The 52504-nt window shown below is 34.6% G+C and overlaps 1 protein-coding gene across 1 annotated transcript; it reads right to left on the minus strand.

Moving 5' to 3' along the window:
* Positions 1–15197: 15197 nt before the first annotated feature.
* LOC110452732 (homeobox protein GBX-2-like) lies at positions 15198–21021 on the minus strand. Its single transcript, XM_021501378.1, has 2 exons — positions 20095–21021; positions 15198–15855 (listed from the first exon to the last, which is right to left on the minus strand). Exons 1-2 carry the CDS (start codon positions 20552–20554, stop codon positions 15350–15352), a joined length of 966 nt encoding a protein of 321 aa, XP_021357053.1. The 5' UTR covers positions 20555–21021; the 3' UTR covers positions 15198–15349.
* Between the last annotated feature and the right edge of the window lie 31483 nt (positions 21022–52504).

A 52504-nucleotide genomic window follows, 5' to 3' on the forward strand; every position in this document is an offset into this window, starting at 1 on the left:
AGAGAGAGAGAGGGGGGGGGGGCTCCTTATTCATGACTGTGTATATATGTACATCCTCAATATTAAACACATAATGCACACATTCACTCTTACTATTATACACAATTTATATTGGTCATTAAAATGGTTCTACCCAGCACGGCCAGCGCAGTGATATCCTGACATTATTCTATACTTCCAGGTAATCGATAGTTCGTCACACCCCGTGCTTAGTGGCTTTCTCCTTTTCAATCCATCCTTTCTCGAAAATTCGTTTACACTGCACTGGCTATAACTGAATGGCCCAAACACATGCCTATATTACATACTTCATATACATTGGTAAGTGGAACTATCTACAGATCTCGATTTTCTGTACCGCGGTATCAAATATCCGGAGAGTAAAAGTTATCTCCCCTTGATCTCATGGCCAGGATTTATAATATACATAACACCATATGCATACCAGGGGTCGAGCCCTGGACCTCAGATTGTAATGCTGTATAGCTTTTAGCTGTAACCAACTAAGATACACCTGGTCAACGGTAGTACATTTTGTCGTGTGGCACTACAGTTATATCGATATCGAAATAAAGGGGATATGTCTGTATGAATGTATAAACCTTCAGTGGAATTTCTCTGGTGTTTTACCTGCGGTGGGACAGGGACCTTCGAGGCACGTTTCCTTGAGCCTGGCCAACCTTTATGTACAACAGAAGTGTAGGGAACAATATCAACACCAAAATGTAAACACAGATCTGGAGGTGGGGCTGGCTTTGTGTTAACAAGTAAACATAAATTGACGTTTGGTCATGAACATAGACCATCATTAAAATTAAAATGATTACCTTTAACAGTCCTACCTTTAGATCTGTTTTACTGTTTACACCTTTTATCCACGTAATGTATTCAGCTCGTGAGATGTCCGTCTTGTTCCAATATTGGCTGGCAATTAGATTTCAAATTAAACTACCGTTAATGGTTAAGCAGGACCTTGCGTCCTGGAGGGTTAACAACTTTAGGGCTAAAATGTTCATTGAGTGGCAGTGAACATATGAACTACAAACACATGCAACAGTTACATATATTAATAAAGATAAAAACAAAAATGAATATTTAAAACAGCAATACTCAACATCAATTGAACTTTGTTCAGTACTGTCAGAATCTGCAGGTTTGGGAGAAAATTAACGGAGGTTACAAAAATATCGAAAGCATTCTTTGAAAACAAATGGCTACCATTTTGCTAAAGCAGTACCTGTACTGAAATGATTAACGGTACTGTTTCTTACAATGCCACTCACCCCAAGAATCCATTTAAAGTAAGAATCAACAGTATACCTCCGAAAGGAGGAGGTTGATTTTGATTTAAACAAAAATGGCGTCCACTGGAAACATTAGATACCAGGAAAAATCCATATATATGATGATTAGCTAATAATAATGGATACATATATATAATAATTGACCACCCCGCAGTCGAATTTTGTTTCCCAGTTAAATGGTATGACAGGAGATCTGACGTCATACTCTGTAATGTTATTTCACACTGATGGTTGGTTGCGACACACCACGAATGTTCGCAGGGAAGTGACCACGATAGGACCGACGGTTACAACCAATATACTTAACCACGATAAGGCCGACGGTTACACCATTATACTTTACCACGATAGGTCCCACGGTTACACCATTATACTCTACCACGATAAGGTCGACGGTTACCACCATTATACTTTACCACGATAGGGCCGACGGTTACACCATTATACTCTACCACGATAAGACCGACGGTTACCACCATTATACTCTACCACGATTAGGCCGACGGTTACCACCATTATACTTTACCACGATAGGGCCGACGGTTACCACCAATATACTTTACCACGGTCTTGTCCTTATGTTGTTCCTTTAATCCCGTTATAACGTCAGGCGCCGGATAAATGACGGCAGGAGAAGGAGGTTACATATATTTACTTCTTCTTCTTTTTATTCTTCAATAAATCGGATTGGAATTCATAAAATATTTTGGAATTATGTAAATGAAATCTCCAACCGGACCCAATCATGTTTCTGAAATTAAAACTCATGTTTTACAACAAAAAAGATAATAATAACCCATGCCGTATATTATTTTCGAGTTAATACCCTTCTCATATTGGAATAGGTCCCGGGGTTGTCAGTATACGGCTCAATTGATACATGTACCTTGGACATATGCAGACAAATACGCAGTGGACTCGTACAACTAGTTAGTAACCATGTAATACCCGTTTCTATGTTATTTATTCGTCTTTAAATCAACTGTATCACTTTGAAAGACACTTTTAAACAGATTAAAAGATCTGCTGGCGATCCGTGAAATGAAGCCTGTCTGTCGGTAGCTTATCGCTGTGTGCCGGACACAGGGTGTCCGAGGCTTGAATCGACAGTGGTCAATCGGCTATGACATGGACATTGTCCGGATGTTGCGTGTTGTGACCGTTGGCCATTGTGTCCGTTGACAACGGGAATGGGCTTGGGGCGGAGCACAAAAGTTTGTCACCTGAGTGCATCTCTCGGACGAAAATCTCATCTGTAGATGTAAACGGATTAAAAGTGTGTGAAATACGTCAAGTTAATGGAATCTTCACCATCGTTACACTGCATTTCTGTTTTCTAATTAGTATGAATATTAACACCACTCACAATTAGTTTGGGTGGCTCGGTAGGCGCAGTGGATTGCGCACTCGCCTTTCTCCAGGACACTGGGGTTCGATTCCCCGATCGGACGTAAAAGGTATGGGGTCACCTGCCCGACCACGTGGGTTTTCTCCGGGTTCTCCTGTTTCCTCCAACATTAAGACACCCTGCGCGCTTACATCCGGGCTAACAAGAATGATATAAGTTGATATAACTTGATTCATTATTGTTAAACGTTAAGAACAATGCAAGTTACCATATATCTAGCTTATAGCCTATAGCTTCGTCAAAATGCTGAATTAAGAGACTAAAAACGAGGCTTAATGATAAATAAATCTAATCAGTATAATCTATTAGTAGATCACATAATAATTTCTTTGAAAACGATTGGTTAACTACCCTGGTTCTGTTTTGCATAAATGACAGGTAAGTCGATGTCACATCTGAGCATTAACACGATAAAAGCCGAATGGATCTCGGCAAAATTGTCTCGGTAATTTACTGTCTAATGTCGAAAAACTTTCGACATCTTCGCCTATTATGTCGATATATTTCAGAAAGTACATCAACATACGTAGTTTGTAAGTCAATGGCTCTTACGTTACATGTACTTACTGATAGACTACCTGCTAAAGTGGATTATACTTCGTACATATGAAATGAATGCATGGGACACATGTATTCTTAAAAATATATATACTTGATCATAAAATTAAACTTATCAAAAGATATGTTTCTTATAAACCTCAAAACGGATGACTTTGCTGCTTATGACGTCACGCATCTTTGACGTGTAGATGGGTCAACTATAATATTTTTCTGGTCCAGTTGTTAAAAAAGTCACCAAGTGGCTGTTGTAGTGTTAATGCATATAAACAGTGTTTTGTGCCAAGTTAACAAGACAAAGTATCTATCTCATACATGTACAAGTCGGTGATTGTATGATATATATGTCGATCGATTGAATAATCATCGCTTGCTTACAGGGAATAAAAACCAAAGATGTAGGCGGTATTGATCAGTTTTGTACTAGTTGTGCAATAAGTGAAAAAAATATTACATAATCTCAAAGCAAATTTGCATTCTCTATTTTTTCAAAGACCAAACGACCATTGAGATCAAAGTGCGTTAATCGTTGACGTTATACGTGAAATTTTGTCGCCGTGTGAGATTTCAATTTAATTGGATAAAAAGATAAGTTTTCAGATTATAAACACGTCAAGTGGCCACCGTGACAGAAGGAAGACACGCGGAACACCTTTAAGGGGCCAGAAGGAGCTTATTCATACAGACACATCCTACCAAGTGCCAATTTCTCTCTCGAGTTGACGGCTGGATTATGGTGTAGTGCCCGTATCAGCTGGCTGGTATTATCGCTGATTGGTTGAGCAAATACGGCCAGGAGGTACTTGTAGTTTGATCAGTAATCCATACGCTGTTTACAATTCAACGACCCCACCACTGGTTGTTAAAGCAAAATATATTTAAACGTCTAATATTCCATCTAAAAAGTCTCAATTTCAAAAATCGAAATTTAAATGAAAAAATACCATGAATGGGAAAGATGAAAAACGTATGGTTGTTTAAACTGTTTGTTATCAATGCCATTATATATGAAATACATTTATATCAATTTGTGAAGATGCAATCAATAAAACGATTTTTCACTCAGTCTATAAAAACAAATATTTTGTTGTGATTTTTTCAGAGACAAAATATCTAAAACGAAGGATCGCGTGCTTTTTATTGTTTATTTTTTAAAAAATCAAACTACAATCTTGTGTTTATGACAAGCAATGACGTTTTTTTTTTACAAACAGACAGCAGTCTAACGAATAACCCAGGGTATTTTTGTTTATATAATGTAGTACAAAGAAGAAATTTTTATATATATATTTTGTTCTCTTCTTAAGTATCCATCCAAAACATTTTGTCACATAAGAGGATTTCTTGTTTTCTCATTCGTTTCATCTTTAATTCACTCGTTCGTTTCGTTCTTTTTTCGTTTCTTCCTCCCCGTTCGTTTCTTCCTTCTTCCTTACTTCGTACGTACGTATTTTTTCCCTTCCCTTTTCCTCCTTTCCTCCTCCTTCTTTTTTTATTATTCCTTAGTCAAATATGTTTTGATTTATTTTCCTAAGCGGAGAGTACCTGGACCGAAATACAGGTACACGTAAATAACACACTTGTCAGTACTCTACGGTACAGTAGGCCTGATAACATGTATTCCTTGCACGTGACACATTGAAAGTGATATCATATCTAATTAGATATTTCCGAACTAATTACCTTATAAAATGAAAGTGTATATAAAAACTTCCAGTATGTATGCATAGAAGTTGGCGTTTCATTGTTAAATGTTTGAAATGTGCGCCAAAACAGGGACAACTCGTTGTACCGTCAAATGTCCTTGAACGGGAGGTGGCGGTATATCGAGGTTATACTGTATTTAGTCACTATCATTTGTTAAAACCACAAAAGCAAGGTACAGTGTTATATTACTTACTACTGTTTAATAAGTCATATGCAGTGTTAAAAAATCTGTATTTTTTCTCTCTCTAAAAACATGACTTTTTAGGTTAACAGTGCAGTTTATTACCTTCAATCACTAAAAACTAGAACGACTTTGATTTTAAAAACATTCTGTGTAAGGATTATATTTATGTGCGTCGCCACCTGGGGTACGGTGATAAAGAACTCCACACCTACATACCCAGGTGTAAATTATCTGTACTCCTGTTGACCAAATTGAATTGTCATGTTTGACCCAATATTGACACCCTTTTTGAGATATTGAGGGTTAGTGGTAACGGAAACCAGGTCTAACTTACTACGTCAACAATGCCAGCTGGACTCCTCAGGATCAAAAGGATGTTTAGTGTTTTACTTGTCCTAAGCGTTTCTTAAATCGGTTTCTAAACCATGATTTACAAACCTAATTTATCATGCTCTTCAACTTGAAATGTTAAGTTAAATTTTGTTTTATTCAAGGGACTGTCACAGGGTATGTGAAAAGCAGTTATGTAGTTCGTGTGTATACGCATTTTACCGTATATTATGGATTTATATATTCCGAAAACTCTTTAAACCGTATCTAAAACTAGGTTTTCCCTTGCCATATTTATCCCCAATACATATGTATTTTAACAAAACTGTCACATGTAATGTGTGTGGTATTACGTATACAATGGTTTCATCTTGTATCAATGTAGTTGTAAAAAAGTATATATTCATTGAATCATTGAATTGAAAATATGTAGTTCTTTGTCTTTCGCATACAGGTTGAACGTCTTTTTTCGTAATTAGCTTACACGGTGCATTACATGTACCATGGATAGTGCGCCTATGTTTATAAAAAGCGCCTACCTACTACCCAGAGACACCAGTTATGTGCGCTTTTGAATAATTAAAGCGCCTAGCTACCAACTACCGAGAGACGCCAGTTAGGTGCGCCTATGGATATACCTGTATAAAACGCCTACCTTCTATCCATATACAAATACTAGGTGAAAAACACTGCATAGGTAAAAAGTTATACATAAACGAAACCTTCAAAACGTACAGTAACAGATTGTTTAGGAATTGTAAAAGAAACATTTCATAAATGATCGATTCATTCAAAATTGTCAAAAGAAAACCTATTTCATTTGGAGGGTACAAAAAACGAAGTGTACTCTGTGCCACCTCCCAACGTACATGTCGGGTATGTCCACTGTTAGCGTTAGCTGGCATTGCACCGACGCCATATGGATCCAATAAGATGGCAGGGAAATGCCCGTGAACGCCGTTCCAGATGTGAACTAACGCACGAGAAAACTTATCCAACGTCATTGGCTGATGTGGCAGTTGAAGTAGCAGGCGTCGCATCTCGTCACATACCCATTGACAACAGGTCAGGTGATATTGAAGGCCGTGGCAACATATGCACGTTCTGTTTGGTCAGGATATCAGTCACAACGAGTGCAACGTGTAGTTTAGCGTGGCGTCACATTGTTGCACAAACGAGATGACGTGGTCTTGTAGGATTTCATCGCGACAGCATGCACCGGTCAAAGTTCTATCCGTGATCACAAGAGTCGTCCTCGAATTCTTGTTATGCAACCCCACACCATCACACTTCCTCTGCCGAGGGGACGACGTTCTAAAACACGTTGTCCTGAAACCGTTCTTCAACGCGACGTTACATTCTGGGGGGCGCCACTGCTTGCCAAGTTGAACGGAGACACGACTTAGAACAAGATATGCGCCCATTCCCTTCCAAGCAACACAATGACGTCGTTACAGAACGGGGCGGATAACTTTAAGTCGTGGAAGAATGTGCCGTTCATGCAGCTGGTTTCTCAGTTCTTGGACTAAGTCTCCGTAATTCAGAAATGTTTCTCAATTTGGAAGCTGTTTCACAAGAGTACAACCCCGATGTAATTGTCGCAACGATGTCACAGGCGGGCGGTATGATCTGGGGGAATGATGTCACGGGCGGGCGTTATGATCTTGGGGAATGATGTCACGGGCGGGCGTTATGATCTGGGGCAATTATGTCACAGGCGGGCGTTATGATCTGGGGCAATAATTTCAGAGGCGGGCGTTATGATCTTGGGCAATGATGTTACAGGCGGGCGTTGTGATCTGGAGCAATAATGTCACAGGCGGGCATTATGATCTGGGACAATGAATCTGGGGCAATGATGTCACAGGCGGGCGTTATGATCTGGGGCAATTATGTCACAGGTGGGCGTTATGATCTTGGGCAATCCTTGGTGTTACCAGACTGCTGGAAACGTGGCCATAAAGCATGACTAGTGTTCCAATGCATACGAAAGCGTCAGCTACCAAACACGTTCACCATGAATATTTTTTTCTATTTTTCTTGGGTGTTTATATTTACACAGCAGTAAAAATGTCGGTATGAGGTGTCAAACCTACTTGCTAGTAGCGATGAAAAAGCGAATTAGTCACTTGCATGTGGACATAAAGCATGCACGTGCACAACACAAATTCATCCGTGAAGGTTGTTAAGGAGTCTACACATGTTATCTGTATAAAGATTCATGTTGAAAATGCAGTTTCATCTTGTACGTACATGTATTTATTATTGTTATGCACGCACAGTTTTCTTTTTTCCGTTACTAAATAAAGCGGCTCCCTACTATACGTGGACATAAAACGTTTTGCTGTCAAATGCTCCAGACCAACTGAGCTTGTTTCACGAAAATTTTAAAACGAGACGAAAGTGTATTACCTTTTTTTAGCATGTTTGCTAGATTTCATAGAACCGACACTTTTGTTGGACGTACATATTTAAATATTGTCTTCAATTTAAAATATAAAGTTTGCTAGAACAGAGAAGAATAATATCAGTGAACAATTACAATATTGTCCTCAACCTGAATATTTGACGCACTGACCAAACATGTCCGGAATGTGAAGTAAGTGTGATCGTGTCGCGTGGCTGTTTAATTGTTGACCACTTCACCGGACCCTCGCTGACCACTTCACGAACACTCCCGTTGGCTTATCAACTTCTGCTCGACTCTGACCATACGGAAAGATAAGGGAAGCATCGCTTAGAGCCACTTATATGGCCTAACAAACCCCAAGCGAGTACCTAGCTAAGCATTCTTTGTAAATGTGTTCACTGGAATTATACTATCACCTAGTTAGGCTGCTACAGTATATTTGTGTGACAACACCTATTCAAACTGCTAGACATCATGACGATAAGATTTCTATATAGTAAAATAGCATTATTACATACCAAGACTGCTATACATTGTAATAACACCATGATCTGCTCAGGCGGTTGTATAGTGTAGGAGCACCATCATATAGCAAGACTGCTAAAGAGAGTAATAACAGCATCATATACAAGGCGATTCATTCGGACCACCTCGGCCGATTCCGCCATCTATCTTTGATAAAGGAACTTGAGTAATACCACCATCATATATTCAGAAAGCTGTTCAATGTAATAATAGTAGTGTTAGTCAAAGTTGACATTTGACCCTGGTTAGTACTATACGTTGACATTTGACCCTGGTTAGCACTATACGTTGACATTTGACCCTGGTTAGCAATTTACGTTGACCTTTGTCCCCAACACTATGTATACGAAGAACTATTTGCACCTTTAATTTTCATTACACCAAGTATCGTGACTACTGATCCGGTAGTTAACGTTGTTAAATATGAACTTCTTTTGCCACTTTGCCCTTGAAAATAGGTCAAAATCTATATATGAAGAAGATCTATAGTCCTTGATACAAGGTACATTCTGGTTAAATATCACGACACGTGTTTTTTCTGTTCTTACGAAGAAGCCGTTCAAAGATGAAAAAAACCCAACGAAAGGACGACGGACGACACATCATACAGTTAGCTTATAGGTACCTCTGTAAGGTGAGGTGAAAAGGTGGGGTAAAATGAACAGTTCAAACAGTAGAATATCATTCAACTTTCCTTTCCTGATGTCAGTTCGGTTTTCCTTTCTGTCAAACATCTCCATCAAACTTAATTCATTGCAAGCATTCTACATCCTAGAAATTCCAGGGAACACGCTCAATCACATCCAGGGAACACGCTCACTCACATCCAGGGAACACGCTCACTCACATCCAGGGAACACGCTCACTCACATCCAGGGAACACGCTTAATCACATCCAGGGCACGCTCACTCACATCCAGGGAACACGCTCACTCACATCCAGGGATTCGGAGAACGTATGTGGGAGTAACCCCTGGATTTTTGATAAAATCATGTTATAATATCTTGTTTTTCTTCCATTTTTGTACGATCTTTAAAATATGAAAGTAAAGCTGTTAAATTATGAAAGTAAAGCTGTTTATCAAAAAATGTTTCATCTTAATTTTTATCACAGACAAAAACAAGCAATTATTTGTATAAAAACCTAAGACCAATCTGCACGGCGTGGGTTAGTTTCGCGATAGTCAGTTCTATATATAGGACGTACGTTTGTGTCAAAATAGTGAGGCTTATATGCAGGACTTTGGGTTTGTTTCAAGAAAGTGGAGGCCTAGATGCCACAAGACAAATTAAGTACCCAGCCCAGTCATAAAACCCGATTTTCTATATGACAATCGTACAAATAAATTTATTGAGTAGGGACGAACAATAATATCCAACCCAGGGGTACATTATTTAGGCGCATCAAACGATAAATATGAATAATTAATGAGTCGTGACGACAAATATCTCGAGCCCGCTGGTAACATATGAGTCCGTGTTGTTGATAGCCGAGGTGTGGCGGTGAGTTTCTGCGGTAAGCTTTGTCCTCTTCTCCATGGGTAAAAGTAATAACACACCTTCTCGGTCAGGACAGCATTCTACTACGTTTAAGAACGAAAATACATTTATTTCTGTAAAAATGGGATGAATCAGGTTTTAAGTATACTTATAAATAATTATTCTTATGACGGTGCAGAATATGTATCTAAAATTAAACATTCAGAAAACTTATGTAAAGAGTGCCTTTCAATTATAATACAATATTACTATTGTCACTATATCATCACTTTTTCACAGGATTGTTTTATAACAATCACATTGCGGTGTGTTTTACAGAAGTTTGGTTCGCGGATATTTAAGTATTTGGAATTAAAGAAAGAAAGAAGTAAAAAAAAAAAAAAAAAAAAAAAAAAAAAAAAAAAAAAAAAAAAAAAGAAGAAAGAAAGAACTTCCTAGTGCACTAATGGATCTCGGGACGAATACACCACCATTGTAGACTTAACCAATAGCTATCTAGACAGTATAGATACACAGCATCAAAATGAGAGATGAATACCCTGATAAGGGAATTAACTCTAGTCCAGGAAAACACGTTTGTCTTTTTTATTTTCTTCATTTTTATATATAAGTGACAACTCATCAAGGTAACAATTAAGGGGTAAAAGAAGAAAAAAATGCAACTTTGAAATGGAAATCTTCGCGTTAAACAGGTAGTGGGGCAGTGGTACCTTTTACACCAAGGAATACCAGATGATCTATCAAAAGGAGTTTAATGACATGTTAACCTGTATAGCCTCACCGGAGTGTGTAGGTTTCTAGTTGTCAGAACTCAGGGTCGGGTAAGTGTTTGTAGAGGTGAGTTACGCGTGTGTAGTTTTTACGGGGTATTTCGAATTATTACAAACCTTGACGTCATGTACCCTGCACTGTTCTTTTGTTCCATGTTATATATTTGTATATGATAATTATTTCATATGTTGCATGTTGCAACTCCAACAACCCATGCAGGTGGAGTATACATTGGTCTCGGGTGGATATTGCGGTATTTGTGCTGTAACATTCAATGGAAGTGGCACTATAAATGATGTCTTTAGAAGCACGGTCCCACTACAAACAGATCATATCACCAGCAAACACGCAGGCATACACACATGGGGAGATATTAGCCAGGTGGCATAGGACTAGTAGTTAGCGCCTGATTAGGCAGCTTCTGCGAATTCCTCAAAATTGTTCTGATTAATGTATGTGCTAATTGTATATATATATGTACTGTAAAGCGCTTTAGAATGGCTTATGTTAGCTAGATAGGGCGCTATATCAAATGTTGCATATTATTATATTATTTTTATGATGAACCCTTAAATTGGTGAAGCGCTAGCAACACTGTCTTTTAGTTTGTACATTTATTTTTAGTGTACTGATCGCATGAACACTAACTAATTTACACATGAAATACATATTTCTGCATTGACTGGCAAGTAATTATTATTCTCAATAGCCCAGTCGCATTGGATCACGTAATCATAGTTTATAAAGTATCCGTCGTTAACGTTGTCACTTTGCATGTATGTGAACAACATGTACGTGCGTCGGGCCCCTGTGTCTTATACTTTCACGTGATACTCTCCTATTCTATTATAATATACAAACCATACCTTGTTTGTGATGCCAGAGATAGCAAGCACAACTAACCGTTAATTTACTGTATCTTTGGATCAGCTGTTCGTCCGGATATCCGTTTACCTGTCATTTTGCTTCATGAATACGTGAACTTTGCGGTTCATGTAATGTAGTCATGGGATGGTTAATGTTCCTTTTTACGACAATACGTATACGTACTCCACCATCCGGGAAAAAAGTTTTACTTCGTTTTCATTTTTTAAAACAAACAAAGTGTTTCTGCTGTCGGAGGTAGAAAGAACAGTTTATACATAAAATATCGGTTGATTTATTATCTAGTTACGTATGTATCGCTATAATTTGTCTTGGCTATTGCCGATCCATAATCATTACAATATAACACATGCACATATGTTTTTCCCACAGCAAGGTTACGTAATCTCTCTACTCTCGTCTGGTTTTATATATACTCTAGTGAAGAAATGAAGCTAATGTATTCGACCTACCGGGTTTGGACTTGTTAGGGCGCCCGGGGAGCTTTGGAGACACAGATAAAGTCTTAACGACCTGATGGGGCCATGATTACACGTGTTGCACCGATAAATAGGCAAGGGCCCTTGAGAACCCCTTTGTTTAAAGGGAGGAGGCAGAAAGCACCGGCAAGTTAAATTTATTTCACGATCAAAAATGCCATTTGTTTTTAAAAACAAGTTTAGTTGCGTACTTCGTATTTCAAATGATTGCCTCGATCACCAGCTTCAAATTAACTTCAATAAGTCATTGATTTCCCCTTAGATTGATTTTTTTTTTTACAGTTTTAAGACAGTTATTTAAAAAAAAAAGACTTTCCGATTTCTTTCAGTCACTTTTGTTTTATGAATACATATTGTGTGAGTATAAAATCAATACTGTAAACACATACACCCCAAACCTCTTTGTGTTTTATATATACATACAGGTTGTTGTTTTTTNATGGGGGCATGGGGGCATGGGGGCATGGGGGCATTATGTTTCAATTTATGTTGATTTCGAAGGTTTAAGATATTAGTTTAGTGTTGTTATTGTGTATCATGTTGTTTATATATATATATATGTTATTGTGTACCATGATGTTTATATATATATATATGTTATAGTGTACCATGTTGTTTATATATATATATACGTTATTGTGTATCATGTTGTTTATATATATATGTTATTGTGTACCATGCTGTTAATATATATATATATGTTATAGTGTACCATGTTGTTTATATATATATATATATGCTATTGTGTACCATGTTGTTTATATATATATATGCTATTGTGTACCATGCTGTTTATATATATATGTTATTGTGTTCCATGCTTTTTATATATATATATATATTATTGTGTACCATGTTGTTTATATATATGCTATTGTGTACCATGCTGTTTATATATATATATATGTTATTGTGTACCATGTTGTTTATATATATATATATATATATTATTGTGTACCATGTTGTTTATATATATATATATGATATTGTGTACCATGTTGTTTATATATATATATATGTTATTGTGTACCCTGTTGTTTATATATATATATTATATGTTATTGTGTACCATGTTATTTATATATATATATATATATATATGTTATTGTGTACCATGTTGTTTGTATATATATATATATATATATATATATGCTATTGTGTACCATGTTGTTTATATATGTTTAACCATTCGAAATTGTCAACAAAAAAGTCACAGCTGCTTGTGCTATCGAATGTGGGTTTCTGTGTTTTGGGACGAAAAAGACGAAACAACGGGAAAACGATATTCTTCGCCCAAAAAAGTACATGAAAATTATAGGTCGCTAATATATATATAATGAGCGTGTATTATTTTCTTCCTTCCGAGTGTATTTTGTCGTCTTTTTGTAATTTCGTGGCAAAAAGACGAACGGGCAAGAATAAAATCGCTACGGATATAGGAAAAAAGGACTTTATAAATGAGTACCATTATATCGACAGTCTGAATCTATCACCAGATCAGAGATGTTCCGAGTACTAACAAATATATTACAGATATTCTGAACACCGGTAAGTCTATCTTCAATTCAACACTGGCTTCCGAGTAGCATCCCCGAGTATTGTAAGACATTTTTAAGATATTAGAATAATATGAAAATTTGTATTTACTATTTTTACATAAATTATTCCTTTTTACCTTTTTACATATTATTACGTCATTGATCAAGTTGTTTTTATTCTGCATCTTCATGAAATTGATTTTCATTGTTTTCCACTTTGTTTAAAGTTGCTTTGTCAATGTTTTCAATCAACACTATTCACAATGTTGCACATGCAAGTGACACGTAAAACTATATGTACGAGAAAACCTCACTTAACCATCATTGCACGGTGCATTATGGAAACCATCAGCGGATATCGAAAACGTGTCCCTTGAAGTTTGAATAGTTCGTTTTGTCTCTTCAAATAGCATTTTATAGTTTCTGTATTCAATAGACTTGTGTTTAGGGGCGGTTCATGAAGCTATTCTACTTTCTATAGATAAAACGGAGGATGATTGGAAGAAAAGCGATGTAAACCTCTCGCCGAACAAAAGCCAGCAGTGAAACTACATGTCGTTTGTACATGCCCGATTTCGTCCTCACCCACCTGTTAAAGGGAAAGTATCGAAATCCCCTTAGTCTAGTTTACACAATGGCTTTTATGGGTTATGTGGAAAATTCAAGCATTTTCTCAATTTCGTAGAAAAAAAGCTTCAAATCTTTACAATCAACTGAAAGATATTAGTGATTTTCACAAAATAACAGTTTTGTACCTGTCGTTCAGATCAAGCATTTTATTTTCTGTTTAAGAGTGAAGAGTTTATTAGTCAAATCCAGCGTACGAGCCCAGCCTATTTTACATTTAGGTACAAACATATCAAAATAGCAGCAAACACATTTTTTTTTCTCTTTGTGCTTTTTTTGTCAATTTATTGAGCGGTATTTCTGCAAGTTTCAACAAACACAGATGGTTGATAACGGCAATTATTTCGTTCAAAATGTATGTTAGAAAACATTATTTCGTTTAAAATGTTTGTTAGAAAACATTTTTAATAAGTAATGGATATTTATGGAGCTAAGAAAAAAATGCACCCCGCCCTATGTGCAGACATCTACACGTTCGATGTTCCACCTTAAACGGAAACGCTTCGCACAAAGTGGTACGGGTCTGTACTGCATTTTTTGCTTTTTTTCTGATAATTTCAGAGCATTTAGTATTCATAATTATTTTAACACTATCGATAACCATCGCTTTTGAAAAAAATTATAATTATTGTCAGGAATCCACCCTAAGATATATATAATATTACTAAACTTCAATGTAATACAATATACATCACACCCAGCGCCAGAGAATGGTTTATTTACCAGATGAAATCGATAGCCTTTGGACACGGCAGCTGTAAATTGCTCGAAAATTACATCATAATCGATCGAATTTAACGATTGATTTATTCAAATTAATTCAAATAATCAAATCCGTTCTTAAAAATCAAATGATATAAACCAGTAGCCTGAAGGCTGTTCCGGATTGACTATTGTTGACTGAATGTGACGTGTATTGTACCCCAATGACAGTTACTATATTGAAATGATAAAAAAAATATGAAAATTTTATATCATGTATTTTGTATTTCGCATAATCACCTTACAAGTATTTGAACTATTGTAGATAATTGGATTTTGTATTTGTATTTTTCTGATCACCAAGTTTTTGATTTACAATTTGTATCAGAATCCACATTTATTGTTTCTCAATACGATGCAGTTATTGTGTCTGTCGTATTGTTTTCTCAATCTGTTGGTGCTGACTTCGGATCGCTATTCTGTTAACGTGAACAGGGATGGGAACAATAATTTTCGGTTTTCCGGAAATTTCATTTGGAGTGCGACCATGAATCATTCCAGCTTTCACTCTCTTCCATTTCGCTCTGCGATTCTGGAACCAAATTTTCACCTGCACTTCACTAAGTTTTAAATTGTGTGCGATTTGAGACCTCTCTGTGAGCGAGAGGTATTTTTTACTGTGGAATTCCTTCTCCAATTCTAACAATTGTTCACTTGTGAATGCAGTCCGCCGTCGTCGCATTTTCACACTTGTAGTTATAGTGTCTTTTGTTCTTTCGAGCGAGTCCGTGTTGTTGTGGGCAGAATCCGTATCCGTGTGTACCGTTCGCTCATCGTCCGTTTCTTCGTCTACAATGTCCATTTCATCTGTATCAGTATCCGGTTCCGGTTGTGAAACGTCATAGTGCTTTGACTCGGCGGAGTGATCTGAAAAGGGAGAACAGTGAACAAATGTCAGATATGAAACCTTTTTTTGCCTTCGACTTAATATATCCTCGAGTCTGTCTTTAGATTTGAAATCGCCTATTTACCCCAATACATAAAATTATGATGTTATGCATAAATATCCAAACATATCTGGACAAATTGGTATTTCAAAAAGAATCTCGATAAGAAAACGAAATATCTACTAGAATTTTGTTGTTTTAAAATGCAATATGTGCATTTTTAATATTTTTTTCTGATGTGTTATCTATATATTGGTTTATTCATTAGATAATATTTGTTAGGCAATCAGTAAGTAAACTTATAGGTGCTAAACGTTTTTATTCAATTTTGAAAAAAAATATTTCTTTATTTTTCAACAGAGGTCAAGGGCCTAATGAAATTTTAAAGCTATTAGTTTATGAAACACTAACTTGCATATAATAAATAAAAGGAAAAAAAATACTAAAAAATAATATCGATACATTGATTGAATTGTTCTACGCGTAACTTAAAGATTGGTCTTGTAAGCTAATAACTCTATAATAGAAAATACATGCATTAACGTTATTCCGTACCGCTCTTCCTCTTTAACACTGAAGCGACATTCTACGAGCAGACGACAGCTTTATCCGTACAGGACGACCGGGGTTTATCTACATGGAATGAACAATACAACGGAAGAACGTGGACTGATATAATCCCGAGATTACGGCAACAATTAAATAAAGATCCTCAGATATCACTCAAATGTCCATTACGACGATGTCCCCAATTTTCACGAATATATTTCTGCGGTAGAAATCTCGTTAAAACCACACCATCCTTTCCGTGTGTCCGTCGTGTGGGCACAAAGACACTCTACATGGTGAAAGCATCTCAAGATGATCATTTCAACCGGCTCATCCCATCCCATAATTGAACAATAATTGTTCTTTTGATGAATCTGTTTCTAATTTCTAAACGCCTTCAGGTCTATTTATATAGTGAGATCCGTCTCGTGACGGACGACACGGGGCCCCTTCCATAGCCAAGGAACCTTGGATGGTATTACCCGTTTGAATTAAAATGATATAATACATTATCAATACAGCCGAATCGTGTATAGAAATTAAAGAATGATGCTATCGGTGGAAGCTATTGTGAAAGTGATACTCATTATCATTGGGTTCACTGGTCCCGTTCAACGGGGGAGAATGTTGGCCCAAAATTAGTTTAACATCGAAACGGACACCATGTTTAGACGCCTCCCCTCCCGTTAGAAATGAATCTGATCTGATATTTGTTCGCTCAACACTTGTGTGTTGTAGCACTGTTATGACAAGTAGTATGTTACCCTTCAATTTGTTTCATTATATGATATCATTATGAATGTGGTTTGCTGTTAATTATATTATATTGTTATTGATTATACCATGTTAGGCTGTGGTGTCAAGTAGCACTTATATTCGTCCGTCATATTAATGTATTCCGTTAATTATATTTACTGTATATTTTATATAACAATTAAATAAAGCTTACTTAATACGGAAAAACCGAGTCCACTTGACGATTGCAATTTTTTTAAGTTATCAAAATATTCAATTAATATTTGCATACAAATTCTAAATAGTTTGGAATATCGTGTAGGCAAGCGATGTAGTGTGTTTAATAAATAAAACAATACACAAACCACGACGGCTAGAAATGTTTTCTTTTGTAATGTACACACATTCCGTGTCACAGATGCACTCTGTTATATCATTCATATTTATTAAGTTAATTGTTTTTATCCCTATATTCTGACAACTATTTACTTACTGATTTAATTTTACAACGTCGAAAACTGATTATGACAATCAGATTTCCATGTTTCGATTAACGTCGTATCTTGTGTTTAATAACATGGTCTTACCGGTAATTAAAATCTGACGGGAAACAAGAAGTTACAAATGAAACTTAAGTGTTTTACAGACATCGCTATATATATCTATATTCGTAATATCTTTATTTGATTGGCAGTGACTAACTTAAATGGGCATAATCATGTACTGAACAATTATATATACATGATTAAACAACATGAATCTTACAGGTAATTTAAACGACGCTTACACTCCAAATATTCGAAATTCAATCCCATTTAAATCAAATCAATTATCTTGTTTTCAGGTGTTTCGTTACTTGTATAGACCAGCACAGCTCAATACTATCCTATAGTATTCTATATGTTGTTATTACATTTCAAAATTTTAATGTGAATAGTAACGCTGTTATAAATGCATTTCATTCAAAATATTTTCTATTATGTCGACACCCTTCTTAATCAGTACAATCTAAAATCCAGTTAGCTCGCTTTATCTCGTCTGTTGATGTTATAATTAAGGTATTTTCCTAACAACGTCTGAACCATACATTCTAATATTCAAACTCATGTGTCTTGGTTCTTCCATAATCACAGACTGTCACGGAGATTGTGTTTAAAAACTATTGACAACGGTTGGTGAGTTGTTTTCGTAACATTTGAATTCAATCAATGCTTTGACAGATGGTCATTACGCGAATGGTCGAGTTCTTGGTTTCTGGAGTCCGTACGGGGGTAGGATTAATGCAAATAGTCTTTGTTTATATTATAACCAACTATTTCAGTGTTTATGAAATACTCCACAGGCGAAACATCATCACTTTCTCCGAAACTACGTTTCAATCCAGAGAACTGAATGCAATATGAATAAAAAATGTACGTTTTAATCCTTCAAGCTATCATTTTTAATTTCACCGAAAATAGCAAAATACTGCTTGTTTAGGTATCCTCTATATTTACAAATAAATACTCATAATTAATGCAATTAGTGTTTTTGTTAATTACGTGTCGTGGAGAAGTTATTCTGATTTAACTCTATCTAGTTTAACAGCATAAAAGTGTTTGAGAGAAGGAACAATTTTTGTCAAATATTAGATTCAATTTAATATTTTTGTAACTAATAATCGTACTCAAACTATGTTCGCCGTTATTCGCAGAAACCTCTTTGAAATAAAATGATTGAAATTGTACAAAAATGTTACTGATTAAAAGACTTTTTATCATGTGATCATTTGCCAGGCTGGTTTAATTTACTGTATCGATGTTCAGTCAATACCTAAGGCTTGATAATTAACTGTAACAGATATGTACTTCATTTTGTATGATAAATCATATATCTGAAAGGTGACACCCTGTCATTACTCCAGGATGAATCATGAATTGATTCGAGAAAATTAATAACTATTTAAAGAGAGAACATACAGCGAATTGTAACGGACATACTTTTAAGTCATAGAGTAATAAAACAGCAAATAAGGGAGTGTGCATTACATTTTGACATAAGTATGCAAATATTGGTACTTCGTGTATATATGTACACTTCTGTTGGAGTATGATATCACGAGAAATTGACGCATATTTCAACACAGTTTTACAGTTGTTAATCTAAAGAGCAAATAAGGGAGTGTGTATTACATTTTGCTATTAGTATGCAAATATTGGTAATTCATGTATATATATGTACTACTTTTAAGCTGAGAAATTTACGCTTACGTCAACACAGTTTTACAGTTGTTAATCTTAAGATAGCTGTATCAATATTTATTCTTTTAAAACAGTAGAAATATACTACTTCCTTCAAATGAGACAATGATCGTTATAAATGCTTTTGTAAATATCGTAAGTGATTGAGTATCAGTGTATTACCAAGTTCCATTTTGTTTTTCAAAATTCAAGAACAAAATGATAAACAAAAACATTTTAAAGTTATTAAATACCTGTAAGAATATTTGATCAAAGGGTATGCTGTTACAATGTCATGTTCTGTTTCTTTCTTTTTGAATTTTATGACATTAAATTTGGCAATACTCTATCATTTTTCAGTATTGTTTTCAATTATTAAATCCAATACACTGTAGCAGTATAATGTGAATAAATCATTCAAACTAATGGTTTTCTCCTCCCCCCCCCCCCCCCCCCATCGACTAATCAGTGCTTGTGTGACAAACATAAAGCGTCTTAGGGAGATTCAAATAAAACTCAATTTATCGTCCATATGCAAAATGGACAATCCTCAATGCTAATTGAGATTATTCCTATTGTCCACGTGAAGACGACGGGAACGGCTTCCTCGAGTGTTTGCCCATGCACAAAGGAAACTTTGGAGGACAATTAAGATCACCACAAAATCATTTGCATCTAAATTGCTTGGTATTGAGACATTGGATAGGGAAATATACCTGGGAAATATGGTGGACATCTGCCGGCGGCCTCTTCCTGGAACATCCGTGGGACAGGACTAGTGTCGGGAGATTCGGACCCAGAGGTCTCAGGGGACCGACTCTGCACGTGCGAATCCAAACTGATGTCACCAGGAATTGGAGTTAATTTGGAGTCCAAAGATTTCGCTCCTGAATACGGAAGCATAGCCGCTAATCCAGAGAGATGCAAATGATTTCTGAACGATGCACTATTTGCTGCGGCAATCTGTCCACGAATAAATTGACTCTGCGCATAAGACTGCATTTGGTAGGCCATCGAGTCCGGAGATAACATGCTTGGTGACATTGGTGTCTGAGGAAGTCCCGTTGGAGGCATAAATACGTAACCATTGCACATCATTGGCCCAAATCGGGGATTCGTTGTGGGTGCCATTAGAGACTCGATTGAAAAAGACCCACCAACGTTTGGTCGATGCATGTTTATTGGGTGACCTTAGAACTCGTCAGATGTTTATTCCGTCAAATAAACATATACTTCGTAGCAAATGAGTAACTAAGAATTAATTATTAAGAAAATTGATTTAAAATGTCACATGATCTTAACTCCATCCACTAGGAATTCGTCTTGTCATTTGAACTTGAACATCATATGTCCTGCCCGTGGAATATACTGTCCAACATCATCTGCCCTGCCCGTGGAATATACTGTCCAACATCATCATGATTACGCTTGTGGTCTTTTAACGTCTAACTCAGCATTCAGGTTTCGCATGTGTCTGTGTAGTATTTGTTGTATACACATTAGACTTGTAGATAATGTTCATACGATACGTATATTATACTCAATATAAACATTCCCTATGGACAAGCTCGACCCGTATCATAGTTTAAAGTGTGGTGTACGCAATACATCTCCCCTATAAGGTTCTGGCTGTCATCCGTGACATTTCCAAACACCCAAGTGTGAAGAGAAGACATACTTTCAATTAAGTCCCTAGCCCTGGTTGGTCGAACGTCTGATGGAGCACTTAAGCCCCGCCTCCTCTCATTGTGCCACTTGACAGCCCTTTATTCTGATTGGTGTATTGACATAGATCGTAGTGATGGCTCATTGAGTGCAATCGACAGAGGATAATTATGATAAATGTTGTTCAATTTCGGATGACAAAGCGAGCTATTGAATCTGCGGACAGGCTAAATCCGTAAAGTGTAGATATAGGGCGATACTATCACACCTGTGAAACGCTACCTGTGCCTCAGGTAGCACGCATAGATATAAAATGGCTCATCAAACGGGGTACACAGGTAAGACCGGCAAGCAGGGGAACCCATTTCCAATCTCATATCCTTATAATGTTCTTACTAATGTCTTTTGCGTATTACCAAGTCGAATCTCTCTTCATGCTTATTTTCATGGAGGTTCTCTATAATGAGTTTAAAGTTGAACCCATTTGTTGTACTAAGGACATTATCGTTCCCAATTTCGTTTGTTCCTAATGACGTTTGATCTGTTGCGACTGATTTCGTAAGAAATACCCCTTCAATGAATCCCAAACCGAATTTGAAATTGGGGGTGTTTAATTTGTACAGTAAACACCAATCAAATTAATGAATAATATTGAAATATTTTATAAAGATATATACTTTCAGTACAGACTTCAAACATTTTGTATTAGAATAATTGTAGTCGTAAAAGAAATTAATTTAATTTAATTATATACTGCTAGAAAACAATAAAACTTTTTCTACATAAACGTATGTTTTATCGTAAGATAAATTATATTGTTACAAATAAAGCATTTTTTAAAATTTATCATTATTATTGCATAATGTCATTATATTAAGCTTTGATATAAATAGGAATTAAAGACTGAAATCATATTTATCTATTTTTAACTTTCAGTTATATTCATTTGTTTATGACAATATGAGAACATGAAAACAGCTATTAAATGTAATTTAGATGTAAAACAAATGTCTACATGAGAAATACATAATTAAATATGATCACATATTTGATATTTGATTAATTATGATATAATGTTCCTTTTGAATTAATTACTTATCAACCAGTTGTTAGAGCTGCTACATCTAAATATATTATAGATTAACAACAGTCTAAAATCATTTGCCGAGGTCGTTGTCAATGATTAAAACAATGTATATACAAAGGTGTTGTTAAAATTAAACATATTTTAGTCACATCGAATATCTGTCGATATCTGTCATACACTACTATACATTTGGTGTGTATTTCAAGTTTTACAGTACTATGACTTTAAAAGAAAGTTTTTATTCCTATTCCGGGAGACATACATTGGCCATAAACGAAGTTTGACTCTATATCTATTGTTTGATTTATTATTTTGAGCTTGAATTAAAGAAATGTATCAGTACAAATTGTAATTAGCATATTACAATCAGGTTAAAATGAATATTTTGATATATATCCCATATATGTCCAATACAAAGAATATCTTTCCAATACTTGCCTACACTATCATACCTCAAAAGATCAATAAATGAACCTCTATATTATATTTTTATTGTTGTTCTTTTTATATTGAATATTGAGACTTTGTGAAGATAATTATCAATGTGTTTATATGAAATAAAAATGGAAACAGGAAACGCACCCAGAGATGATATCCTAATACTTTAAGGTGGAAAACAATTCGATGGTGACTTTACCTAGGGAATATTGAATGAGTGAGGTGTGTTGTATCATTATATAACTTTTATGTTTTTCACTCACATATTATTAGAATTTATCATATATTTTAAGAAAACTGTGACCAGAAAAACCTACAAGAAAATACCAAAGTCACACGTCAAACGTTTTCTCGAACTCAGATAAGAAATTATTAAGGGAATTATATTTTCCTGTGTTTATCTAAAGAAAAAGAAGCTTCAACGGTACCTAGCACATACAATGATGCAAGACACACAGGAGAAATTTATGGGATAGGAATAAAACATGATATCAGCTAAAAATGTGTTGATGTGAATGTACATATTCATTTATTGTCTCTTCGTCTCTCCATCAGTAACTGTGGTATCCATGTTTCTCATATTATTAGTTTATTTATATATATACATCAAATATTAAAACGATTGATATTTTCTGCCTGAATATGTATTAACTTTGTTATGAAATATAATTTAAAAATAAGCACTTGCCTGTCAGAAATAATGAAACTTTTAATATATCACGACCTTGTATGGATTAAATAATAATTCAATAATATTACAGTTTCTGTTATATAACATCAATAAATTGATTTTAAATATATCAATGCCTGCATGGCTAAACATGACGGGGGAGGGGATCAGGTGAGAGTAAAGTTATACAAAGTTGGAAATCGGTGCTTTGTCAGAACATCTGGAGAGCTTTCGACACGAAAACACACATTCGAGACCTACTGTCAACACAAAGAGCAAACAATATGAAATCAGGTAAGAAAACATCTGAAACCCCAATATTATATGATACTAATAAAATCGATAATAAATTTGAAACAAATCACGGTGTTTCCAATGAGGTAAGTGTTTTGCGTCATAATTGACACGCGTTAGGATGCATCCTGTAGAAGACAAACTGTATATTATGATGACAGACGTGTAGATCCCAATTTTAACTGAGATAATTTATTCATCGTTTGTTAGAACATTTTACATAGGAATAACCATATAATGATCAATAATAAATAGATGTATATTTAGTCCTAGTTGGTAAATACTCTTCATTAATAAATGCAATTTTCATTATTGACTAATATATTTATAACGGAAAAGCTAAACACAAATGAAATGATATACAATACCAACCATATATCAATGCCTGCATGGCTAAACATGACGGGGGAGAGGATCAGGTTTTGCAAACGATACGTGAGAGTAAAATTATACAAAGTTGGAAATCGGTGCTTTGTCAGAACATCTGGAGAGCTTTCGACACGAAAACACACATTCGAGACCTACTGTCAACACAAAGAGCAAACAATATGAAATCAGGTAAGAAAACATATGAAACCACAATATTATATGATACTAATAAAATCGATAATAAATTTGAAACAAATCACGGTGTTTCCAAGGAGGTGAGTGTTTTGCGTCATAATTGACACACGTTAGGATGCATCCTGTAGAAGACAAACTGTATATTATGATGACAGACGTGTAGATCCCAATTTTCCAATATTCCGTGGCATGCGAAAACTTCAGTTTTAACATAAATAAGAAAAATAACGAAAAGCAAACTAAAAGATACAAACCACAGCCTCAACACTAGTGTTAGATACGTAACAGACAAAATGTTATTTTAATGATGGGTTTGAACCGAATATATTAAGAAACAGTGTAAACTAAATATAATGCATTGTCATTGTGCACATTGAACTGAAAGGAGATTTAACTGTTGTTTAAAATTCAACAGTCTAAAGAAATAAAAGGTTTTTAATACGAAAATGTTTGTTTTCTTAATGTTTTTAAATATGTTTTTGCCTTTGTCATTTATGTAGCGATAATAAATTATATTTGATATATCTTATAGTTGAGGCAAAAATGGTAATAATTAAGAGGTCAGGATACACTTTCCAAAGTTAAAAGACCATACAAATCGAATAAATAAGTTATTGCCGTCTAACTAGCTCAATCCTTCGATTTATTTTCCTTGAAACACTCTATGTCCATTGCATGGCATAGTAAATGTAAAAAAGGTAATAAAAAACGATTTTGACAGCGCATTACCGAACATAGAAATACCTGGTCAATACAACTTTCCCCGTTTATGTTGACGTCACAATATATAGACAAGTTTGCTTTCTCATATAAATATCACGTTTTGTTTACTGTCACGTGATCTTATTGTAATACTCACTTTTCAAGATAACATGACATAGTCATCCATTACGGAAATGGGAAAAAATAGCTATATTGAAACATATATTGATTGAGGAAGAACGTTTGTTTTCCTTAGTGTTTTAAGTAAATCAATACAATCTGTTATTCGTGAATAAAAATTCAATATATGTAATATTTTAACATTATAGTGGTGTTCATATCTGATATAATAATGGTATCTAAGCTTTCATCGCGATGTTATTACCATTTTTGCAAATAAAAAGGTTTTTATTTTTAATACAAGAAATATGTTTTCAGTTACACATATCCAAAACTTGTCCAATACATATTTTTGGTGCTGGATTATTACTTAAAACGTACACACGCATGCTTAATAATTAATTTCAATTCGTTAAAATAATGCACAGTTTCAACAGTATTTCTTTTTAGATACAATGCTGAAAGGGTGTTACATAGTATGACATAAACTTTTAATATAAAGAATATAAACGTAAAAGAAATGAGGTTTAATACATAAAGCAGCAACTCATCCGATCTTTGCTGAGGCTCACTAAGTAAGCAACGATGGTCTTTAAAGTTTAAGAAACGGAAGAAATATGACGATCAATGAGACTGAATGTGGTGGATAAATCAATTAAATACATTTTACTGTAAACATAGTCACATTAATTTGTTCTAAGTAGAGAGGTTATCCTTTTAAAAGAGACAGAACAGTAAACACAACATATACCAAACTTATCTCATATATATATCACTGAAGAGATTAAGAACGTGTTATAATATTGTATATATTTTTTCTTTTATTTCAGAATTGTCGCAAATTCAGATGTCTACATAAGAAAGAAATGCAACATCATGTTATTCAACATTGAGGGGTACGAACCCTTACATTATCCTACAATGCATGCTTATCTATGGTTAATAAATGAAGAAAAAACACTCAACACCCAAGGCCAAATTAGCTTTCGAGTTCAATAGGGAAAATATGCGTAGATACATCGGCAACTCTGCTTTCTGAAAACGAAATACGATTTAGTTTCAAACTACATTTTTTGTCACAATATCATAACATACATTAAAATTACATGAAAACATTTTTGAGTTCATGATCAGGTCTCCTGGCGAATGAAGTAAATCAATATACCGTAGATTGCTAACTTTCTGGGCAGACTTGATTTCGTAAACTGACCACTTGATATAATGTATTTCACGAGGACTGCAAACCGCATTTCATGGCTAACGTTATATGTTCATATTTTTCGTGCGATACTTGAAATCGTGATCACGAAGCTTGGGGCGAAGAGACCGAATACCAAAATCACACTCAAAATATGTAATTTACTGTGTATCTGACTAATTCAGACTATTTTTTAAATTGCGGTCAGCATACATTCAACGTCACTATTAAAGTAACCTAATAACACTGATATATGATAATACAATACTGATATATAGATACAATTTACAAGAAATTAAAACGGTTTTGGTCCATTTACACATACAATCAGAAACAATGAGCACTCTTTTGAAGCAACAGAATAAACATTGAGTGCATTGCATATATTTTATAAACATGGACATGACATTGCCCATTTATAACCTTTCAAAATTCTAACAGCATTTGTAAAAGCAAAAAATGTATAAACCGATTGTTTATGTCTTTAATATCATGATACATGTAACATAATTTGGTACCGGTTAATGTTATTGACGCCTTCTTGAAGATGACTTATTTTCACTCGTTTTAACGAATAGAGATAGGTAAACGTATCACAAACTAGGCTAAATTCATAGAAGTGTTATTTGGAACATATCTTTCTACATTTGAATAAGTATTTATAGTTATAAATATTTCCACTGTTTTATACAAACTATATAAAACACAATATATACAAAATATAAACTGTACAAAAAATAAACTGTACAAAATATAAACTGTACAAAATCATAAATTTAACAAAATACTAAATGGATGAAACACAACCGCTTAGAATGAGTACCAATGCAAAGCATTATCCAAGGACATTACATATAATTATTCTATGAACATTTTCTTTACCTTTATTTCATAGCATTTGCATTGTTGTTTGTCAAAACAAAATATATGCAGTGATATTATAAAAGGCAAATATTGAATCTTATGCAACTAACTACAAAATGTCATTTGTAATGCAAATCTGTGTAATACCATGATTAAAGCAAAAGTAAACATTCCTGTTTGATAATCGCAAGGACATAAACAATAAATCTGAATTTGTCTCTATGTCTGAGGCTTAAATGTCTACACGGAATTATCACACTTGCCAATTCCTTTAAAGTAGCTCTAACAATAAAACGTTTACATTAGTCTTTTAATATATATATTTGTTTAGATAGAGCGAACACAATGAACATGAAATTAAAATAACAACCTCTTAACTTTACCTTGTTTACATAGCGTTCAAACTGAATTGACGTTACGTAATAACAATAGCAATGAACAATTAACATATTACTTTTGTTAATGGAATGTGCGGAATTATTGGTATGATCAAATTGCCATCTTTCATGTAGTCTAGTTAGATACAATTTGATACATTCGCATGTGAGAATATAAGTGTGTTGTGACGCTAATATACAAAGCTGAAATGTTATTATGACGCAGATCAAATGTCCTAACACAAGTTAAATGTTTACGGGTCATCGGTAATAATTTACAATTTAAAATATACATGTATTCTACTCGTGTACTTTCTCTATCACTAAATACTATCATAAATGTAAATGTAAAACACATACGATATTCAACAGAAAAAATAATATCATCCAGACCTTTTGCATGTGATATTTATCGGCAAAAGAGTTTCATATTCTTATTCATCTAAATACATGTATATACTTCACGGGAGAATCATCAATGTGCTGCAAACTATTTTTTCATGTGGTTAGTCTATCCCTTTATAATGATGACGTTTCATCTTTAGCAAATGGAAACACGAACTCTGACCTGTGGCGATTAGATTGCCCATTAGGGACCGTTCTCCCCGGGGGTGAGTTAAATATTTAACTGATAGACAGCATCAACTTTACATTTACACTTTAAACTTAAACGATTAACTCTGCAGGTAGACATCAAAGACACCGCCCCAGGATACCAATAAAGGTAGACCCTCGTTTGGTCGTCATCTCACCTCGTGCGTAAAACGTCGGCTATAAGGGATAAATGGTTTCCCGCGATTAAGCCACTGGGTTCCGATTGCAAACGACTCCGTATTATTGTGAATAGATTTCGAAATTAGTTTCACCATGAAAAAGGAGAAGCAATTTGGAGTCTATAAGCGAAATGTTGTCTTGGAGCCACAGGTGAGCCATAACCACATTCAACTTGACAGGTTGATACATATACAGCCTATGTGTTTTCGAATAAAACGTTTCCCCTAAAATCAATGTGTTAAATAATACACATACAAGGTCTAGATAAAACACTAATGACTTATCTTCAAAAATTCAAAATGTACCACGGTAATTGTCATAACCCATTTTGTTATATATATGCATTTTATATTTTGTGTTAAATTATACACATACAAGGTCTAGATAAAACACTAATGACTTATCTTCAAAAATTCAAAATGTACCACGGTAATTGTCATAACCCATTTTGTTACATATATGCATTTTATATTTTATAAACAAGATGTAGATAAAACAGTTACAATGTTACATTTCAAAGTTCACAATGTAATGTTGTCAATGCTAAACAATTAATTTTGTTCATAAAATTAAAAGGAGAAATATCAACGTTTATGCACACCCGTTTTTAAAATTCTCATCATGGATATTTCTTTAAAAAAGATATGTTCGTGTCACCTCATTATGAATAGGATAATGAAATGTAAGTCATTTTGACAGGAGGATGCATAAAACGTGAAGATATATTCCAAATTGTAAATTTGCCCCGTTTATGCCATTAAATAATATTCACGTTCAAAAAATAATACACATTTCATTATTTGGAATTATCACATGCATTTCAATTATAGTAATTATTGCCGTTATCTATTTTCATACTAGTTTTTTTTTTATTTAATACACAATATGTGATGTTCGGTAATTTTTGTAAACGCCGTGAATATAAAATAACCTTTTTAATCTTGAATACGTATTACTTATCGAATAAATCTATCAAATTGATGTTCAATAAGTTGTTTTGAGGCCTTTTTTCTGTTGCATTACAAGACCCAGATCTAACATTGAGGACGGAGCTATTTGCCTGATATGAAACTTCAAAGCTGACTGCATGAATTTATTTGTAATTTGCGTGGCACTTTGCATCTAAATTACCATCGATATATCAATGATACCTGGTGTTACACCTGTATGTCATTTATTATGTATTGACCTACCTCAGTAACGCGTGTTATGGCACTCATTCTACAGTATGTAATTGCCATAATGCTTTCCTTTCCAAGCTTTACATCTATACACCAACTAGAGTCATTTTTTCTCTTTCCTAAATTATTTTATCACTACCTATTTTCATACATGAGTGGACCTATTCACGAAATAGCTTCCTCACATGGTTTTGGAGACTCGTTACCTGTAAAAGACTATCGCCTTCTTAACCTGTGGTACGGTTCAGCAAACACGACACCAGAACGCCTGGAGACCGTATTGAAATGAATAGCCTTCAGCATCCCTGTTGCGAGTTTCAGCGCTCCGGTCCAGTGGTTATGATATTGGCCTATTAAGAATTGCACGCCTCATTGCTTTATAGAGCCGTATAGAAAACTAAAGCCAGGCGACTGCGGGCGAGTAATGGCCAGCTATGCATCACAAGTCTTTGCTTCTTTGTGTGGGATTGGAAATTCTAAAAAGCTTAAAATGATTAGGAAATGGAGACGACTAATTTCGAGCAGACTGGTCCCTTCAAGTTTATGCTACCTGTTGCGTAGTATTGTTAGGGTAATTGAATAGTAAAGCAGTAATTGACTTGGCCATTTTTTACTGAGGAGGTAACATGCTGGTATATACCCCCATACCCTGGCTATTTACTCACCGGGCACACAGGCCACGAAATAGCCCATATCGTGTACTTATTTATTTAAAGAAAACCTTATACAGATGCTTGTCATATTCTAATCAAAGATTCACATTGTTCATTAAAGATTCTTTATGAGGATTGGCAATATGATACACGAGTCTTCCAAATTTAGTGTAAGTACTTATCTTAAAACAGAATTGTATCAGAATGATAATATCTTAATACGATATAGATTGTTGTATTTTATATACTAAAATATCGATAAACAAATATTTAACAAAATAGACACTAAAATGTTAAAACCACAATAGAGAAAAATGTTATAAATTGCTTTTGCTTGTATATTATAACTAGCTTTTTGGCTAAACGGTGAACAACATTGTATAGATGGTACATCCGGTATCGATTCGTACTACAATGAAATCTGATGTTATCGACAATTGTCTTGAATGACATTCTGGAATATCCGACACGATATTATGGCCTAATTGGACTAATAGTTGTTTTTCAACCTCATCAATTCTATGACCAAGCAAGTCAATCTGCGTTGATGTAAGTAAAGGATTAATAGTACTATGATATCATAATCTATTTTCAAAAGACCTCCAGAGTGCACCCCATCAGTGAGTAGAGAGACATGAATATTGTTTTAAAGGTATGCTAATTAAATAATGCTCATTTTAGGCGCTTTTTATGTTTTAGATACACTTTCGTATTTTTTAATCAATTTTCAAAATTCATAGTTTTTCTTAAAAACTTATCATCAGTGATTTTGATAACAATTTCTCACTATCAGCTTTATCAAAAAGGGATAGAAATGTGAAAAGAATTTTAAAACCTTAACTAAGCAACAAAAAACATTGCAATATGATAAGTTAGTTGCTAAAGAATTGATGTATCCTTAGTGCATTTAAACTACATATATCGAACAGGAAATTAAATATATATTGATCAATAAATACATGTTAGAATGAATGAGCATTTCGATCGTCTTTACCAACATTTTTCATAACAAGAACAGCAAATTCTAGTGATATCAATTTATGCGATTTCTATTTGGTCTGAAACATCTGGTAGATATTAGAACGGCGAACGGGTACTTATTGTGATGTACAAATCCCTTTACGCTTGTTCGGGATAAAGTGAAAGGTTTTAATTTGACTCAAATAGACCCAACAAAACTGAGTATGCATTCATGATATTCTAATAATTTTAGAAAAAATGCATAAACATCCGAATGCCATCGTTTAACGTTTTTCCAAAGCGCTGCTAGTAAATCACTGTATTTCTAGAGAGGCCATCAAGATTCGAACACATAATTAGTTCTTGGTTACGGAGCACAAATGTCAACATCAAAAACAAATAATTTGTTGCCTATTAATCTGCTATTCTGCCAATACAACTGATATATAATAACTAAGAAAGTCATCAGCGTTCCTTATTATACATATTTACAGGATTAAAGTATAGGACAGCATCGTTCCTTATTATACATATTTATAATATTAAAGTATAGGACAGCCTCGTTCCTTATTATACATATTTATAATATTAAAGTATAGGACAGCCTCGTTAAAATTATACATATTTACAGGATTAAAGTATAGGACAGCATCGTTCCTTATTATACATATTTATAATATTAAAGTAAAGGACAGCCTCGTTCCTTATTATACATATTTATAATATTAAAGTATAGGACAGCCTCGTTAAAATTATACATATTTACAGGATTAAAGTATAGAACAGCCTCGTTCCTTATTATGCAAATTTACAGTATTAAAGTATAGGACAGCCTCGTTCCGTATTATACATATTTAAAGGATTAAAGTATAGGACAGTCTCGTTCCTTATTATACATATTTACAGTATTAAAGTATAGGACAGCATCGTTCCTTATTATACATATTTACAGGATTAAAGTATAGGACATCCTCGTTCCGTATTATACATATTTACAGGATTAAAGAATAGGACAGCATCGTTCCTTATTATACATATTTACAGTATTAAAGTATAGGACAGCCTCGTTCCGTATTAAACATATTTACAGGATTAAAGTATAGGACAGCATCGTTCCTTATTATACATATTTACAGGATTAAAGTATAGGACAGCCTCGTTCCTTATTATACATATTTACAGTATTAAAGTATAGGACAGCCTCGTTATAATAAAAAATAGACTGTGTTAACTTTTGATGTTTCTCTTGGTTTTGATAGCTTCTCAGTACCCTTTGTTGCATGTTTGTATCGATTGAAGTTTTGTTTTGTTTTTGTGTGATGAAGTTATGTTGTATATGTTTTCTACTTGAGATATATGTATAACCCAACGATAGTCATTGACTCCCGTGCTATAAGGGATTTAAATTTCGAAGACGAAAATATAGGTTTCGGTATCAAATGCTTTGTTTTCTGATAAAAAATGAGTTTTGCAGAAAGTTTTTACATGCTATCAACTATTGTTTTGGTGTATTTTTTTTTATCGATGTATGGTCGTTTGCAGCTTTTTGAAAATAAAAATTAAATAATCGAACTTACTCAGACTTCTGTTCTGTGTTCTGATTTAACAGGTTTATCCTAAAAATGAACAGTCGTATACATATCGATACACAAAGAATTGTTTTCATCTAAATTTAATTTAAATTTAAAACATTTCAATTGATGTTTGTATAGTATGTAGTATATTGGTACGAGATAGCAATCAGGAGTAGGATATTAATATGAAAGAGATGAGCATTAATCAATTTCTCTAATACATTGACCTAACGATGAATCACATTGCAGATTACGACGGGTGTATGTATAGTGTAGAAATAGACTATTGGATGTACTTCTGGAGCACTTCATTCGTCTTCCATTTTTTGTGCACTTCCGAGATGTCCTTTTAAGGTTTAATTATTCCTTGATCTTTTGAAAAATACGGACCGATATTAAAAACAAACATGTAACAGGTAAACAGTTGTTTTTGTATGAAAATCTGTACGTTTATATTAATTTAGATGCAATGAAAACAAGATATACATGTCAATTGAGCAAAGGTGAGTTTGTGCTTATCTACCACATCAATGCTTACAAAAGTCATCTTTGATCACAGAAAAAGAGATATACAATTTAAGGCTTTTCATGCTTTCAGTGTTTGTAGAAGATGAAACTTTAGTCTTGAAAACCTCCCTTAAAATATCCCACTTCTAAAATGAAACACACACGTGACAGCGTCTTAATAATGGTGTAATAGATACAGTACGCCAAAAAGATGAATTACAGTAAAAACAGACCACTGTTTCTACTTTCTAGGACTCAATACAGTTGGAAAGCCAAATTTTGTCTAAACTACTCTTGAAACAGGAGGGGAGATGCGTAAAATATATTAAATGTTATGAATTTTAAAATGAGAGGAGTACTTAATAATTTCAAAATAATTACGAGAAAAGTTTGCATATTATAAAACGTGTAACTACTCAAAAGATATCCCTGTGACTATCAAGGTTACGGCAAACCTCAGGGACAAACAAACCCACCAGCACAGTCTACCATTTCGTTTACATGATATTCTAAGGCGAACACAAGACATACATGCGCTTGGACCTATCATTGTAGTTGAGGAGAAATATTCGTGTGAAGCTTGTAAGCTCGCGACAAAAATTGGCTTTATTGAATACATAAGACCTTGGCCGTGATAGATAAGCAAATTTTAAAAGAAATTTTCACATTATTTTTAACCTGACATGTTTTCCTTCGTTTTTAAAGACGTAGGTGGAGTCCCTTTCAAAACAGGATTCATAATGTGGTGGTAATCCACTTTACTTTATACGAATGGACACCTGAGTGTTTCTACCTTTTGGGAATATTTCAACTGTATCAGTCAAGATGTAAAGGCAGAAGACATCAGACAATTTATTTGAATTACTACCAACATAGGAACAAAACATTGTATGTTTTCTATAAAGGCATGGATTCGCCATAAATGTGCACGTTATAAACGTGATGTACGTGTTATCAGTGTACAAGTCTATTTATAGCTACTTAGAATGTATTTAGTACGTTTCTCCGTATCTTTTGTTATTCGTTTAAAGCAGAAACGTCTCTGTCAAGTGCAGTACTTTTTAACTTGACGATTGATTTACATTTCAATTTATTCAATTATCAATCAATATTCAAAGAGAAAACACAAATACCCCGTTGTATGAAGGGCCCATTATAAGAATATAAATAAATAAATATATAGGTACTGCAGTAAATCGGTAATCTAGAAAAAAGTATGTAAAGTATGACGTCGTTTCAGAAAGCCACATTCTCAAATAACATTGATCAACTATTGACTTCTTTTTCGCTGAACACTTATATTGACCTCGATTTAATCTCGGTTATTTTTTTTTCAGGTCCAAAAATATAAAACCACACATTCACGTTAACAAAAGTCCAATGTTGATAAATACTATATCTATAGATATATCATATATTACATACGTGTCCTATATTATATCGATATTACCACTATTATCTATATCATTATTTTAATATGTATGAAGTTACATCATCACTAGATAATTACGGTATGTCTTTAAACATGGTTATTTTTTGGCTATCACAACTTCTTTATCGAAAATATGAAGAAAAATCAATCAATCGAGTGAAATCTTAAAACCCTCAGAAATCCTTCATCTTTTACAGGTCACATATTTGCCGAATTGGTATAAAAAATGCATACTGCTAGTTGAAAATGAAGATGAAAAGAAAGATTGAAGCATGCTCTTAACAAATGTAATATATATACATATAAAGCTATTAACAACATAAGGGAATCACAACATTCTGTTAACGATGATAACTACAATTGATTCAGTGAAACAAAGACTTGTGACGTCATCTTTTACATCATTGACGTTATAACTGATGTGTCTCAATGTCATATACACATTTGTTATTTTTGTGTGTGTTAAATTTCACATAGTAGATTAGTATTTTTTTACTCGCATAATTTATTTTTCAAATAAATGCTGTTACATTGTAAGCGCTATCATTTGTTTTATAAATGTGTGACCAAATTATTCAGAAAAACTTCATTTTGAGGGACTAAACTGACTTGTGACTGTATGTTTTATAAAGGAATCTGCATCTCTGAATAGCTATTTTGTTAATGATACATATTTTACACGCCAATGTCTTCTTATTTCATGTATTGACGTTATTACATATTTTTCCTATTAAGTGGACATGTTAAGGATAAGTTTTAAATAGTATCAAATGCTCCTACATAGACGTAATAAACCCTGGTGCTAATGGCATCAACAATTCCATTCGTCTCATATTGCTTTTATCTCATTTGAGTATATATTCTAATAATAATTATACGCTCTAGTAAATAAATGGTATACAGCATTACACAAGATCGGAATCAATTGCATTCGACATATTACGATGTTATATGTAAATATAATATAGAAATCGACAGGGCACGTTATAAATTTTAAGGATTTCAAACTAATAAAATAATCAAACTTTTATTTTTTTAAATATTAAATCTGGATTAAAATTGTTTCTTTTGAAAACGTCTATTTATTTTCCTTAAAGATAAACGGGAAAATATGCCATAGTTTTAGCACTCAAGGAAAAAACTGGAAGTTGAAATATAATGGCAACTTATTTAAAAAATAAAAATACAAGAAAACAAAGTAAACTGCCATCATGGCCAAGCTTACGGCCACAGCCACCATACCAACTAACATCCGCCTATAAACCTTAACTAAAAATAACATGTTTTCACATATTGAATCTGAAAACCTTGGCGTTTTTATTTTAATCTTTATATCCCTCAACATGCTTCAATAAAACCTTAAATCAAACGATACCTCTATAAAGTAGCCAAACGCGTATACAAATGGACTTAAGAGTACATCCGAATGTTCAACGTTAGTGGTAAGTGGGCCATGTTCCCGACCACAGAGGCCGCAATCTACATCCAGGTCATTAGCCGGTTCGACGGACTTAAATGTTACCTGATTTCATCAAGCAGTTTTGAATTTTACTAATTTCCTGAAAAGTATCAGATCTGGTGATGTATAAAGCCAATCACAAACCGTGATCACGAGAAACCATTAACCTGGAGCCTTATAAAAAACAATTTGTGTGGCTCACTGAATGTATATCAGTATCTAAACTCAATTATTTTCCTAAGCTCTGTCCCCTGTAAGCATGTCTGGGTAAACCCGCTTGTCCTGCGCTATACAAGTCAATCAATGTGAATTTACCGAATCAACACTTAATCGCTAGTAAATAAACCGAACATTCACCTCTCCTGTATTGGAGGCGAGAAGTGACGTTTTGAATCAGGCGTTAACGGAGGCATCGATGTGATTAAAACGATAGTAGAGATATTGTCAGAAAAACACGGGAAATTGCAAGGGCTAAATCGACCTAAAGGAGGAGATTAAGTGAAATTCTGTTGAGATTTCGCAAAAATTGTTATTAAGTGCTGGATTGTATAGCCACGGATAATGATCACAACTCTCGAGCCTTACTTCCGAATCAATGGAGGGGCTCAATATGGGGAGTAAGGAGATGTAATTTCATAATAATAAATATTTTTATGCCATATTCCCGGCGATAAAGATATTTATACAAGATCAAATAACATATCTGTAAATAGTTATATATTTGTTCGAATGAATGCAAAGCAAAAATAATTGTAATATGTTTATTTTATTTTGAAAATCGCGGAGCCTCATCAGAGCTCTCATCAGAAAGCTGCAACAAGAACACTGCAATTCCGCTCGTTCACATAGTGAGTCTACGAAGGCATTTTTACAGCAGACATAGGATACAATGCATCAAAGAGCACTAGTCATCCTGCAGTCAGGGGGCCGTTTATGGTCATTTGTGATAAAAACGTTAGCCAATCAAGAATCATGGTTGACGTAACTTCTGAGAGCTTTGGAAATCCGAGCGTCAATTCTGTTCACCCATGCTGATGAGGGAGAAGACGCGATGTATGGCAAATGGCAGAGTTGGAGCCAGGGAGCAATGATCCGAAAACTCAACGATTTCGTAATTCATGGGACAATCTTTGACAAGTCTGAAAAACCTCATACTCGCGCTTAATCTCTGATACTCCCAATCGAGTACAGCTATTATACAGATATGTAGTAAATGTACCACGCACCACAAGCGGTACCATCCATTATGTCTCATGTATCCCGTATGACGTCACGCTGAGATTATGACGTCAGATTTCATACAGAACGGGACTTCGTTTAGTGAAATCTAACCATGCGTTTCGTACAGAAACAACAAGCTTTCTTTTACATGTGTTACATATGGGTGATGGGAAAAACCATTACGATACAAACCCTGTGCTATTTTATTGAACTTTTATTATTTTCATGCGTTAAGTTTCAGATATGACCATCTACTGACACACGTATATAAAAATTGAAAAATAAACTCACTCTGTAACAAAATACTTCAGTGATAACTTTTTGTATAATACTATTGCTATTTTCTCATCTAAGTATAAAACACATCAGTATAATAAATATATCCAAAAAAATCATAGTCTCTTTTCGTTTAATGACAATTTCATGTATTCTTATCTTATATTTGATTCACGAAAAGCAAAGTACAAATAAATAAAACTTATCTATAATGTTTCGCAATTGTATCACCAGTAGATGTGCTGATAACGTAGTGTATGGGGAACATCGAATAGGAAACGAACTTTGTTAACTAATACCCACTCAACATGTTAGATGCATTCCTTTTAGGAATATGTACGTTTTACAACTACATGTAAATGTACGCTGGAGTCAAAAAAAGAATAATGCGCCATATTTCCATTATTAATAAAAAATTTATTATCTGCGTACAGGTATCAAAGAAATTATAATATAAGAACGTATCAATCTATATTTCCGAATTCCTTATACGAACAGATTATGTCACGTGATAATTTGTTTTAAATATGTATTTATAGATAACATCAAATATTCATGGGAAGTAAATGACCTTTGCTGCGCACGAATATATTTTTGAGGGAAGAGCTACATTTTTCCAACATAAACTAGTAAGACAGTGAAATACATTGACGTTCTTTGGGGAACAAATCAGTTCAGAAATGCTCATTTAACAACAGTCTGATCTGTTCTGGATTAATAGTTTGGTTGGATTAACGCGACAAAGCGGTTGATATCGGTTGAATTTAAAGGACAAATGGACAGGTATTGGTTGTTGTTTGGATAGAGAGGAACAATGGACAGGTATGGGTTGGATTAAGAGGACAAATGAGCAGGTATTGGTTGGATTTACAAACAAAGCGGCTGGTATTGTTTGGATTAAAAGGACAAATGGACAGTTATTGGTTTGATTAAGAAGACAAATGGACAGGTATTGGGTGGATTAAGAGGAAAATGGACAGGTAAGGGATGGATTAGGAGGCAAATGGACAGGTATTGGTTGGATTAAAAAAACAAAGTGGCTTGTTATGTTTGGATTAAGAAGAACAATGAACAAATATGTGTTGGATTAAGAGGAACAATGAACAGGTATTTGTTGGACTAAGAGGAGAAATTGACAGGTATTTGTTGGATTAAGAGGACAAATGGACAGGTATTTGTTGGATTAAGAGGACAAATGTACAGGTATTTGTTGGATTAAGAGTACAAATGGACAGGTATGGGGTGAATTAGGAGGCATATTGACAGGTACTGGTTGGATTTAGAGGACAAATGGACAGGTATTGGCTTGATAAAGAGGACAATTGGGCAGGTATTAGTTGGACTAAAGGGACAAAGCGACTGGTTTTGATTAGGTTTGACAAGACAACGGGTTGGTATTTATTGGATGAAAAGGACACATTGGCAGGTATATATTGGACTAAATGGACAAATGGGCTGGGTTTGGTTGGATTAATGAAATAAAACAGCCAGTTGACTGGTATCTGTTGGATTAACGAAACAGAGGGTACGATTTTGGTAAAAATAACTGAACTAATGTACTTGTTTCGGTTGGATTGAAAGGACAAAAAGGCTTGTATTTTGTAGATTAAAAGGACAAGACAGTTACCTGTTTAATGATAATTTAGTTTCTCATATTGGTTGAAGTGTTTAATGTATACCGGGAAATGTTTGCCCAGGGATCACTTTTCGCTCAGTGTAAATTTCGCCCTTCATATTGAAAACTATATTATATATGCATGTTGTTTACTTATATTCGTTTTAGTAATAAATTCTTGCTGTTTAAAGTATATAGCGTATGACCATGTTTACTTTCAAAAAAAAAAGTATTTTACGATTAATTGGTTTTTACCGTTCAATTGAAACTTTTGCATAGTTAATTATTACGATAGATTTATAAATTTGAGCATTGCATTCATTCTATCTTTTATTCTATTCTAATTGGATTAAAACTTGACACTAAGGTACTATAAATATGTATATAAGAACATCATCTCAATGTCTGTAATAGTGAACGCTGCTCAATCAGCACTAAACCCTCCAAATTTGTACTAGAAAACAAAAGTGTAAATGTGCTAAACATTAGTATGTCGAAGCGGAGTTTTGATACATGTCTTTATTCATATTTCTTTCAATCGCCAAGTCGATATAGGTTCTTTTTTAACTTCAAGTTTTTTACATATCGATTGTCCTTCACACTGTCAATTAATTTGGATAAAACTTCAATTATGAGAAATGTCTTTGTCTGCATTGTTCAAACTAATAACCATAGAATTAGGTAATAACACTGTGAGGAACACTTTCATGGCGTTCTTGCTGCTAGAGCATGAATATAAATTTACATACTTGTTTCATAAAGTAGATTAAACTTATGTTTTAACTGATAATTTGGAATTGCGAACTTTAATCTTGCTTTGTTGAATTTTTACAATATGATTTTCTTTATTCCAGTTTACGCATTGATATTTATACCTTAAGATACACGAAGGAAATACTATTGAATGTTGGATCTGCTATATAGATATATATATATATATTCGAATTATGATCTAAACCTCTCATGTACGTACCAAGTGTGATATGTCGTGGAACCTGCACAAAAAAAGACCTGATTGGATTTTAATCGGAGCACGTTTCCATGAGACAAGTACAGACTAATTAGAACGGATACGCCTCTCGCTGACTAAATATTTGCTAAGGTCTTCGATTTTTACTAATAACGCGATACTAATTTGCACAGCTGATCAACTTAATTTGCCTTCGATACTAACAAGTGCCACAAGACTTGCCTCTATAATCATAGAACAACGTAGTCATTTGACGTAAAGACGGCGAGGCTATGTTCAGTATCTGAATATGATTGAGTGTTGAAAACCGTTTCATCAGATATTATATATTCAATAGCATATAACATAGTTTGGACTGATTGCAAATCTATTAAAATCCCCTAATTGTGTAAAATTGTTAAAAGAAACTACATGTGAAGTTGGTTGTAAATTGAGAAGTTACCTTCACTGAATCATGTTTTGCATAACCATGAGAATTGCACGTAGAACCTGGCCTGTAAATTGGACAAAAAATTGCGTTGGTATACCTGCCCTGAGTATGATTGAAACCGAATTCATAATTGGGAAGTAACCAAAATATGTAGATGATTCAGATAGATTCTTATAAATACATTTTGTCAAATATCGGAGAAATAACATAAATTCTTATTATGTTTATTTGTTTTGTTTTTTTGATTGTCAAAAAAGTGATGTGTTGATAATTTTCATGAAAAACGGGCCAATTGCATGCATATATAAACTCAGATAACTGTCTAGATTAATATTTTATATTCTTTTCCAAAACCAAACTGGTGCAATATAAATAAAATATTACTTGATCACTATCTGCATTTCTTCTCAGAAGGTCACTCTAGTTATCCGATAATGAAAATTAAAATGCATTACAATATTTGTGTATTTGTAAAATGTTGATTTCAAGCCATTGTTTATTTTCCAAACCTTGCTCAGTACAAGTATATTCATGTTGTTTAAGCTGGGAACGTGTATCTACAGTAAAACAAAAACGGTTTAGCGTCAGCGTTTATAAAACCCCCTTCAAAGTTTGCCATGAAATATATATATTCGTTTGGAGTCAAGTGATCCAGTGTCGTCAACATAGCATAAATCTACAAAGAAACTCTTTCTAGAGAGTTTACTTTGATATCCTGCTACCATGGATACACTTAAGCGTTATTTATTTTATTCTGAAATCAAAACATGTATTAGCTGAAAACAACCCACGATATAACTTCATTTCTTTAGTTTATTTTCCTTTTAATTCTCGCTCATGAATTCATATACAGGCTTCTGTATATTACAGATGCAAACAAATGTCAATGTAGATGTTTAAATTTGTATATCATTTACTGCTTTCAAAACCTATACATGATCCATTGTTTCTTGATTTATATTATTTATGTACAATCAATTGGAATATAAACTTTACTATTTCTTTTATAAACTATTTATCCTTGACTTTAGAATACCGTATATTATGAAACGCTCGTTGTGTATAATCATTCGTGAATTTCTCTCGTTGTTGCTATTGAACCACTGAGATCCTGATTTTTTGTGGCTATGCAATACTTTTTTTTGTGGCTGTGCAAAACTCTGTAAAATATAGTCGGTACACAAAGCCGTCTAGCTTCACGGGACCTTACAACAACTAACCAACTATACACCGAATAGCATGCTTGCTGGTCCTGTGCTTGCTTAAATCCTAACAATATTTTTTTTAATTTATATTTATTTTTTTGTACTACCGCCTCCCTTTACGAATTGAGTGTTACTGTTCTCCTTATTGTTTTAAGGGGGTCTTCACTGGACTACATTGGATTAAAAGACAACCTCAAAATAAAAGAAAAACTTAAGTCGGTCAAGTTCGCATTAATGAAGTGTACTTGTCAACAGTTATACGACAAAACCCGAACAAATTATACATGTTAAAAATAATACCTTAAACAATACTCCTTATAATGAGTTTATACGACATTTATATTAAAGGCTGGTCATCCATGCGTATACGGTGTCTTTCTTCGTTCTCTTTGTTCCTCTGTCGCCAGTATTTTCGTTTCGTTATTTGGACACAGCGCAAATGCAAATCCGTCAATTACCAAAATGAAAATAATTGAGAAAGCTAATTTACCAGTACGGGATTTTATTTATTTAGACTGACCAATATTGATTTATTGAAGTGCGTTAAGGTGTTCTGATTTGTGTTTGCAGATTTAACATCTGTCTTTATTTTAAAAACATTGATGACTGCTTGACAGTCTCTTTTCGTGCAATATTTATCTTCCTGCAATTTCCAGTGCACAGGAAATTTGAATTGGGGGTGCAATCACTAAACAATGGTATTCATAAGATTAACAACACAACCACAAATATTCTAAAGGTTTATCGGTCTGAAACAGCTAGATCGAAATTGATCACGCATCTACAAGCACATCAAAGTGGAAACGCTTAAAAATGTTCTAACCAGTCGACCATTGAGAAATATACCTTGGACGCCCATTACATGGAGTCAAAACAAAGATATCCCTTGGAAGATACAGTGTTAAATAGCCATATACTGTAAAATTTGATATTTTTATGATCACCATGGGAGACTTTTTTCATGAAATTAATAGCAAAAGACCCATCCTTACTGTAGTGCTCAAATATGCGAAAAAAATAGATTCTACGAAACCGAACACTTTAGAAAATCCGCGTAAACTTTTAAAATGGGCATAGAGTATACCAGCTGTCATGGTGTCTCTGGTCAAATAATAAATCTGCAATAAAGCAGTATATAGCAGTTAATAAAATGGAGAAGATATTTATATACAGTTTTAGAGAATTGTATTTGAACATTCTGCAAAAGCGTTGTCGTTAACAGTTATCCAAGGCAATGTGTTGTATTTCGATTTTTTTATTTGCAAATTGGTTTTAGCCGACTCCAATTAATGTTTCAATTAAGGAAAATACCCTTGAGAATATGAGTATGTAGCACGGCCCATAATTGTCACAGCAGTCTTATAATATAACCCGATTACAGTCCAAAGCACAGCCCATGAATAATAATACAACCCGTGCCTGATGTAATGATAATTCAGGCCGATTTATTGGTCGCCGTTATGTGGGTAATGTTTTTGAAACGGCCGTAATCACCGGTCATTTACGAGGAACCGTCAATTTAAATTGACGAGGCACTAGCATGAGGTATCCAGGGGACATTAATGGGATATTGTCTTTAAATGTTTATGAATTATTAATGAAAAACTGTAGCTAATAAAATTATGAAATGTAATTCTCATTTTTGCAATTACATTTATGTTTTATATCTTGATGTGTTCAGGAAAAAATTGTATGACCGGCTGATAATCCCCGAAGGGTAATGTTAGAGTTTATTTGCACCACGAAGCCGCCTACTCGGCAGCTCCATATTGCACGAAGAATTCTTGATAACGGGAACATGTTTTTAAAAGAACCATGGCTTATGTCCCTGATACTTTTTTAATTTTAGATATAACATTTTTCCAACCATGATATTTTAATGTGAACTGTGATCAACACTTCATGTTCACTGAGTCTTAATTTGTTGGTAACTAACATAACTAACCGGATGTGACATCATAATAGGCGCCACCTGGGGTACCTTAAAGAACACATCAGTTCGTCCTCTATATATAATGAAAGCCACGGTGCCTTTGCGTTTGTTTAGGTGTCTTTTCATTTTTTATTGCATTTTGATGTCTAAATTTTGTTCAAATTTCATTTTGTCTGTCGAAGTTTAAAACCAACTGTTTTGATAATATTTGATTCTGCTAGTGAAAGTATTTGAAAATATGGCACCTTTCATTGTAATGAGAAAATTAAGGAAGAACTGATTTTTAGGTCCTTTTACACTTTTAAACACGTGCTATTAAAGGCATCTATAGTCAAAGATATTTTTAAGAAGTTTTCTTGTTATATAAAGTAGGAAACCACTTTCGACAAATAAAAACATCAACTAAAAATGAAAAGGAAGCTGATTTTCCTACCAATGGTACAATCAATCATGGTTAAAAGCGAAATGATGAAGAGAGAGTATAATCAAAGGTGACACACAAAGTGCATGCTCTGTCTGATTGGTCTGTCATCAACCTCGCTTTGATGTCAGCTTTATTAACCTCAGCGTCCTCTGGTGGCACATGATTGACAGTAATCCCCGATCACTAACTAACCTAAAAGGGTCGACGGCGATTCAGTAAATTATCGGGTTCCTGGAAACAGTAATAGCTATATAGAGTCGCGCGCGAACAGCAAGCGGTAATTAATTGCGCACTTTATTTTATTGGCGCAAACTCTTCCTTTACAAATTGAAGTGATGAGTCTGCGATTAGTGAGCGGTAAATTGTCATCCAAGCTGTTGGTCACGTAGTGGCTACGTTGTTAGGTGCTATGCTGGAACAACAAACGTGTATCAAGTTTTACGTAAAAAATGTTTTTCTTTATTTTAAGCAGTTATAGTATATTTGTTGTCATATTGGTAAAGAAATAAACTTGTATATTTAACAAAATCTGCAATAAATAGTTATTTTATTTTCAATAAAAGATATTTTTAACACGAAACTAAAATCTATTATATGTATTCCTGCGCATGTTACGAGTAGGTTTTGATTGAATTTATTGTATGCCATTTAAGAAATATAATGCAGAACTTTAATTTTTTTTCTCAACAATGTATTCGTGAGTGTAGAAGCATCATAATTTCATCCAATGAAATGACGTCATTGAATAGTATATCATAATTTCAGTAAACAAAAATATGATTTGGTAGGATACAGCTAATTATGTTGCCTATATCCTTCAAATATATCTTTAATAAAATGAACCGGGAAAAACAGAAAATATGGATGAATGTTCAATGTTCCTTAGCAATATGTTACACGTTTGTCTTTCCTTTCATGTTGTAAACCAATTGAATTTAGCCCAATAGGGAGCAGGATCTTTAGTTTTGTTATTGGACTGACATAAGGGAAATCACACTTTTAAGCAGTAAATCATTTAACGAATGAACGCAAATTTTGTAACAAAGTTATCGTTTTCGTTTCATGTTACCAGTTTTATGGCTATTAAAACGTGAATATAAGGACCTTTTTTCATTTTTCCAATACAGTTTTTTCGTTGTTAATATGCAAGTAATTTAAATTCATAGACGGTAAAACGTTCCTGATGCAAACAGAAAGTAGAAAATAATTATAACTTATACCTTGAAATAACGTTAAAAAGTCAACTTCCGTTTCATGTTCGCCATTTAAGATAACAAATGTCAAGGAGGGCGTGACATTTTGAGGGGGCGTGTTTTGGCTAACACCTTCAAACTATATCTAAGACGAAATACACGGAGTTTTATTGCAGTTGTCGCCATTAAATCATTTCAGTGGGACATATGGACTTTGATCGTATTGACGACGTGTGTGTAGCATGATAAATTGCACAACAATTCACGTGCTTGGGTAGAGAAGGCCTACGTGATCGCTAATTGTAAACACAAAATATTAAATAATTACAAACGGTTTTTTTCAACGGCGACGCCTAAAGTCATACAGATAAATCATTAACATGTTTATATTGGTGTAATGTAAGTGGATATTGACATTATTTAATTTTTAATTGGCCATGTTAAACTTGTGAAGGCGAAACAAACAAAATCTTCTCTAACTTTATGATGACGCAAACAGTAATTAAATTGATCTAAAATATCTCATTTTGCTTTCGGGACTTTTTGCTTATAGTAAGTTTTATTAGATATAGATATAAATATTAGATATATTTGTTGGTCCAATACAAACAGCTGTTCATCGCACGATAAACTGTGGAGAGTGTGATACCAAAGTTCTGGATATTAAAATCATCAGAAATCATCAACATTCTATATAATCAATAATAATCAACATTCAACACACTCAATGTAAACTTCCTCATTTCAACTTTTACACTCTCCAAACAGCTATATTCTTATTGTGATTCACGTCGCTACGTCAAATATATAAAGGTAAGTAGTTTCTTGTGGTTGCATCGATTGAATTCTGTTATTATTTTCTTTATCTCGATTTACACCTCTATTTACTTTGCATCATATTGCTTAAGATTTCTTTACTGCAATCACTAGTAAGTAGGTAAGTTTGAAGAGATGTAACATCAGATAAAATAATTTGCAAATTGCTTACCTCAAATCTGACAAAAGGGGGTTAATTCCTATTCTGTGATAACATATAATAACTGAATAATGATATCGAAATGTACTAAATGATTAATGAAACATCAAACTTCACTCCTATTTCTCTCTTAATTACAAAAACCAACTCTACATATACTAAGAAATAAACGCTCCGTGAGAGTTAACCAATAATTATATTTGTTTGTTCGTTAGTTTGGTTAGACTTGAATTTCTTCGCAACCACCGAAAAAAAGGATATGAACGAGAGAAAAAAACTATTTATCCGAAATGTCCGATGGTGGCTGCAGACCAACTTTGGTCTCTCCAATTTCCGTAATGACACACAATACTTATGTCTCCAAAACAGAAGATTACAGAAGAAAAACACCGATTCTACAGTTGGTCCCACTTCAGTCGCATCTTACGATAACAAGTCGTAAAATACAACAGGTTTTTCTTTCTCAGAACAACAATCGTTTTCTCAATCAAATACTGTCTTCCTGCTGGTTAGGGCGTAAAGATCCCACATTAAAATAAACTTCACAGGTTGTACCTTACATATGTGTGCTATAGTCTTGTTGATTTCATTGATTTCAGTTCTTTTATCTTTTAATTGTTTGATATGTGCTTTTAATTTATTTGTTTTAATTTCATCAGGAAAGTTTATTCTTACTTGTATTACGTGACAGATTTGTTTAAAAAATAAATTACCTGCTATTTGCCTCCTACATTACATTACCGAGCATTTAAGACATACGTTTTTCATTCTGTGTTCTTTTTTTAATCATTTTCATTAACACTGATGAGTCCGTCAAAACTGGACGCAATGGACAAATTGTGCAGCAACTTGTTTTTCTTGTTTACCTTTTTTACACCGATAAATGACATTTTAAAAATGTGCTTGCTTACTTTGTATTTCCAGTTATTGTTTTGTATAGCAAAGTCGTCGACTCTTCTGGTTCAATATCGGCTCTGAGGTTTGCCAAAAACCTTGTAGCTATTGTAGAATTTAATCTTCTTCTTCTTTTTCTTCTTTTCAATCTTTTCCATAATTAACATGAAGTTCTCGTTCAAGATTGAAATGTCTGTTTTAGCCGAAACTTGTCAATTTGCAACTTTTCAAAGAATGTTATAGACGCCTTCTCTTCGCTTTATCTCTACATATGTTTTGGAACACTTCAGCGAAGATTTCTCATTCTTGAGACCGTTAATGCAACCGATGAATTTTGAATAGACGCAATAGCCTGATGGTGTTTAAAAATGTCTAGCTTTTTGCATCAATTAACTAGAGTTTAGATAGGTATCTAGTTACGCTGTACAGTGAATATTGTAGTAGTTTTACTAACATCCGCTGATTGGTCCTGTCTGTCTTATCTTAGCAAAACAATGAACAGTTTCTATATTATACAATTATGGACATTTGTGCTGGTGACTATGATGTGATATGAACCTTAAAGAGTGATATTGACTGAGGCGAAGCCGAGTTCAATATCACTTTTTTCAGGTGCATATCACATCATATTTACCAGCACAAAAGCCATTAACTGTTTTATTATATGCTTTAACAATAAAATAAAACAAAACAAAACTCAAGGTTCTATTTTCGTACGCAAGCCTCCAAGTAAAATTTAGCCAGGTTTGAATTCAACAGTTCAGCATTGTAGCTTTCGAAGGCATCGTCTAGGTTCTTTTTCTTAAGATAAGCTAGGAGGACATGCACTGTTTGTTCAACAGGCTTATTTATGTTAACAGCATCTTTATCCTCGAATAGTTTTGATAATTTTCTGATGTAACGGAGGAGAAACGTTCGACAGCAGCCATCTTCTATTGTCGTCTGACAGATCGCGTTCCGATCTAACTGCACCTGCGCTACGACAGGTTCCGGGGAATTTCCATAAAGGCTATAACCACTCTACATGAGTTTTTGAGGACTGGTCACGTGTATAGGATCCGACCAATTTGATTGCGAGAAATTTTCATGCATATAATAATGTTTGTTATTTACCATCATTTCATATATTTCACGATAACCTCATTAATCTCGGGTTGACATAACCTACTTTCTATCTAAGATGTCAATAGAACTTTTTTGATTACAGGTACAGCACTGTGGAAGATTTTAAGTTGATTATTATATAATTTAATGTTTACTATCCCCTAAATTACAAACGACATTTTTCAGATAATTTTGTATAACCTAACCATATTGACAACACAAATAATGATGACGTCGTATGTCACATTGTTTGGCGCGGTATTTCTAATTTTAGGTTTCTTGAAGATGAAATTTCAGCGCAATATTGTGTTTTGTGCAAACATTTTTATTTTGATAAATAATCGTTAGCTACGAAACTAAAAAGTTTTGTCGATGTTTTGAAATAAAATTTTAAAAAACCGTGAAAAATGCATGCAGTTGTTTTTGTATATACGTGTACCGTATTACCCTAAACATACATTTATTTATTACTTAAATGATTTGATAAAAATCGATCCAAAAGAACCAGTGTTATATTTGTTAAAAAACCCACCAAAAAATTAAAAGATTGTGAAAGAAATATGTTTGCTTTTCGGGCGTTTATAGTCCATAAATCATTAATATAAATACAGCAGACAAACAAAAAACAATCTTTTCGACAAGAACACGTTTTATAAATGGTTAAATAGTTTTGTCAAGAAACCGTTGCAGAATATTGATGACGTCACACCTTTGCCGTGCTGATGGAAAACTATGAGTAAGTGCAATACTTGTGTTTTAACGTTAATATGCGAAAACCTAATCATCCTTGATAAATATACCTCCCTTTGAAAAATGCATTATGAGACATACCATGTTATATTTGTCGAGAAGTATATTTGTAGATTGACTCAACATCTGTATACGTAATAGATGGCCAGATAAAATTTCCCCAAATAATCCAGAAAAAACCCGCAAGACAAACATTGACTGTTTGCAGCCACAGTTCGTGTGTAACTCAGACAGGGAGAGTAAGAACGCCAGAGTTATCTCCCTCTAATATGTTTTTTGTTGGAAAAAGAATTGGTGTGTTTTTATGTAAAATTATCACGTGTGAAATAAAAAGTTAATGATGATAAACGATGTAAATATTTTACTATATCATTTTAAGTCATTTTCCGTTTTTGTTATTTTTTTTACACATATTTTGGAATACCTCAGACAAGGATTCTCATTATTTTGACCTTTAGTAACACTGAGGAGACCTTTTACCCTTACAACATTTTGCGGCAGCTGATAATTCTTTAAATGATATTTCTGTGTCATTAATTTCAGTTATAAAGTGTGTCTTAAATGACAACAACATCTCAAAGATAGATAACCGTAATACACCCACACTGGTGACCTTTAAACATTGTGAATCGATACAGTATACAAATAAATTAATTGTACTGCATCAAACGATTGTTTTGTCCTTCATACAAATAATATGAAAGACAAATATGAATACAAACTCATACAAACCTACAAATAAAGTAAATCATAATCATGATTTGAAAAAAAACTTCAAACACAATTTTGGGTTATCAGCTGACTCTATACAGATCAAAACCAAAGTACTCCGATCAGAGTATTGTCGTCTCGCGCAGTGCTATTTAGATCCAGATTTTAGTTTTTAATAATGAGCAGTTTCTAATGCAATGTAAATAGACAATGACAAAATAAACATTTCAAATTAATGTATACTGTAATAGCAAAAACATTAAACTTTTAACAGAAAAAAATGCACCATAAGTGGCGTAAGAATATGTTCCCGCGGTTTTTACCTATCGCATCACCTTAAGGTTTTATTACACGTTTGTATTACCATATTTATTACATAGACGTATGACATAGTAAAATGGGTCAGTTATGTGATAAATCTGAATTCCTATGGTTTACATGTACTTGTCATATGTCCTATCTAATTCTTGTCCAATAGGTCATGTCAGTACAATAAGCGGTGGGAAATGTGGAGATTTCCAATAATAAGAATATGAAGTAATGGCAATTGTGAAAAAGGTTGATCGTTTGTGCAAATAAAATGACTCTACCAGATACTTTTTTAAAACAAATACAGTTGTGTGACCGCACAACGGACCAAAACTAGCGTACGCACATCATGCACACACCGTCTGCACATCGTCCACACATGATGCGCACAACTGTGCGATTTAACAATTGTTCGTCCCGTTGTGCGCTTCTCTCCGAACATACGTGCGATTTTGTAGAATTGGTTGATTGATATTACGGAATGAACAGTGACCGTTAGACTGTCAAGAATGGGTTTAGCTCCCAGGTACATTTGTAACAGAACAGGTAAAAAACCTTTAGTGATTGACCGGAGTTTTACTTCGCCTGTGTATGACAAAGAGAGATGATAAGTGATACCGTACACAACTGGACGTTAAGTATTTGTTAGTTACATCCGTTTTGGTCTTTAGTCCCCCTTTACCTGGATTTTCACACGTTTGCTAATTACGTAAGTGCCCCGGGTGAGGGAAAACTACGGTCCAAGTACAGGTACAAGGTGGCTATATATTTACCTGTATACGTGACCGTGTCAATATGTGTTTTCATTTCACTAATAATTACCATAACTTTAGAGTATGCATAGACAATACCTACACCAATCTTTATAGGCCAAAAACAAAAGATTCAAACATTCCGACCACCCTACCGTGACGTAAATCATATCTCGACAACAGAGCCACGGAGTGATCTCCCCTCCTGTTCCTTTTATGGCGCCTGATGCCTACTGACGGCCCGGAGGTAGCTCAATAACAAATCTTTGTTTTGTCGGTTTGGTTTGAGTGTGAACTCAATTTATTGCGCAGTTTGTGTACCCATCTACTCTTATTACTCCTTTTTTGTGCCTTTTTCGGCCGGTTATTTTACTACACGTGTGCCGGTGGTGTGCCTAGCGGTTCGCCATCATTGGGTGTATATTCCCGACTTCTGTGTATTTCAATGACGGTTGTTTGTTTCGGCAAACGTTAAATATTTTAACCGTTTCGGATTTATATTACGGGTGAAATTACGGGTGCCTGCGGGCAACCATCCTTGGGCAGCATCCCGGCAGTTACGGGCTTAATCCGTACATGTCCGGGTTTCCACCTGGAGGGAGTGGCGGTCCACCTTCGCCCTTTGTGCAAGGTGGCCAGGCCCAGTCTCAGGCAGGCCAGTTTGGCCAGTTCTGGGGTCACTCCCAGTCCGCGGGACCTTTCCCTTATCCTCAGGGATATGGGTTTAACCCAATAGCTTTTCCATCATGGAATCCTTGGGGTTTGGTCTCTCCCTCGCGGAGATGTGTTAGCAGTTCTGTTGACCCCCCCCCCCCCCCTCCTCACGTTCTGCTGCTACGGGGGCCTTATCGGCCGGTCCTAAGAAGGTGTGTCGGACCTTTAGGACTTCTGTCTCTCGGGCAGGCTCGTTGGTCTCTTGGTACAAGGGTAGGGTTTTGGCTACTAAGCCTAAACCTACAGCCACGGCCGTTAGGCGCACTGCACCTAAACGCCGGTACGGGGAGCCTTCTCTCGGGTTGGCCCCTCTGGCTGGCCCATTTCCTCCGCCCCAGGCTTTTGGTCTGGATGGTGTGGAGGCTATGGACGTTGAGGGCGCGGGTGTTGCAGATAACGATGCTATTGTTCATCTTTCAACTGGTTGCTTAGATATAGACGCTGGTCTTTCCGAGTCGTCAGATGACGGTCCTCAGTACGGCTTACCCTCTGAGGAGGATGTCCAGGATGAGGGTGACCCTTAGGCTGCTGAGGTTGAGGCCCAGCATGTGTTGTCCGGTATGCAGGGCCTTAGGAACAACGTTTCCCGGATTCTTGGGGAACCACCTTCGCCCTCATCTCTCCCCGAGTCCACCACCCTTTTGGGTTCTTTGGTGGCTCCTCGGGTGTCCGCTCAGTCGGACCGCTCTCTGCCAGAAGGCACTATTGTGTCTTCAGCTCTGGCCACCGCCCAGTCTCTGGTTTTAGAGAAGAATTCTTCTTCAACCCGTAGTCAAGGGTATGCTCGGTTGCAGCTCAGTGTTGGCGATTTGTCGGAGGTGCACGCCACTGACTATGCCGTACATGATGGCCTGCTTGCCCCTCAACCAGCTAAGCTGGAATCGAAGTAACTTGTAGCATGGCCCGGTAAATCGGTGGACCAGGTGGTGTTCGGCCCCGAAAAACACCACATGATGGAGAGACTGATGCGTCTCTCCATCCAGATTCTGTCTTATATAGACTACCTGACTGTTTGTCTATATAGGGTATCCGACTTGCCTGAGGGTCGGATTACCGAGACAGAGCAAGCCGATATCCAGGACAGAGTGACTTCTGCCCTGAATGGGGCAATGAGAGCGCTGGCAGCTTTA

This window comes from Mizuhopecten yessoensis, unplaced genomic scaffold (genome assembly GCF_002113885.1).
Source record: "Mizuhopecten yessoensis strain PY_sf001 unplaced genomic scaffold, ASM211388v2 scaffold6863, whole genome shotgun sequence".
Lineage (NCBI taxonomy): Eukaryota > Metazoa > Mollusca > Bivalvia > Pectinida > Pectinidae > Mizuhopecten > Mizuhopecten yessoensis.

Excerpts from the sequence above, each read along its gene's own strand:
- LOC110452732 (XM_021501378.1), bottom strand. The coding sequence starts at position 20,554 with ATGCATCGACCAAACGTTGGTGGGTCTTTTTCAATCGAGTCTCTAATG. Across the intron at positions 15,856-20,094 it reads ATGTCCACCATATTTCCCAG|ATCACTCCGCCGAGTCAAAG; the intron begins GTATATTTCCCT and ends CTCCCTTTTCAG.